The following is a 72,089-nucleotide window of genomic DNA, read 5'->3' on the forward strand; positions in this document are numbered from 1 at the left end:
AGCTGGTGCCATATAATGTAGTGCCATTGAGATCGGTGATGTACCTGGTTATAGTTCGATGGTAAAGTCTACTTCTCACTTTGGGGGGAATTCTGGTAATTCTTCTAGGAATACATCAGCATACTCACACACCACACGAGGTTGCCCTAGTTCCATACGATCTTTCTCTTACCCTAGTTCCATACGATCTTTGTCTTCCAAAACTAAGCTGGCTAGCCACCGCCAGGTGATCATACAACTTTGACTTTCGAAGTGTCGGTGATAAAGAATCTTGTCTATCCCCCTTAAATTGGAATCTTGTTTCGTTATGAGAGTAGGCAGTTACTATCTTTCGATAACAATTAATGGTGGCTTTATGGGCTGATAACCAATCCATTCCTAGGATAACGTCGAAGTCTGACATTTCCATGACTCGTACGTCGCAAGTTAAACGCAAACTGGAGACTCCGAGTTCACATGATTTGCATATGAGATCTACTCGAGTTTGACCTCCTAGTGGTGAGGCTACACTCATAGGTGTTACTAAACGTTCGAGCTCTAATCCTAAAGTTGTAGCACATGAAGCAGATATGAAAGAATATGATGCTCCAAAATCAAACAAGACTTGTACACAAGAGTTCATAAGGATGAGTATATCTTGAATCACTGAAGGATTTCTAATGTTTTCTCATTCTTGGAGTGCGAAGACCTTCCCGGTGGCACCTTGATTTGGCTCCCAAGGCCTCCATGCATTGCCATTTCCTGGTTGTTGAGTACTCGATTGTTCCACATTCCGATTAGCTAGCGGATGACCTCTGCTGGATTGGGGATTTTGTGCAGCTCATGTTCCCTAAGCTTGCATGCATTTGTTTCATTGAGTGGCTCCCCCTTGATTGATGTAGTAGCTTGACCTTTGAGGACAGTTGTTCCTAAAGTGGCATTCTTGGCTACATTTGTAGCACCTTCTAGCCTTTTCCCTATCATGTTGTTCAGGATTGTACCCTTGCTGTTGTTGTGGCCCCCTAACATAAGGTACCAAAGCAGCATGAGTCCTATTGTTCCTTGACGGTCCTCCACTTCTTTGCTGGTTGGCTCTAGATTGCTGACCTTGAGTCCTTGCAGTGTCCATCTTCTCTCTTTTTAAAGTAAGAGCCTTATTTACTACTTGTGCATAAGTAGGTAGCTACATTCCAACTAGCTTGTCTCGGATTCCCAAGTCGAGTCCCCACTCAAAGTGCCTTTCTTTGTTTGTTTCATTTGCCACTATAACGGTGGCATGGCGAGAAAGGGCCTTAAATCAATTGGCATACTGTGTCACAGTCATGCCCCTTTGTTTCAATTGTAGAAGTTCTTGGATTATCTCCTGCCTTACCGAGTTTGGGAAGTACTTTTCCATAAACAATTCCTCGAACTATCTCCAAGATTGTTCTTTCACTTAACGACTTTTTTTTTATCATTGTCCGTCAAAAATCGGCCTCCTCGTTGAAGAGAAATGAGGCGAGGGACACTTAGTCTTGCTCGTTCTGAATTTCTAGTGTCTCCAATATTTTCTTCACTTGTCTTATCTATGCCTCAACCATGTAAGGATTGGCTTTTCTGAAAAATTTTTAGGGCCTGAGTTTTTGAAATTTCGCTATTAATTTTGCCTTATTGTTTTCACGCCTGGGTTGGTTTCTTAATTCATTAGTAATTGCCTGACCGGAATTCATGATGTCATTGTTTTTGTTGTTGTCGTTGGATCCATTTCCCCTAGTTCTTCCTGCCATTTTCTCTACGAAGGATACTGTTGTTACACTTTTTTTTTTTATAGGATAAAATGCATGTAAAACAGTCCAAGTTGAACACAAAAAATTCTAAATACTAGGACTTCATTAATAATAATAAAAGATCAGTACATTCATAAAAGAAAGAAAAGAGAAAAAAATATATTCATTTTACCCCTTCCCATCTCATTGCAGTATTTTTGCCAAAAACCCTAAGTTAGAAACTAGGACTATTACCATTAAGTACTACAAAATTTGTTATTGTCCAAACTTCTACACTTGCCATCTCCTAACCAAGCAATTGGGCACAACGTTGACGCACTGTCTCCTCTAACTCCTGCGCCTCATCGAGTAACCCATAACACTCCCAGAGGACAAAGACCATCCGCACCCCATTCTGACACATCATTCGCCTAATCATGCAGGTGGGATCTCATAATATGTGGCAGCTCTATAAAAATTCACCAATGGGTCTAGGGTTCGGACAACATGACTGAAAAAGGTTGGGTAGTCCAGATATCTTGGAGTAGAAACGCATCACCCTTGTTTGCGACGTACTGCGGTGGTAGGTTCCATACTCGATAGAAATTATTGTCCAAATATTCTCTTATCTGGACTGGCCCGATAAACATGTCCATTCTAGGCGAGCTCCTCTAATAACACATCCTAGTAGGGATAATCCTTACAAACACTGCCTTTCCATACGACAAGACGAGTGACACCTTCATGTGTCTCAAAATCGCCTCAAGGCCGTCCTCTATCATGGATTCAGGATCAGACTCCTCTACTTCCTCATCAGAGTCAGACTTAGAATCGGAATCATCCTCAGCTCATACTTTGAATTCTTCTTCCAAGTTCTCTTCTGGCTTTTCTTCTGGATCCTTTTCCCAATCAATAGGTTCTTCTAAAAACATCTCCGGTTCCTTCTTCAACCATCCATTCTGATTTTGGTTTGCCATCTACAAAAATCAAAATTTCACTTAGTAACTTACAAAAGTGCTCACTATGACCACTAATAAGTTGTTTAACAAACAGGTTTACGGTTCCTCAAGGCCTCAAGGGTTTCCTAACCTGTGCTCTGATATTAAGTTGTGACACCCCAAATTTGAGGACATCGTAATTGTAGACGTCCCCGAACGCCCCGGGAGGGTTAGCTCCCGTTCTGTTCATTTGGGGTCACTATAGCTCGGACTTTTAAAATGTCACGGTTCCTAATCTGAACCAAAGAGTCCAAATCCGGCAAATCGTTTTGAAAAACTGATTTTTTTGAAAAAGTAGTGCCAAATATGGACTGCTTTGCCAGATACAGAGTCGCCACCTAAATATTTTTATTTTGGGAAATTTAGGAAACCCTGACTCGGTGCCAAAAGGCCACGTGTCCGTCATCACCAAAGTTGCCTCGGCTTGGGAACTTGGGTATGATTAGGGAAGGTCACTTCGTGAGCACCCCCGCTCGCCCGGTCATAGACCGGCCTCTACTAACCATGATATCAATTTTTGAAAACATTGCGAGTTCTTATTCCGGTTTATTAGCCTAGGTTACTATGTGATGCGCGCAGCATACAAATATAGACCGGGTCGCCTGAATTGGAACGAAACATTTCATGTTTGTTTTTGAAAATGGTTTGCTACCCGCAGGTAGGCTTGAAACATTTGATGATTTATTCCAATTTAGATAACCCAACCTTCACCCACAGGCATTCAGGCAGATATATCAGATAAGCACATAGCCTCATGGTAAGCATGCTATCATGGCATTCACTCACACGCATGCAAGAATGCTAAAGTATAAAGCTTACCGAGTACTCCAAGCCAAAATAGAAACTTCATTAGAAATCATGCATGATCCTAACTATACAGAAATGCCTAATGCAACACATGCAAAATGCGATTATAGCAGGCTCGGCTATTCTAAGATGGTATATGAAATGCTACAACTATCATGTATTCAACTTCGAAATTGAAAGTACGATGTAGTTAGTGTGATGCGCCGAGCCCGGTGCATGCAATACAGATGAATGAATGCAAACATGCTGTCATACTGTATGCTAATTGAAACATGCCCTAATCTAACCATCATAAGCGGATAAATAAAAGGGAGAAAGACGTGGGGTTGGAAGACATACAACACACTCACGCACACTTATTACAGTCGTGCCCTCTCGCAGAGGGTCTGAATAAATATACAGTCCAAATATTACAGTCCCGAATAAAAGAATATTACAGTCCAAAATATTACAAAATCCTAATTAATTAATGAATTAACTAAGAAAGCAAATAAAACTGGCATGCAAGCCAGGGACTGTCTTGCTTCTGATGGATGATGCATGTCCGGATTGTCTTGCGCGGAAATCCACTGGAATGCCCCAATTAGCCTCTGTTTACACCTGTTCTTGAAATGCGTGCCAAGCCCCAAAAGGTTGCTGATTCTTCGTTTTTGCTGCAACAGAGAGCAGGAAAGGGGCATAGCAATGTATTTGCACAGATATATGCATGTCTCGATCCTCGTGCCACCAATCACGCATACCGAGGCATGATGGCCGAGGAGTCGAAATGCATAACTCAATATAGGATGAATGCACATGAAACTACAGCTAAAACCTAACTCCATCATGGATAATCCGGAGTGTCGGTGACTAGGGAATTGAGACACATTCCGTCACCCGGAGTACGAAATGTACCTCGTTTCCCGTGCCCGGACTAACTCCTATTCCGGACACGATGCAATATGCATGATATGCATGAAATGCGACTAAGATACAATCCTAACATACACAATGCTATGGAATGACATGCCTCGAAATACGTGCACATGGGCGCGCAGACCGAGAAAATGACAGAATGTAATCTAAGATGCAACCTAGTATGCACTATGCTATGAAAATGAGAGGCCTCGAAATGCGTGCACACGGCCACGCAAACCGAGGCAAAGCAGAATATGATGAAAATGAGGTGTCTCGAAATGCGTTCACATGGGCACGCAAACCGAGGCAATGACGGAATGCGATGAAGTGAGGTGCCTCAAAATGCGCGCACACGGGCACGCAAACCAAGGCAATGGCAGAATACGATGAAATGAGGTGCCTCGAAATGCGTGCACACGGGCACGCAAACCGAGGCAATGGCGAAATGCGATGAAGTGAGGTGCCTCGAAATGAGTGCACACGGGCACGCAAACCGAGGCAATGACAGAATGCGATGAAATGAGGTGCCTCAAAATACGTACACACGGGCACGCAAACCGAGGCAATAGCAGAATGCGATGAAATGAGGTGCCTCGAAATGCGTGCACACGGCACGCAAACCGAGGAAATGGTAGAATGCGATGAAATGAGGTGCCTCGAAATGCGTGCACACGGGCACGCAAACCGAGGCAATGGCAGAATGCGATGAAATGAGGTGCCTCGAAATGTGTGCACACGGGCACGCAAACCGAGGCAATGGCAGAATGCGATGAAATGAGGTGCCTCGAAATGCGTGCACACGGGCACACAAACCGAGGCAATGGCAGAACGCGATGAAATGAGGTGCCTCGAAATGCGTACACACGGGCACGCAAACCGAGGCAATGGCAGAACGTGATGAAATGAGGTGCCTCGAAATGCGTGCACACGGGCACGCAAACTGAGGCAATGGTAAAATGCTATGCAAATGACATGGAAATGACAAATGGACTTGTACCAGCATGAGTGAGCCTCAGCCACACTCACATAGGATGCCGGCGGATAAAAAAGGGGTGCCTCGAAATGCGTGCACACGGGTACGCAAACCGAGGCGGTGACAGAATGCAATGTAATGACATGGAAACATGATATGGGCTTATACCAACATGAGTGAGCCTCAGCCACACTCACATAGGATGCCGGTGAATGAAAAAAAAAGGGTGCCTCGAAATGCGTGCACACGGGCACGCAAATCGAGGCAGTGACAGAATGCAATGTAATGACATGGAAACATGATATGGGCTTATACCAACATGAGTGAGCCTCAGCCACACTCACATAGGATGCCGGTGAATGAAAAAAAAGAGGTGCCTCGAAATGCGTGCACACGTGCACGCAAACCGAGGCGGTGACAGAATGCAATGTAATGACATGAAAATGGAATGCAATCATGGTAATGGAATTTCAGCACTAAAATACGGGGGAAAACAGTCCCGAAATGAGGCGAAATGACATGAAATGCATGGAATTGTCCCGAAATGCGAATTTAGGCACCCGAAATGACCTATAGCTATGCCAAACATGCACAATATGGACATGCAATGCAACGACAGAAGCTAGACAGTCCCAAAAAAGGCACTTTCACAGTTATAGACATGGCCAAACAGCAAGCATAGGTATGGTAAAAATGGCATGCAAGAATAGGGGCCAAAAGAGGGGTAATGAAGCAAGTGATATAAGCAAAACCCAAACTAAAAAATTTCCTTCTACAACATTGAATAGGGACCAAAAATATGAGTATTTACAGTATATGGAAGCCTCAAAATCAGTATACAAATATGATAGAAATGTGATGCAAAATAAGGCTCAAAAATGGCTATAACATGAGGTATGCAAAATAATCACCAAAAATCCAAAGACCCTTAACAAAACATGTAGAATGGACCAAAATAAGCACTTTTCTAGAACTGTAAAATGGCCAAAAACAAAAGCATGGTAGGCTAACTAAACATGCAAGAATGGGGAATAAAAGAGGGATATAACATGAAGTGACCTATGGAAGCCCCAAACCATGAAAGGACCTAAATGAAACATGAATTATGGACCAAAATAAGAACTTTTTCAGAACTGTAAAATGGCCAAAAACAAAAGCATGGTAGGCTGCCATTGCATGCAAGAATGGGGAAGAAAAGAGGAGTATAAAGGTAGGTACAACATGGAAACCCCAAATGGTGTTGAGCCCTTCTTCAATGTTGAAGAGGGGCTCAAAATAAGCCTAATATCAGTTTACAACATGCCCGAAAATAAATTTCTCATGGGTCAAAAATAGCATGCAAAATTATGACATACAAGAGGATCAATGAAGCAAGTGTGTCATGGAGGGCTCAAACAGGGTTGAGCCCTTAATGAAAAGTGAAGATGAACTCAAAAGAAGGCCCTCCTCAGTTAGGGCCGGAGCTTGAAACAAAAAACATGTGGGGCTTACAAATAGATCAAGAAAAAGGGTCAAAATGAAGAAAATGTTACTCACCCTTGAAGACTCAAACTTTTGTTGCTTCTTGGATGAATTTGCAGCTTCTTTGGCCTTTGAGAAACCTTCCTTGTTGCCTGGAAATGAGGTGGTGGTGGTAGAGCTTGGTGGTGTAGAAGGAATGATGCTTAAGGACTTAAGGTTTTTCAAAGAATTGAGAAGGATGAAGATGGAGTTGTGTATGGAGACTTGAAGGAGAATTTTTCTAACCCCAAAATACTACAAGGCTTGTTTGCTATATAGGCCAACAAGGGGGTGTAAAGGTGGGGGAAAAGGAGAGTAATATTCCCCCACGAAATATCCCCCAGATAAAGATCTTGTCTGGGGGAAACAGCTCCACAGCTGTAAAGTGTACAGTGCAAGGAAGCAGGCCGGCCTGGTACTTTTGTTGCAGGTGGCCGGCCGGCCACACCCCCTAGCCGGCCAGCTAGGGGTCAAAAGGTTCAATGAGATTTTCTGGCCGGCCACCAACTGATGGTGTTCTCCTATGTGTGTACAACACAACCATGTGGTTAAAATTCCAAGAAAGTGGGTCCAAGGGGTTCAACATTAGCCCGGAAGGAGGGGGTCAAAAGGGTCAAGTTGAATTACTGGCCGGCCATGAACTTTTAGGGTCCTCTCATATGTGTACATCACAAATATGTGGTTCAAAGTTCGAGAAAATGGGTCCAAGGGGTTCAACATTAGCCCGGAAGGAGGGGGTCAAAAGGGTCAAGTTGAATTACTGGCCGGCCATGAACTTTTAGGGTCCTCTCATGTGTGTACATCACAAATATGTGGTTCAAAGTTCGAGAAAATGGGTCCAAGGGGTTCAACATTAGCCCGGAAGTGCGAAAAACGGGCGCCGGAGGGCGTCGGAGGATGTATAACTGGTTGCTGCAACAATTGCTGGCCTCCCACTCTTCAGTGACCTCCCCGGTGATAAAACAGAGGTACGTGCCAAAAATAAACGAAAACCGTTGCAAAATGAATGTTCGGGGGCCAAAACACGCAGTTCGGGGTCCCGAAAATGGGCTGCTAAGCACCGAAAGTGGCGTTCGGCCACGAAGTGGGTTTCTCAGCCCCCAGTGTCCCTCAAAAGGGAGAAAATAAGAAGTATGCCAAAAATTAGAGCAATAGGAGATGGTTAAGCGGTCCCGAACCGAGGCACACGGCCTGACGGTCCCGAAAACCGGGAACCGGACTCCGAAATGGGAAAAATGGCCTACGGCCACCAAATGTAGCCTACGGACATTGAGAGATGGTCTACTGGACCTCTCCCTCCCCTTAGGAAAAGAAACAGAGAAAACCGAGCCTGGTTCGCAAACCGAGACAAGGTATAGAAGAGGGTTCGGAAGTCCGGAGGCAGGGCTCACGGCCGCAACTTTGAAACTTCTGAACGAGCACATCATGCAACATCACCAAGCGCTCAATCGGTGACGTCTGAGTCTTAAGGTCGGTCAAAAATGGGGTGTCTACAGTAATGAGGTTTAAATTTTAAAATCACTTTTCTTAATTAAGAACTTCTAATCATTATTGCCACCAAGTTTGCCATCATCCATTAATTAACAAGACAGAAATTAAAAGTTCGTAAATTACAACTCCAAATCAAACTTAAAACTTGGTCTTAGTACATTCATGATAGAAAAACACCAGTATTAAAAAAAAAAAAAAAAAAAAACTAGAGAAAACTAAATAACTCAAGAAAGGGGTTCGCGGGACTTAGGCACACTTCAAGCTAACCAAGGCTGAATGTCACCTTCCAAGACCTCATTGTTTCCTTCGGTTTCTTCAGAACCTGGCATAAAATGCCAGAGCAATGGGAATGCCAATGAGCGACGAGCTTAATAAGATACTACAACCCAAAAATACCCACCTCGAAAATAATACTCACAAATAATGAATACTGTGTTGTAACAGAGTAATAAGCATAACAGGAATGCTCATAGTTGAAATAATAACAATTGATAATAAGAACAATGGCAAGCAGAAGCAGTGATTTATCATAAGGAAAATGCCAAACTTTTCTTTTGAATTCTCATAGGTTTAGTTTATTAGATACATCAAAGTAACTTCTCGCGGAGCACCATTTCTACTCAACCGCTAAGCAATGGCCACGAGCAATTTTGACTCCCCCTTGGTCAAATATTTACATGTTGCTTACTGTAACTACCAATGATGTCCATGCACCAGGGTTACGTACCCGAGACGTAACATCACGGTTTACCGAAAGGGAACGGTCTATCCCAAGGGAACGGTCTATGTTGTAATGCCCGCACTACCAATCTTATATCTTCTATACCGATAAGAGCCAAAATACTTTCCTGTGCTATGTTAGGGTTCGCAACTCATTCGCGCAAGATTCTAAACCGGGCTCACCCTATCACTTTTAACTTTTAATGCATCGGTTCAGGTTCGTGTTTCTTTACTTCGTCAAATTCACATTTTGATACATGCGCAAATTTTAGTGTGAAAACCACAGTGACATAAGGTTTATATAGCACGACACAAATGTCTTAGGAGTCATCACAAAATTTCTTAGAATTTTCCACACTTCTTATTTTTAGCACTGAATTATTAGACTAAAAATAATGAAACCCATACCAAACGAAGATCAATTATTACAATATTCTAAATGGTACTAGTTCATTGAGTTAGGAAAATATTTCAAGAGAATGCCAGGGCTAAAAACAATTTCAAGACGGAGAAATAAAATTTGGAAGAAAACAGGTTTCTAGGACAGTGAATTACAACAACTTCTAGCACAGGTAATCTGTGTTTGAAAAACAAAAATCGGCCCCAAACAATGTCAAAAAGAGGTAAGGTCAGAATGTTTTGCTAGATATTTGAGTTGAGAACACATTTACAGAAGAGCTTGAAGACTGAAAACCAATGGAAGATGGTTAATTAATTTTGCTAAGAAAATTGGACAGATTCTGTCGCATTTTAGTAAAACTGCAATTTCTCCTCTTAGACTTATCCATTTTCTATAAAATCAGCGGAAAATTAAAGATAACTCATATATCTAACTATCCCAAGTGGTCATGCAGAACAAAACCATTTTCAGAGAAAATGGGACTTGTTTGAATTCACTGTATCTACAGTGTTGTAAGCAACACTTAGGACAAATATTTATTTCGGTAAGAAAATGGTGTCCAATGATCTTATAAAAATTTTACACATCTATAGAACACCTATATCTTCTCCCAGTACAAACATATTTGAAAGAAATTGAAAATAATTTATTAGAGCATTTTTCAACCGATAAAATCTGAAATAGTGAAGAAAATATAAGTTTCAAGTAAAAGCGAACTAACCTTATCTCATTTCACCTCATGCAGTATTATTTCAAAAAAATGGAGAATGTTTGGACACATAAGAAGATAAAATCAGTAGCTAAATCATCTAATCTATGCATGTAAAGAAGGAATAGAAATCTTATAGTCATGAAATTCTCATTCTATCAAAATGTGAACATGCATTGAGCTATTCTAATCACACTTGCTATGTGTGTATTAATAATGCATGTTCTTGAATATATATAATATAAATTCAATTAAGAATATCTAAGGGAGGATAGAGGTAAAGTATTTCTACCTCAAGAGCTTTTACAAACTATGCTCAAGATTAGCTTAAAAATAGTGACCACCAAGCAAGCACCCTCTCATTTCTCCCTCTTTTTTCTTTTCTTTTCTCCTCTTTCTTTTTCCCTTACTCAGCCGTGTGTGTAGGAATAGAGGGGTTGAAATAGTGCTCTATTTGTAAGAGTTTGGAGGCAACATATTTTTATTTATTTATTTATTTGTGGTAATTTTTTTTTTTTTTTTGACTTGGGAAGCATTATCTATAAGACATAGGCCTTAAGTGTGTAAGTGGGTTTGGATGTGTGCCTTAACATGCCTCTCTGCAGCCTCCTTGGGAAGGAAGGTGGCCAAAATCCTTTGCCAAAATCTGATTTCAGTTTTTTTATTTTTTTATGTCTGTACAAAATAAATTCAATGTATATATAACCTATTTACTAGATGTTTTGTTCCCTACTATCCTCTGACTTGCTTACCTCTGACTAGCTTAGTTATTATTTATTTAACTCATTTAATTTCCACAACTGTATTTAGATACAGAAATTAATCACAGAAAGATAATTAAATTTATTTAAAGGAGTTTAATATTGGTATTAATCATGATGCTATGAACATTATAATTTAATAATTTAATAATCGCTATTAATTAACTTAATTTTATTATTAACAAATTAATTAGTTGTCTAAAAATTCAAGTTCTAACAACATTGATGGTGATAGTGGTGGTAATAGTTGTGGTGGTGGCGATAGCGGTAGTAGTATCAATAGCGATGACAGTGGTATTAAATGATGGTGGTACTTATGGTAACAATGGCAATGGTGATGAAAGTGGTACTAGTAATAGTAGTGGCGATGATGGTGGTGGTCGTTGTAGCGATGGTAGTGGTAGTGGTAGTGGTAGTAATGAGTTTATAATAGTATATATCAATATTTATATGTAGTATTTATAAATTCAGTCAAAATTAAGTAAAAATTTCATATGACTTCAATTTTTTTTTAGTTTTAGCATACATTTTAAGAAGCACTTAAATTTTTGAGTTATATCAATTTTGGTTATCAAACGGATTTAATTGATTTTCACTTAATGGATTCAGTTTTAAGTGTTAAATTAGGTTATCAAACACCCCTTAAGTGTAGTGCTGAAATTTAAAGATAAAGAAATGATAAAGACATAGAGTCTGAATTTGTTCAGGAATCCTCCTTATCTTTGCTTTCATCTATTTATAGCTTTCTCTTGGCCTTCGAAGTAGTTAAGCTACTTTTCCTCACCATGATCTCCTTTGTTGTAGTTATTTCTTAGTACCATTTTTTCTCTTCATACGTGCATAACTGCTAATAGCTCCCGCGTTGATAACTTTTCTCTTTTGTGCTTCTCGCGTATTGAATAACTAACTGCTAGAACTTACGTCCGCTGCTTACGTGAGTTACTTCAAAGTTGAGGTTCTTTAATGACTTGTGTATCTTTATAATTTCCTTTGCTTGTCACATGTCACCTTCTAACTGGATGGTTTAATTATGTCACCAACATTACCTCCCGCACTAGTGTAAGCATTATGGGTTACACTAGTGGCTCTAACTTGTACCGCTTCATTTTCTTCAAGACCTCCATTACCATGAATGTAGCCACTACCATAATTGCTAACCTTCACCACGATCTTTTATCTTGCAAACTCTTGGTTTTAGTATTTAAAGATGACTAATTCGAAGAAATGGAATCATTATTACTTCATTAATCAACTCTTACTTGCATTAATTGTTCCTTAGAAGCCTTGAATCATGGTTGGCATTGACTAAATGTATGATGATGCTGCTGAGGATTTTATCCAACCTCCAAAAGCAAATGCAACCATCCCTTTTACATTTCTTGTATCTAGGGACTCAGTTTGAGTCTATTCATATTAGTGAGTCATTTTCTTCTGTTCCTCTCCCAAAAGATTTTCAAGCCATAGCACAGTGTGCTTTTGATCCTTTTCCAAGGTTTGGTCAGTTACCAGCCTTAGGTTGGGAAATTCTTGCTCCTCCTTCCCCACCCAGAACTGTTACTGGCTGGTCACATTGAAATCTCGCGCACCACCCGCTACTCCCCATAAAATACACCATTACTTTTTTGTCACGACCCCATTCCGCCCTTAGTAGAATGGTGCCGTGATGGCCAGTAATCCAAGATTACCAAAGGCCAACTTACAAAGATTCACACACAATCAGAGTATACATATGGGGCTTACATGTGCAGAAGTAATAAATTCAAATCTAAGTAGTCCATAAGAGCTGTGCATAGATCAAATGAAATGACATACATCTTAATGAAGTTTACAACTTGGATACAATAACCAGGTCTAGGCTGAGGTCCCACACCTCTTGGCCGAGGTGTGTCCCCGACGACCACATTCAAGGAAATGAAGTCTAGGAAAAATCTGGGTTTCCCTCTTGAAGAACATAAGGAGTATGAATGCTAAATTCATAACTTCTATTCCAAAATCTGAGATTTCATGAGATGAGTTCGAGAACATGGAGCTGGGTACCCATACTTGAAGATTTTATGGAAACAAACACAAAAACATGGAACTTGATACAAACTTTCGAATCAAAACATGGTTTTTCTTCAAGAACACATGAACATCACTTTCTCTTTCTAAAACAAACTTTAAATCAATGCATGGCTCATGAATCATGTTGGATCATGCAATGCAGTCAGATCAACATAAAGAATAACAAGAGTAAATCAAGATTTTAACCTCAAAACACGGATTAAACGGCTCAAACTCTAAAGATCAAGCTTGGGATCTAGCTCTCTCACTCCAACTTCCTCTCTTCTTCCTAGAGCCTCTCTCTCTACCATGCAAAGGATATGACACAAAATGATATGTTTCTAACTTTGCTGGCTGACTTAACCCTTTGCTGGGACACGTGGCAATGGCTGATTGGATCTCTTCAAAAAGGTGATAGATTGATAAGACAAGAGCATGACAAAGTGTAAGTAACAAGTAAGGTGACATGGGCACTTCGGCGGGTAGTGATCTCGGCTAGGACAAAGCTTCGGTAAGTAAGGTCTCAATGATCTCGGCTAGGAAGGACAACACTTGGCCTAGATGTGCCACACCTCAGTCTAGGTCGTACCAGTGCAGGGACAAGATCACCTGGTATAACATCTCGGCCTAGATAATACACATCTCGGCCTTGGTGATGAACACCTTGGCCTAGATAATGACATCTCGGCCAACATGTCAGGGTGTGGGTGGAGGTCAACCAAGGTGGTTCCAAGATGGTCCTAGGTGTAAGAAGTTCAAAGGTGTAACCTAGGCTTAAGATGACCTCGGCTAAACTCACACCAAGCAAGGAACAAAACATGCAAGCAACACTTATGCGAAACAAATCAAGGTTTGCAAATGTAACTAAACAAGACAAGATCATGTAAATATATGCAAGCATAACTAGAGTAAGGTGAGGGTTGCTACATCTTTCCCCCCTTAAAGAAGTTTGGTCCCTAAACTTGAGTTACCTTGCCCCACAAACAACTCCGGATGTCGGATTTTCATTTCTTCTTCCATTTCCCATGTAGCATCCTTGCCATAATGCTCTTTCCATTCAACCTTCACTATCGGTACCGACTTGTTCCTCAACTGTTTCATTTGTCTATCGATAATTCTCATCGGCTTCTCCTCGTAGCCTAAATTTTCATTAACCACGATCCCAAAATGATCAATCACATGAAATGGATCTCAAATATACTTCCTTAACATGGAAACATGAAACACATTGTGGACTTGGCTTAGTTCTGGTGGCAAAGTAAGTCTGTAGGTAACTGGGTTGACTCTTTCAAGAATTTCAAACGGCCCAATGTAACGAGGTGCCAACTTACCTTTCTTCCCAAATCTTGAAACTTCTTTCATCGGCGAAATCTTCAAGAATACATGATCCTCAACTTCAAATTCTAACTCTCTTATTCTCTGGTCGACGTAACTCTTCTGTTGACTCTGAGCATTCCTAATTCTTTGTCGGATAAATTTAATCTTCTCGGTTGTCACTTGGATTAGCTCGGGGCCAATCAAAGCTTTATCTCCTACTTCAGTCCAACATATCAGCGATCTGCACTTTCTTCCATATAGAGCTTCATACGGCGCCATGCCAATGCTAGCTTGATAACTGTTGTTGTAGGAGAATTCCACCAACGGCAAATGCACTTCCCAACTTCCCTTGAAGTCCAATACACATAGTCTGAGCATATCTTCAAGCGTCTGAATTGTTCTCTCTGTTTGTCCATCGGTTTGGGAATGAAAAGCTGTGCTAAATCTTAACTCGGTTCCCAAAGCTACTTGTAGACTCTACCAAAATCTAGAAACAAACTTCGAATCTCGGTCTGACACAATGGACATCGGCACTCCATGAAGTCTAACGATCTCATTTATATACAACAAAGCGAGTTGATCGGCATTAAAGGTAGTCTTAACAGGCAAGAAGTGTGCTGACTTAGTTAATCTATCGACTACAACCCAAATTGGATCCATACCCTTCTGTGTCCTCAGCAAACCAACCACAAAATCCATGGAGATGTGCTCCCATTTCCACTCAGGAATCGACAAAGGTTGAAGAAGTCCTGCTGGTCTCTGGTGCTCTGCTTTCACTTGTTGACAATATAGGCACTGAGATACAAACTCGGCTGTTTCTCTTTTCATATTTGGCCACCAAAAAGTCTGCTTCACATCTTGATACATCTTGGTGTTCCCTGGATGTACTGCAAATCTGGAACCATGAGCTTCCTGTAAAATTCTTCTTTTTAACTCGGGGACATCGGCCACGCACAAACTTCCTTCAAACTTAAGTACCTGATCCTCAATGGCGTACCCTGACCTCGGCTTGGTGACAAATTCATCAATCACCCTTTTTAAGAATTCATCCTCTATCTGTCTGGTCTTCACTTCCTCAATAATAGTCGGCTCCACTGAGATCATTGCCAAACAAGCTGAATTCCCAACTAACTTCCTGCTTAATGCATCGGTTACTGAGTTTGCCTTACCTGGATGATACTGAATCTGCATGTCGTAATCCTTCAATAACTCAAGCCATCTTCTCTGCCTCATATTTCTGAGTGAACAAATACTTCAAACTCTTGTGATCTGTGAAAACTTGGCAAGAAGCTCCATACAAGTAATGACGTCAAATCTTCAAAGCAAATACTACAGCTGCTAATTCTAGATCATGGGTGGGATAGTTTTTCTCACGGGGTTTCAATTGACGAGATGCATATGCTATGACTTTACCCCCTTGCAATAATACACAACCCAAACCCTTATGTGATACATCATTATAAATCTGAAACTCCTCATTACCTGTCGGAAGTACAAGAACTGATGCTGTGACTAACCTCGTCTTTAGCTCTTGGAAGGCCGATTCCCTATCCTCGGTCCCTTCATACACCACTCCTTTCTGAGTTAGTTGTGTCAAAGGTATTGCAATCTTTGAAAAGTCCTTCAAAAACTTTCTGTAATAACCGGTCAAACCCAGAAAACTACGAATCTCGGGCACATTGGTCGGTGCCGGCCAATTCACAACGGCTTCAATCTTACTTGGATCAACGGAGATACCCTCTTCATTAATCACATGCCCCAAAAATGAAATGCTGTAAAGCCAAAACTCACACTTGCTAAGCTTGGCATATAATCTTCTATCTCTCAGAATCTGTAGAGCGAGTCTCAGATGCTTCTTATGCTCAGCTTCACTCTTGGAATAGATCAATATATCGTCGATGAAAACAACCACGAACTCATCTAGGTACGGCTTGATGACCCTATTCATCAGATCCATAAATGCTGCAGGAGCATTAGTTACTCCGAAAAGCATAACCAAAAATTCGTAATGGCCATATCTTGTTCGAAAAGTAGTCTTCTCAACATCCTCGGCTTTAACCTTCAACTGATGGTAGCTCGACCTGAGATCGATCTTAGAAAAGACTCGTGTCCCTTGTAGTTGATCAAGCAAATCATCGATCCTCGACAATGGATACTTATTCTTAATGGTTACCTTGTTCAGTTCTCGGTAATCGATACAAAAATGAAGTGTACCATCCTTTTTCTTCACAAATAGAACTGGTGCTCCCCAAGGTGAAGTACTCGGCCTAATAAAGCCCTTATCTAACAACTCTTGTAATTGCACTTTTAACTCCTTAAGCTCGGCTGGGGCCATTCTATAGGGTATTTTAGAGATAGGTTGGGTTCCCGACATAACGTCAACAGTAAATTCTATTTCCCTATCGACTAAGCAGCCAGGCAAGTCATTTGGAAAGACGTCAGGGAACTCTCTAATAATCGGGATGTCGGCTAACTCAACGCTTCCATTCGAATTACTTAGTATACTACACAGATAATCTTGACACCCCTTTTTGATCAACTTATGGGCCTTCATGGATGAGATCACGTAAGGTGGGGATACCACTTCTTTACCCCGAAACGTAACCTCGGCTTTGTTTGGGGGTCTCAATATGACACTTTTGGAAACACAGTTAATGGATGCATTATTTTCTACTAACCAATCCATTCCCAATATGACATCAAAGTGAGTTATGTCCAACGGCATCAAATCAACTAATAATTCAACATTCTCAATCATGACAACACATGCTCTATAAATGGATGCAACAGTCATAGTTCTTCTAGACGGAGTAGACACAGATAACATGTAATTAAGGGGTTCTAATTCCTTATTCAACTTTTAGGCAAACTTAGTAGATACAAATGAATGCGTAGAACCCGAATCAATCAATGTATATGCATCTTGAGAGCAAATGGGAAGTATACCTGACACTACTGTCTCGGCGTTCTGGGTGTCTCCTGGCACTAGAGCAAAAACTCTGCCCTGCCTCATCTGTCCTTTCCCGACGTTGCCTTTCTGCGCCAGACCCGAGGTGTTTCCATTCTTTTTACTATCATCAGCCTTTGCCTTCAGACAGTCTTTCACTCGGTGACCCATTTCGCCACATTCAAAGCAAGCTCCTGACGCCCAACGACAGACCTTGAAATGTGGCTTCCTGCAACTCGCACACATCGGCTTAGCATCATCTTCCTGATTTGAGTTGCTGGAACCGCCCGTGTTCGCCTTCCTCTTGGCATTAAATGGAACTCGGCGATTATCATAATTCTGCCTCTTCCTCTGGCTTTCTCCGGAACTCTGATATCGGTTCAAGTTAGCTTCTGCCAGACTGGCCTTGTCTAACACTCCGGCGTAAGTCGGCATGTTGAACATATTCATTCGGTCCTGTATCGGTCCACGCAACCCACTTTCGAACTTCCTAGCCTTCCTATATTCGCCATCGACCATATGAGGCGCATATCTCACCAACTCGGTAAAAGCACGGTCGTATTCTGCCACTGTCCTGTTGCCTTGTGTCAGAGTCTGAAACTCAGTGGTTTTACGATCTCGGACACTAAGGGGAAAATGCTTGTTGTAAAACAACTCCAAAAATCTGGCCCAAGTCAAACCTGGGTTACCTTCTCGGACCATCATCTACCATCTTCGTGCGTTGTTATCTAACGTGAATGCTGCCAATGACACCTTCTGAGCATCGGTACTGGGAAAAATCTCAAACAACTTCTTCATTTCCAAGATCCACGCTTCGGCTTTCATCGGCTCTATACCCCCTTGGAACCTCGGCGGTTTCATCTTTTTGAACTCTCCGATCAAGGCTATGGTGCCGTCCCCATATAAGGCTTGCTGTGGAGGCACTTGCGGCACTGGAGGAGGTGGAGGCGGAGCTGCATGTCGGCCGTTTGTCTGCTCGGCCTGAGTAGAAATAGTACCAGTGTCCTGTGGCCTAGGTTGTCTCAACTCACAGACCAAACCTTTGACCAACCTTTCCAATCTGTCCAATCTGTCCTTAGAATGATCTCGGCCAACCAAAGGTCTACCCCTTCTCATGATGCTAGGAGTATGCAAAATATGACTTTAAAACAAAATGAACGAATAACATGTATGCAAGTAACAAATAGTTATGCCGAGATGATGCACACCTTGTCAAGTAGCAAGCAATATGATACAAATCCTAATATCATTCTAAGGGAAATCCTAAGCTCTTTAGGACTCAAAGTGTGTGAATAACGTACTATAAGGAACTCGTGCTCTGATACCAATCTGTCACGACCCCATTCCGCCCCTAGTAGAATGGTGTCGTGATGGCCAGTAATCCGAGATTACCAAAGGCTAACTTACAAAGATTCACACACAATCAGAGTATATATATATGGGGCTTACATGTGCAGAAGCCATAAATTTAAATCTAAGTAGTCCATAAGAGCGGTGCATAGATCAAACGAAATGACATACATCTTAATGAAGTTTACAACTTGGATACAATAAAATAAAGTACAAAAATACATCTTGATCAAAAGGCTTCTCAAGCCGACATATACAAAGAGATAACTACAAGCTAATAAGCATAATCTTCAAGATGCTACAAAACATGAAATCCCAAAAACATCTTGCAAATAATCATCTAGGTGTCGCCGCCTTCTGGCTCATCACCTACATATATATAAGGAGAGGGTGAGTTTGGTTACTCAGTGAATGATACCAGTAATAAATGTTTTGCATGAATGATAATCAAGATCTCTTTTTTAAACAATACATAGCATACTATACAAAATCAAGAGAGGAACCAAGTCCATCTATCAAGTCTTTCAAATCTTCAAGGTATGCTTACTAGCATCAATATAATACAAGGGATGACATTAAACAAAAGGTGCTACAAAAGCTTAGAGTCCTCTAGCACGTAAGGACTTGTGCTACAAAGGTTTAAAGTCCCCTAGCACGTACGGACTTGTCAAGAATGTCATCCAAAACAAGGCTAATACTTGATACGCAAAATAGGGTATTCATTCATGCTTAACAAATACTTTTTCCAAAACAAAGCAAAGCAAAGCTTTATGAAAACTTTATAACATAACTTTATTAAAAATACCACTCACACAGTTCTTCGGGTGTAGGAATTACAAGCAAGGATCCAAGGCCTACAAGCACATAATAAATCCCATTGGATGCGTTTCAAGAAGACAAGAAGAGATGCTCAAAGATGGATATGAAATGCATCCTTAAAACAAGCATTACATGACAGGAAAGGATCTCGACATTTCTTTTAAAATCAAGTCAAAACAAAGTAAAACATGCTGGGAGTTACAACACTGCCTTTTCATCTCGGGAAAACATGCTGGGTACTAACCAGGTCTAGGCTGAGGTCCCACACCTCTTGGCCGAGGTGTGTCCCCGACGACCATATTCAAGGAAATGAAGTCTAGGAAAAATCTGGGTTTCCCTCTTGAAGAACATAAGGAGTATGAATGCTAAATTCATAACTTCTATTCCAAAATCTGAGATTTCATGAGATGAGTTCGAGAACATGGACCTGGGTACCCATACTTGAAGATTTTATGGAAACAAACACAAAAGCATGGAACTTGATACAAACTTTCGGATCAAAACATGGTTTTTCTTCAAGAACACATGAACATCACTTTCTTTTTCTAAAACAAACTTTAAATCAATGCATGACTCATGAATCATGCTGGATCATGCAATGCAGTCGGATCAACATAAAGAATAACAAGAGTAAATCAAGATTTTAACCTCAAAACACGGATTAAACGGCTCAAACTCTAAAGATTAAGCTTGGGATCTAGCTCTCTCACTCCAACTTCCTCTCTTCTTCCTAGAGCCTCTCTCTCTACCATGCAAAGGATATGACACAAAATGATATGTTTCTAACTCTGCCGGCTGACTTAACCCTTTGCTGGGACACGTGGCAACGACTGATTGGATCTCTTCAAAAAGGTGATAGATTGATAAGACAAGAGCATGACAAAGTGTAAGCAACAAGTAAAGTGACATGGGCACTTCGGCGGGTAGTGATCTCGGCTAGGACAAAGCTTCGGTAAGTAAGGTCTCAATGATCTCGGCTAGGAAGGACAACACTTGGCCTAGCTGTGCCACACCTTGGCCTAGATATGCCACACCTCGGTCTAGGTCATACCAGTCCAGGGACAAGATCACCTGGTATAACATCTCGGCCTAGATAATACGCATCCCGGCCTTGGTGATGAACACCTCGGCCTAGATAATGACATCTCGGCCAACATGTCAAGGTACGGGTGGAGGTCAACCAAAGTGGTTCCAAGATGGTCCTAGGTGTAAGAAGTTCAAAGGTGTAACCTAGGCTTAAGATGACCTCGACTAAACTCACACCAAGCAAGGATCAAAACATGCAAGTAACACTTATGCGAAACAAATCAAGGTTTGCAAATGCAACTAAACAAGACAAGATCATGTAAATACATGCAAGCATGACTAGAGTAAGGTGAGGGTTACTACATTTTTTGACCAAGTTAATCCTACATCCATTCCCAAACCCATCGAAGTTGGGATTTATACCCACACCGACCTCGACTTAACGGACACAAGCTTAAGGATCACTTCCTGTACTATTGGTGTGATAACCACACCATGCGCATCATTTGCATTCATTGAATTATGAGATTTTGGATGTTAATTTGTGTGTGTGTGTGTGATCTGTGTCTGATTTGTATATGATTTCGTTAAGGATTTTATTCTGAATCAGAAATTGAAAGCCCAATAAGAAAATATAATTGATGTGTTGAATTAGTTTAATTTCATGAATAAAACCTTATGGGAAATTTATTAAATATTCGATTCAATTTAGTAAAATTACATATGATTAAATTACGCCCCAATTGGATTTAATTAGATGAATTAAGTTATGAGGGGATTTTAATTTTGATTTAATTAAGCTATTGTGTAATTAGTGTTTAAGTTTATCCTACTCATGTGATTAATTGTGAAGTGGTGTGTAGATGATTCTAGCCCTTATGTGTGTGTTTATGTTGGCTGATAAGTGAAGAGGTGTGTTTATTTCTCATTTTTGCTGAGAGTGAAATCAACTTAGAGAGAGAGAGAGAGAGAGAGAGAGCTCAACTTACGCTATGTTTGGTTGGGGATTTGGAAAGGGAAAGGGAAAAGGAAAAGGTAGGTGAAATGTGAATAAAATATACTTACATTTCACTTAGTTTCACACACTTATTCCCTTCTCTTTCCAAATCCCTTTCCAAATCCCCCAACCAAACACATTAAAGAGAGAAACAAAAAGAAGCTCAAGAATTGAAGAAAAAGAAGTGAAACCAAGAGGGAAACTCAAGAATTTCTACAAATTAACAATGCTAGATAAGAAATTGAAGCTCAATTTATGTAAAGATTTCATAGTACACATGAAATCAAGAAAAATTTGGAATCAACTTCATGAAATTTGTAAGAAATTGGGTTTTGAGTAAGAAATTGATCTATAAATATAAGTCATGGAAGATTATGTTATGTTTATCATTTCGGTTTCAGTTTTCAAGTTCTTGCATGTATAAGAGTTTATATCTTGCATGATTTTCAAAAATTTTATGGATTTTATACTTTAAATTTCATGTTTAGTCTTCAAAGAAAAAGAAGTTTGAAAATCTTTGCATGCATGGAGGTTTTGGGGTTCAATCTTGTTAAATTGATGAGGTTTTAAGCAAATGGTTTATAAATAAACATGTATTTATGTTTTCTAAAGTGTCTTCATGGTTTTGATTAAGACATGCATGAATTCAAGTTTTGAAAAAGTGTTTGGAAACTATTTTTAAGAAATTCGAAATTTTGAAAAATTGCAGACCGCTTGAGCGCACAATGAAGGCATCTAATAAATATTTTTTTGCAGGCCTGAAATGCTGTGAACCTCTATGTTCACTACTCGAGCGGTGAAGTGACGCTCGAGCAGTCATCCTAGTTCTAAGTTTTGAAAGATTGCTTTTTGTTTGCATTTTCATTCTCATCTTTATCTGAGCATTCCTAGGCAAAATTTAAGCCTCATGAAAGATTAATAAGTAAGAATTCAGTTTATTTGATAAGAGAAGATAAGAGAAGTAAGATTCGATCAAGTGAATAATGTTATGTTTCTATGTGTATGGTTGTGTGCAATGTGTAGGTTGAACCGCTAAGGATAGCATCCGACCAAGTCACTGTGAGTAATATTTTTGTAACGATATTTTTCATATAAATGATTATGAAACGATTATGCTATATGATGTTTTATGAAATCTATGTTTCGTTTACAAAATGTTCGATATGATAAATATTTTCTAAAATGTCAAGTTATGCTATTGAATTCTCAAATGATTATGATATGATTAGTTTTCTGAAATTATGTTTTAATAAGAATGAATGAGATTCATTTTTGATCTCCTGAAACTTCTGTTCTATCTTAAACTCGTCACAGACGTTTTGCATATGATATTGATTCGTTATAAACGTTTTGTATGATACCGATATTTGACGATCGTTCTACATGGCTCCGATCATGTATGATCGTTCTGTATGGCTTTGTACCTTTATAGACATTCTGTATGTTATCGATCCATTATAGATGTTTTATATGATTTTGTTCCAATGTGGACGTTCTGTATTAGCTTGGTCAATATAGTCATTCTATATGCATTCGTTCTATCGTGGATGTTTTGTATGGTTTCAATTAGTTGAGATTATCCTATCAAGTTTTAATAATACTATTGGAATGTACCACGAAATGTATTTAACTTGGAAAAAAGGTTTGATGAACTTTATTATGAAAATGCTTTGATCAAGTTAAGAATATGTTTTTATTAAGTTTTGGAACTCATTCATTTAATCTCCTTATTTTGATATTACTCATTGGACTTCTAGCTCACCCAATTTCTCTTATATATATGTAGGTGAGCATCAGGAGGACTCGCATTAGAGATTGCTTTGGAGTCAACCTTTTCGTGAAGCCCATTCGAGATGTGCCTTCACGTTGAGGCTTTAGCTTTTGTTTTGATCAAGTTCTATAAAGTTTTGGGGTATCAAGTTTTGTAAAGTCATATGTATGATCTTGCGTTATGTATGGGATGAATGTTGGTAAATATTATATATATGTTATGAAATGTGTTGTATATTTCTATTCATGTCATATATGCATAGCTCAATGGACAACATTAATTCTGTTTTGTTCCCGCTTCAGGTCCTGTTATTTATTAAATATTTGTGATTTGATTAAGAGGCCGTATGTAATCTATGATTATTGGCCGGTCATGTCCTTAACCTTTAGGAGCAGGTTGGGATCGTGACAATTGGCACATGGCTTCAAAGCCATTTCAAGTTACTAAGCAATGGGCCCCTTGTAAGGAAGCTTCTCAAGGTTTAAGTCCTAGTCTTTTAGCAAAAGAGGTTGAACTCCACCATTTAGACTAGTTCCAATGTGTCATGCAACTCCTGTTTTACCTCCCCTTGCTTACCATCCTCAGTGGCTCTCTAAGCTTTGAATGGCTATTAAGGATTGTGTGATAGGAAGTTATAATTCACCTTCCAGTTGCCACATTTTCATAGCCAAGATTCTTTTGGCTGCTTTTAGCCATCTTCCCTTCGAAACTCTTTGTGATGAAGTTCCTCACAAGAAGAAAATACATAAATTAATTATATAAAGTATTGATTTTTTCTTTAATATTCATTTTGAATTATTTATACATATTGTATATAGATATATAAAATTTAATTTAAATATAAATATTTTGTAATAAATAATTTCGTGTTAAATAAAAAATTAAATATTAATTAATATTAAGACATCAATAAGATAGACAAAAAAATATAAAATATAAAAAAAATTAATTTCATCCGTGCAATGCACATAATTAAACACATTCTATCTTATTTATTTATGTTTATTTGCATATCGAGATAAATTGTTTTTTCAAATGTCATAATAATTAAATTATAATTATATATATGAAATCAAATAGTGTCCATATAAAATTAGTTATTATAATTGAAATTGAGTTTATATAGAACTTTATATGTAAATGAAAAAGACATGCTCATGTGGATTTTTTTTTATTTATTTAAAAAGTACCCTTTTAGAATGTGTCACGTAAAAAGGAAAAAACACTACTTATATTAAATATGATATGATATCATGATTTGCTATTACAATGTTACAATGAAGGGTTTGAATTATTTCATATTGAAATTTGAATTTGAGAGAATTTGAATAGCTAGTATGCGTCAAGTTTCGATGATTCGAATAATTTACTTTGAAGGGCACCTCAATTTATATCATTTATAAAAAAAAAAAAAAAAAAATTAGATCAATCTGATAATTGTAATTTTTTTTAATTTATTGAATTTGTCTTTAAAACAATTGATGACAAATATATTTTGAAAATAAACTATTTATTTTTTTGAGACAAATATAATAAAAACGAAAAAGTTATGACTACTAGATTATCTTAATTTTTTTTCCATGAATGATATACATAAAAAAATCTTACAAAATGAATTATTTAAATTATCAAAACGAGACCAGTGATAAACTCCGTTAATCTTATCAAATTTTCTTCAAATTTAAATTTGAACAAAAAGAAATGCTAAGGTCCCAGTACACTGAGCTCTCATACCACTCATTTTATATTTGCACTGTATTACGCCTTCCGCTTCAAAATATTTAGTTTTTTTTAGGCAATTTAATTTTTTTGACAGTACAATTATTACATTTAAAAAATATTAAAATTTTAAAACTACCCTTTGATTTAAAATTAAAATAGTTCTATTTTTTTTAAAACATCAATTATCATAATTATATTTTTTGTGTATGTTAATGTTAGTGAATTTAAAAGAAATGCAAAATAGAAAATTCATGTTGTTTTAATACTTGATTTTTGAAAATGGACTAATGTTTTGAAACTAATATTTTGAGACAATAAAAAATAAAATAATAGACCAATATTTTGGAATGAATGGGAGTATATAGTCCACTTTTAAACAAAACTAATAGAAAATGCCTACTCATTCAATTATATCTTCAAGTGAAAAAAACACTGCATCCGTCACAAAATATTAATCTCTTATTTCTTTTTTTGTTATCCAAAAATATTAGTTTTTTTTCAAAAATTAAGGAGTAAAATACCATGAATTTCCTATTTTGCCCTTCTTTTAAATTCATTAGACAAATGTAACTAGGGCTGCAAACGAGCCGAGCCGAGATTAGTATATTTGAACTTGTTTATTAAGATTTTAGATCCTTATTAATATATTCTATATCTGAGCTTTGTATTCCTGTCGTATTGTATACTTCTCGAGTTAATTTATTTTTCAAGTATGAAACAATTTAGTGGAAGTCGAAGTTGATGCATTTAAAGAATTTATTGAGTTAGACATTTGAGACCCACCATTATATACAATTTTTGGAGACAATTGTATTTTATTTTGGAGACATTTGTCTAAATATTTTTGGAGATGATTTATGTATTCGAGATTATTAGTTCATCTAAAATTGTAAGTTTGATGTTGATTTGATTTATTAACGACCTGAAAGTTGGTGCGTTACATTTCTAATTTTATTTATCAATCTAATTTAATCTTTATTTCCACTATCACATTGAGTATTTATTTTACTATGTTATATTTTAATATTGTTTAAAATTATTATATATATATATATATATATATTTAAGTTATAATTTTATAACACGATATAGTTAAAATTATTTTCACGCATTGCATACTTCGCAACATATGTTTGAAATTAATTTTATATGCGCATATACATAAACGTACACATAAATAATTCAACTAAAATTATAACATACATTTATTTAATTAACAAATAGTGTTAAAATTATCAAATTAAATAATTATTAAATCATTCTTGATTTTCAAATTACTATTTTGTCTTCAAATTTAATCATTATTCTTATTATTAGATTGAGGGTTTACTTTACCATGTTATAATTTAACATTATATAAATTATTATCTATGTAATTTGTTTAAGTTATACTTTTAGGAAAATACTATGGTACACACCTCATCTTTTTTTTTTTTTTTTTTTGATAAGTAAACGAGAAGAAATTTATTAATGAATTGCAAGCATAAAAGGAAAAATGGCGAGAAACCATCAGAGAGGAGAGAAGTCTTGTGGAGCAGCAAGTAGGGATGAATGAGGGTGGATACCAGTCTTTCATTAGAAGCATAGAAGGTGTAAGGGCAACCTGAGCTTACAAACAATTTTTGTGGATAATATTCCTGAGTCTATGGATCCAAAAGGGCTCTATACTTTATTCACAAAGTTTGGTGTAGTCAAAGATGTGTTCATTCCTTTCAAAAGAAGAAAAGCAACAAGATCAAAGTTTGGTTTCGTCCACTACGACTGTCCAGTTGCAGCAAAGGTGGCTATCCAGAAGGCAAATGGAGTATGGTGCAGAAACAGATCCCTAGTAGTGAATAATGCTGAGTTTGGAAGAGAGCAGAATGCAGGACTTCAAACCACAGATAAGCAGAAGATGCACGCAAAAGGAAATGCTGGGATTGGGTGCATGGAAAACCACCCTTTGCAGAAGTGGTAAGAGGTGGGCAGCAACAAAAAGACCTTGTAAAGGTAGTTATAGCTGAGGAATATGGAAATGGTTGGCTACACCAAAGTGTTATAGTTACACTTAAGAAACACTATAACTTTACAGCCTTTAGAAAATAGTGTGTAAGAAGAGATATGCAGAATGTTCGAGTTCAAGAAGGTAGAGGCAGAGTAGTAGTTTTGTCTTTCGAATCAATTGAGGCATTAAGGAATATGAGGGAGGTACTTGGGGATTAGACTGATGAATGGTGTGAATCCATAGTCAAATGGAGTAATAGATTTATTCTAGATCAAGAGAATGAGGTATGGCTACGATGTTATGGCATACCTTTTAATCTTTGGAATAACACAAACTTCAGAAGAATTGGGGAATTATGGAGAGAGGTGTTAGAGGTTGATGTGAACACCATGTCTATGACAACCTTGGCTTGTGGTAAACTGAGAATCTTGACGAAGAACATGGAGTTAATCAATACGAGTATCAAGGTAATTAATAAAGGGATTGTAAGTACAGTAGGGTGATTGAAGAGCTAGGTTCATGCCATTATCTGCAAAAGGAAGATAACTCATCAAACTACCAGTACAGTGTAACAGAGAAGGAAGTTGGGAAGAGTGAGGAGGATGATGACGTGGATGAATCAGAGGATGAAGTGACAGGCAATGGTGAGGAGGAATTTGAAGTGGGTGGCAACAACAGGGCATGAGAGGCAGCAAAAGTAGTGTTGCTACTGTATCTGTAGTTAATGACACATGCAATGATGTGGAAGAACCAAGAACAGCTGGTACAGGTCTGGGAAATGAAGAAGGCATGCCTGGGGTCATAATACAGAGCACTAACATGGGAAGTCGAAGGGATACAAAGTGAGGGCCTTCAGTGGGCTTTATGAAAAGTATAAGCAATCATGATTTACAAAGGCCAAGCATTAATCTTAAAGTGGTATTGGATTAGGCCCAGTCCAAAGGGCTATTTGTGGGCTTGAATCAAGGTAGGATTGAATGGCATAAAGAGGTAGCCCAAAACAAAAACTCCTCATCAGTAGATCAGTTGCCTGTAGAGGTAGTATCAGGCCTAGTGGAAACATATGGGCAAACTAATCAAAAAGTAAAAGACTTATAGCAAAAGAATGTGATTTCTAAAAGTCAAGTTGAGTAGAGTAGAAACAAGGGTGAAGCTAATCTGAGTCATATGGCGCAAAGGAGGAGAAGATTGGGGAAAAACAAGGTATGGTCAAAGCATAGACTGTATAGAGGAGCTATTTTTAAGGCTGCAGTCGAGGCAATGTCATCTTTTTTATCACAAAGTAGGAAGGATCAAAGAGTAGTTATCTAAGAAATAAAGCTATAGCTACAATACAAGTTGGGAAAAATCTGGGGGTAGATTTCGAAGGTAAGGAAAGGGAGGTGATTGAAAAAATTATCATAATGGAACAAAATGATTTGGCCCAGGTATTGAAGAGGAATGAAGGAGTGGATGTTTGAAGAAGCATCTTAGGAGTACAAGGGGTTATTGTAATTTTTAATGAAGATAGTATTTTGGAATATAAGAGGGTTGGGAAGGATGGAGAAGAGAAGGAGAGTAAACGAGTTCTTAAGGCAGAAAATGGTAGATATGGTTCTTTTTCAAGAAACAAAAAGAACAAAGATATCAGAGTAGTTTGTCAAAACTCTTTGGCCTGAAGATCTGGTTGATTTCATGGCAGTGGATGTTGAAGGCAATGCTGGAGGATTGCTTTGTGTCTGGAAACCTGAGGTATTTGAGCTAATTGACTGCTGGAGTAACAGGAATTGCATCATCCTCTCAGGTAAAATTCATCTTGTAATTGAATGTGTGGTTGTTAATGTTTATGCCCCAAATGACAGAATTATGAGAATGAAACTTTGGGAAACTTTGGGCAATCTACAACCTAAGTTTCCTAAACCTTGGTGCATCGGGGTAGATTTTAATGAAGCTAGAATAGTGGCTGAAAGGAAAGGTTGTATAAGAAGAGATAGGGGGATGATTAAGTTTGATGAATTTATTAATAATTTGGGGTTAATAGATGTTCCCATGATTGAGAGAAAGTATACATGGTGGAACTTATAGGAAGAAGAGAGGTGGAGTAGATTGGATAGATTTCTTGTTAGTCCAGAATGGCTAGAATGGTTTTCATTTAAATTATGGGGTCTGTCACGGTTGTTATCAGATCATTGCCCTCTAATCTTTATGGAAGATGGTAGGGATTGGGGACCTAAGCCATTTAGGTTCCTAAATGCTTGGATTCTTTATCCCATTTTCATGAACAAGGTAAAATCTGTAAGGGCGAGCACTCAGGTGGAGGGTTGGGTTGGATATAGGCTCAAGATCAAATTGAAGTCCTTGAAAGAAACATTGAAAGTATGGAACAATGAAGTGTTTGGAAATGTTGAGTTTAAGCTCAAAGAAGTAGAGGATGCATTGCATGCACTGGATTTGGCTGCTGTAGATAGGCCCTTGCAAGATCATGAAGTATTAAGTAGAAGAGAGATCGAATGAGAGATATGGAAGCTGAGAAAAATGAAGGATTAGGTATGGATGCAGAAATCAAGGGTAAATTGGGCTCTAAAAGGTGACAGGAATACTAGGTATTTCCACATCATGGCTACACAGAGACAGAATAGAAATCTGATGGACTCTATCACAATCAAGGGTAATACTTTCAACACACCTGAAGTTATGAAACAAGAAGTTGCAAGGTATTTTGGTGAAGCATTTGCTGAGAATTGGTTGAGTAGACCTAAGATTGGAGGTGTATTTAAAACCATTGAACCCTCTCAAACTGAGTTGCTATTGAAGGATTTTTCTGAATCAAAAGTTAGGGCTACAATCAAAGAGTGTGATGGGAATAAAGCACCTGGGCCAGATGGTTTTAATTGGATTTGCATCCAAAAGGGTTGAAAGCTAATGAAAAGTGATATAATACAGTTTATGACTGAGTTCCATGAGAATGATCGGTTGGTGAAGGGATTGAATTGTTTCTTTGTAACATTAATCCCCAAGAAGGAAAATCCAACTAATATCCTAGACTTTAGACTAATCAGTCTCATAAACTCCATTTACAAGATTCTTTCGAAAGTCCTAGCCTGCAGATTAAAAATGGTGATTCCAAGTATTATTAGTCCAACCCAATCAGCATTTCTAAGTTGAAGAAATATAGTAGATGGGATATTAGTGGCAAATGAGGTGGTATAATGGTGGAAAAGATCCAAGAGAAGTGGGTTAATACTAAAATTGGACTTTGAGAAGGCCTATGACACAGTAAATTGGGAATATTTGTTTGATATGTTGAGGAAGTTTAGGTTTGAGACAAAATGGGTGGATTGGATGAGGACATGTTTAATGTTTGCTAGAATTTCATTTCTTATTAATGGATCCCCATCTGAGGAAGTGTTTCCCCAAAAAGGCTTGAGGCAAAGGGATCCAATCTCACCATTTTTGTTGAACATCGCAGCTGAAGGTCTTAACATGTTGTTATCAAGAGCCAAACAACTTGGATTGATAAGAAAGGTTAAGGTTGGGGCTGAAGGCCTGAATTTATCTCATTTACAGTTTGCGGATGGCACAATCTTATTTTGTGAAGCTGACTAGATGGAGGTTACAAATGTGAAGAGGATTCTAAGACGCTTTGAAGTAGTGTCTAGTCTTAAGATTAACTATCATAAAAATGTTGTCAATGGGGTGGGAATTGAAGAGGATATAGTGGATGAATTTGCTTCAAGATTAAATTGCACAAGCCAAAAGCTCCCTTTCAAGTACTTAGGTTTTCCCTTAAGGGCTAATCCTAGAAAAAAGCAAACTTGGAAACCTGCGGTGGACAAGTTCAAAAGTAAATTAGCTGGATGGAAAAGAAGAATGCTCTCTTTTGCTGGTAAGGTGGTAATAATTAAATCAGTGTTATCCAACCGTCCAGTCTACTGCATGTCTTTGTTTAGGATGCCTCAAGGTATTATAAAGGAGCTAAATAAGATGCAATCAACTTTTCTTTGAGATGGCACTAATCTGAAGAGAAGGATACATCTAGTGAAATGGAAGGATGCTTCTGTGAACAAGAAACTTGGACGTTTGGGAGTAAGGAACATTAAATCAGTTAATGAAAGTTTATTAGCCAAATGGTGGTGGAGGTTTGGGGCTGAAGATAATGCTTTATGGAAGATATTGATTTGTTCTCGGTATGGAGCTGAGGGTGGTAAATGGTCTCCTTTCTTTATGGCTGATTATACTTGCACAAGGATTTGAAGCGATATCTTATCAGTGGCACAATCTAATCCCAAGCTTTTTGATTTTTTTAAGGAGAATGTTGAAATCAAAGCTGGGAATGGTAGAAGGATTATGTTTTGGGAGGATGCATGGAAGGGTAGTTATTGTCTTACAGACAAATATCCGAGACTATTTAGTATTTCTATCGATAAAAGGGTAACATTGAAAGAGATAGTGGACAGAAAAGCAAGCTATGTTGATTGGATTTTCAGGTTTCGAAGGAATTTAAGGGTATAGGGAGAGGAGGAACTGAGAATTTTGAAGGATGGTTTAGGATCTGGTCCAGCTCTTTGTTTGAACACTTTGGACAGCATCATATGGAAGAAGGGAAGTTCAGGGTGTTTCAATGTAAAAGCAGCCTATAATTGGTGTGAGCTGAGTTATGGTCCTATAAAAAGCTTATCTAGATTAATCTGGAACAATGATGCTTCTTCAAAATCCCAATTTTTTGCTTGGTTGGTCTGGAAAGGGAGAATAAAGTCATTTGATTTTTTGAAAAAGATTGGGGTCGTTGATTCTAATATAGGTCCAAGCTGTGTTCTATGTAGAACAGGGGAGGAATCTTTAAATCATATAATGCCACACTGTCCCTTTGTTTGGAAAGTCTGGTCTAGTATCATCAAATAGTAGGGAGTACAGTGAGCTATTCCTGGCACTGTGGAATGCCTATTTCAGTGGTGGAATGGATGGAAGTTTAAAAAATGGGGAAATACAGATTTGAAAAACACTACCATTAGTAGTGTTTTGGTTAGTATGAAAGCACAAAAATGATGTTATCTTCAATAAGGTACAACCCAATATAGAAGAGCTCTGTGATCTCATTAAGGTTAGAGTAGTCATGTGGATGAAGTCAACTTTGGTGAGAAGAGATTACTCAATTAATCAGTTCTTTTCAAACGTGCAACAGATCAGGTTGTGTATCAAGTGATTGGGCAATCGTGGTTTTGGTTCTGTTACTTACCTTGATGCTGCCGTAGGTTGATTGTTATTCTGGATTGTGTGGTTGAGGTTCTGATATCATTAGTATCAGTGGCTTCAGCTGTCTTGTGAGAGGTTGTCTGGGTTAGGAGGCATGTCTGCTGCTGTATGCTGTTGAATGCTGTTGTGTGGTGCATGTTTTGGTGCTGCTGTAGAGAGACTAGGAGGGGAACTGAAATGCGGATATTGCTCATCTGTTACTCGGTTGCTGCTGCAAGAATTATGCAAACACTTTGCAAAGACTTAAAGTGAAAGTTGAATCAGTTTTATATGAAGGACGGACTCACACAGATTTATTCCTCCAAGTTCAGGTCTAGGCTCTGTTCTGTTGGAATGTGATGCTCAGTAGTGCTTTTGGTGTGTTCTTTTGGTGTAGGGGTGTTTTTGGTGTGTTCTTTTGTTATGCTCACTAGTGCTTTTGCTGTTGGACTGTCTTGTTGGGCTTTTGGTGTAGAGGTGTGTTCTCTGTGGCTTCATTTTGGAAAGGTTGTAGTCACTTATGGGGCTCATGCTCAGTATTTCACTTAATGTGTTCTCTGCTATATGTTGTTGTTCTGAGGTGTTTGGTGCAGGGGAAGAGGGTGTATTGTAGGCATTTGAGTTTTGTTAGTGTGTGCAGATACTCTGAGGTTGCCCTTGCTCAATGTTTTGGAATGAGTGTATGTTAAATGGGCTGCATCTTATCTGTGAAGATCTCTATAAGCTCATTATAGTTAGAGTGGCCCCTTGGAAGAAAACTCACTTATTTGGGCAAGGTTCACAGTGAATGAGTCTGTGTTTAATATACATTAAGTTAGAAGCTGTATTTAGTGTGTCTGGTAGGCTTTTGTTCATTAGGTTTGCACTGCTGTCAGTTTTGCTCTGTTGCTAACCCTGTTTGTGTGGAATTGCTGCTGCTTTGCCTCAGTTTCTGTTTATCTTGCTCTGCTGTCAAGTTTGCTCTACTGCTAGCCTTGTTTTTGTGGGGTTACTGGTTCAGGTTCTATTTTGTTGGACTGTTTGCTTAGCTGTGGATTGCTATGTTGATGCTTGGGCTGCCATACTGATATGCTTGGATTGCTTAGTAGTGGACTGACATGCTATTATGCTTTGGTTGGTTGCTCACCAACTTGGAGTGCTAGCAAATGATAGGATGAGCTTTTTGGTGCCAACATAGTTGGGATGATTTAGCTCGTTTTCATGGTTTTGCACTTCCCTCTCTGTATTTATGTAAATTTTCTTGTACTTTGTATTTTGCTATTTCATCAATATAGTTGCTTTTTTGCCGATCAAAAAATAAAATAAAATAAAATGAATTGCAAGCATATAATTACATATGACAGAAACATCAACTAAGTTGACACCAATATACATGTCCAATCATATGCTAGCATCACGCCACGTTTGCCATTTGTGAGTTTGATAATCACAAATGGTGTAACTAAATACTATGGAAGTCATAAAAAAAGATTAAATTATAACCAAATATCACATGATGTATAACCAAACAACTTTTAAGTCGTAACCAAAATTTTGTTATAAGTAATATCAGAGTATGTCATAACTAATAACACAATAAGTCATAACTATTGACTCAAAGATCGTAACTGAAGATACATATGATACACACCCTAATGGTTTGTGTACCATAGAATTTCACATTCTTTTATAGCATGATAAAGCTAAATTACATTGCATACTTTGCATATTTTTAAAAAATATACATACATACATTTGTACACATCAACATATATATGAACAATTAACTAAAATAATCACATATATATATTTAAAATATGTTTTTATAACACGGTAGAACAAAATTATTATTTATTATTGCATATGTCGCAATATACTTTTTAAAATAATTTTCTAAAAATTAAGAAATACAACTTTTCTTAAAAAACGTTATTCCATGAATTGCAAGGGCCAACATGTAAGGCAAGTTTGGATACCTTTCAAAATAAATTATAAATCAATGGTAAAATTTATTAATTTGACTAATTAAAGGAATAATTTTTTCATAATTTTGTAATTTCTTTTTCGTCTTATCACTGATATGCAATTTTTCTTTTAGATAATAGTAAAAAAAATACTAAAAAATAAAAAATAAAAAAGTCAAAGATTATACACACCAAAAAAAAAAATCAAAATTTTATTTTTCTCTGTACTATTTGTAAAATTTTTCATAAAAAATTAAAAATATTATAAATATATTAATTTTCAATTTTTTTCGACTCATATTTTAATTTAAAAACTAAAAAAATAGTTAAATAATTTATTCCTAAACCAATAAAAATTTTGGATGTCAAAAGTTTTTTAATTGAAAATAATATACTATAATTATTTATAATTTGCTGTCAAAAGTCAACAAAGGGGGAGTCAGTGGTCCAAAACTATCATCCATAACCGCCATTCCTGGAAGCACGCAATCACCCCAGGATCAACGAGACCCAACGTATCGACAATTGAAAACGTCTGCTGCATATTTTAGGTGGTATATTTTTATAATTTGATGGGAAATATGGGATTATGAAAATTTTTTTATGAAAATAATTATAAAAGGTTTGTGATTTTTAGATTACTTTGATTAGTGTATAGTGTTTTATTTTATGTGTAATTCAAATGTCACAAATTTTTCATGATTATTTTTATGAAAGACTTTTCATGATACCTAATATTTCTGTAATTTTATTGATTATATATTTATTATTTTTTATGTTTTCGGTTATATATTATATAAAATAATTTTAAAAAAAAATTAAAACAACACACAGTCTAATTAAAATTATTAAAAAACAGAATAATTTCTCATAATTGTAATTTCTCATATTAATTTTCTTACCACCTTAGGTCTCTCTATCATTTATCTTTTTCAAGTCATTCATTCTCCTGATTAATCGGCCGCTATGGGAACCAAGACCCCTTCCTCCACCACCACCACCGCCGCCAACTCCTCCACCAACTTCACCTCCACCACCAATTCCACCATCACCACCACCACGACCACCTCCACCTCCACCTCAATTCCCCAGCAAGCGGCAATCCAAGTCTTGGAAATCACTATCATATCCGCCCAAGACCTTGCACCCGTCTCCAAATCAATGCGAACCTACGCGGTGGTATGGGTTCACCAGGACCGCAAGTTAACCACGCGCGTTGACAACCACGGCCATGCCAACCCTACCTGGAACGACAAGTTTGTGTTCTGTGTGGACGACGAGTTCCTGAGCTCCGACGCCTCATCAGTCATGGTCGAGATTTACACTGCCTCCTGGTTCCGTCACAACCTCGTTGGAACCGTACGAGTTCTCATAAACAATCTCATCCCTCCATCTTCAAGAAAAAAAAACAATTTCATTAGCACCCGATTTGTGGCGCTTCAGGTTCGTCGTGCTTCAGGTAATCCACAAGGGATTCTTAACATGGGTGTTTCGCTTGTTGATAACACCATGCGATGCATTCCTATGTATTCAGATCCTAGTCCCTCAGCCGCTGCCAATGGAGAAGCAGAAGGAGCAACACAAGAAGAGAAAGAACGATTAAATGCAAAGATACAACTTTGGCGCTCGCGGAGTGACAAATCTGAAGACAATATCAACTCTGACGATTTCCCTCCTTCTTCTAAAGGTGGTTCTCTATGCATTGGTTCGATGATAAATGGGTCTGTATACAATGGGTCAGCGGTGAACGGGAACGGATCAGAGCTTTGCTCGGACGTGGGACCATCAGCGTCAGTTGTAGCTGCAGCAATCGCAAAGGGGTTGTATCCATCGCCAACAACAACAACAACAACAACAGAGGAAAAAAGGATGGTTTCAAGAGGAGGAGGCGAAGTAGAGGATGGAGAAAGCTCCTCCATATTAGAGGATTTGACAATTGAAGAGGCTAAGGCCAAAGGGTACAAATCAAAGGTGGCAAGATGGCGGACAGAGTTTCCAGGGACGGTGGACCATTATTCCAACAGGGACGACAGCAACCATTCACGGCGGCACTCTGATGGAGGCCTGTTTTCATGCTTTGTGTACGGGATTGAATTCAGCATCAAATGTGGTGCTAATAATAAGAATAATAATAACAACAATAATAATACAAACAAGAAGCCTAGTAGAGGTACTGGTGGTGGTAAGTCCATGAAGCGAAGCCCTTCCCATCAAAATGTAAGCATTTGCTGTAAAAACTCTTAAGCGATTTCCGAATTTATTTAGAGATCGAAAAAGGACTCTTTATCTTCTCTCCTTCTTGTTGACGCAGTGAAGAAAAGTTTTGGATTGGTTATGCTTATGCAAATGTGTGTATCAACATGATCCTGCAGTGCATGGATTTTACATTTCCTAATTTGCGCATGAAATGCAGGAATTTTTGTATGATAATTTTTATTTTTTACACAATTTATCTTTGAAATCGGTTCCAATACATAATTGTAATGTAAGATTTTCATTACATTATTCAATAGTTCTAAAATAGTAACGTAAATTTATTTTTATTTAAAATTTAAAAAAAAAAATCATTTTAACAATTAAGGTGATTCTTTCCGGATCATTAAATGATGTAAGGGGTTATCTATAATTAAACATTATTTTCACTTACTCATTATTTTAAAATGACAGATTTACATTAAGACTAATTATTCTTCACTCATTTTTTGTTTATATAAAATTACTCTTTAACTTGATAGAAAGAAAGTTGTAGGAAAATACTAAACATACAAAAATGCCAAATTCAACTTAGACTCGAGTGTAAATTAAATTCCCAAGACTTAGACTTGATTCTGCCTGTAGGGGCTGATAGATTTTGTGTGTTTTGTGGGTTCGAAAATGAATCTGGGGACCGCATTCTTTTGCATTGCGGCGATCATGGCTGATTTGGTATGCAATTCTCAAGTGGTAGGGTATTTCTTGGGTTTGTCCTGTGTCATTATCCTCTCTAGTGTGTTGGTGGTTACACTCAAAGCTTAGAGGTTTTAAAAGAATTATTTGGGAACCCATATTTGCAGGGGTATGTTGGAAGATTTGGCTATCTAGGAATGATGCAGTGAATTTAACCATAATCAACAATGTTGGGCTCCTTTGGTTGATGAAATTAAAGTGCTCTTGGCTCATTGGTGTTCGGTTAACTCAAGTTTTACTGGCTTTTCTATCATTGATTTTGTGCAGCATATCGAGGTGGTAAGGATTTTGAAGACCAAAAAGATTGCTGGGTGTTGATGACGTTTCGGTGTGTGGATCTGTTTTGGGTTCTTTTTGTTTGATCCACTACAGTTAGGTGTTTTGGCCTTAGTTTGGCAACATGTATAAAAAGCTAAAAGTTAGAGTTTAACTAATTTTGAGTCACATTACATTTTACATAAAATAGTGAATTTTTTTTTAAAAAAATCAAAAAGTCAATTTTTAACTATCTTTCCAAAACAATCCGCTGTGTAGCTTATTTCATGAAGGTGCATATGATTGTGTTGTCTTCAAGGTGTCAACTTCGTTCGGATATTATTGTTCAACCATAATACAATTTTTTTTTCCATGCTTTTATTGATGTGTAATCCTTTATTTTGATTATTATCAATAAAATTCTCTTTGCCGGTAAAAAAAAAAAAAAAAAAATTTAAAATTAAATTCCTAAATGCAAAAAATATATATGTATAAAAAATAAAACGACTAATTATAAACCCGCCATGTAGTCCATTAACTAATAAAAATATATAATAATATGTATATCATAACTTAAATATAAAATGATGTTGCTAGTTTAATAATTATGATATTTTGTCATAAGATAGAAGTATACAAAGGTTACGCCACTACAAGGATTTACACATTTGGCGACCACTTTTGCAGACCAAAAAAATTTTGGTCGCAAAAAAATGACATTTGGCGACCACTTTTGCAGACCAAAAAAATTTTGGTCGCAAAAAAATGACATTTGGCGACCAAATATTAATTAGTCGTGAATGATCATTATTTTTGGCGACCAAATATTATTGGTCGCAGAAGAATATATTTTGGCGACCAAAAAATAAGTTGGTCGCAGAAAGTGGTATGCTTTTGCCGACCAACTATAAATTTGGTCGCGAAAGGTCACATTTTTTTTGGCGACCAAAAATTTGGTCACTAAAAACTTATTTTCAGTAACCAAAAAAAATTAGTCGCCAAATTAGTACTTTTAGCGACTAATATTTTAGTCGCCGTTGATTGAGATTTGGCAACTAAAAAAATTTGTCGGCAAAGGGTACATTTTCTGCGACTAATCTGATATTTTGGTCGCCAAAAATTTGGGAGGGAATTTTGAAACGTGGGGTGGGAATTGAAATTTTTTATCTTTAGAATCTGTTAGCTCACACTTTTTCATTTTCTCCTCTCTCATCTCTCTTTGAAATAGGTGCGAGACAAGCGAACAAACAACACCGAACCACTCTCTCTCTCTCGTCTTTGCGTTCGATTCGAACCCTAGGCACATTGAATCAATCATTCGGAGTCTCTCTTGGATCTTCAATCAACTTATACATACACAGAAGAACAGAGAGATAGATAATAGAGAGGCAGAGAGAGAGAGAGATTGTAAGCTAATGGCGGAACACTCTGTTTTAGACCAGCTCCTCGATAGTAAGAAATTCAATCTCTCTCTCTCTCTCTCTCTCTCTCTCTCTATGTATATGTATATACATGTATATGTATGTATTTACATGAGTTCTAATCACCATTGAATCATTTCAGGCGCTTTGGATGATTTCCAAAATCTCCAATCTTACTTCTTCTGTTCACACTCAAAGGTATTATTCTCTTTCTCTCTCTCCTCATATACATATACATATACATATATGTATACGTATATATAAATATGTTGATAGCTTTGCCCTTTGATTTCAGGAGTGGAGATGGCGAAATGAAGAAACATGAGAGTTGTATTATGCCTAGTAGTGAGGTTCAAGGCTTGGGTATGGGTTTGCCTGACTTGAGAAGTAAGAAAAAGGGCAAGCAAAAGGTTTCCAAAGAATCTCATGTTTCGGAAGCTCTTGATAAGCTTAGAGAGCAGACTAGGGAGGCTGTCAGGGGACTCGAGTCTGTCACGGGCTCGAAACCCCTTGCAGACGATTTCGGAAAGGATCCAATGATGGAGGATTAGGTTAAGCAGTTTGAGGAGCTTGCTGGGTCTCAAGTATTTGCTTTAATTTCATGAAATTAGGGTTTACGGTTTCGTTTATTTCTTTGGTTTTTTGCAGTTATTTGTTTGATTAGTATTTATTTATATGTTGTGGTAACAGTAAAATTGTGAATTCACTATGTGCTTTTGGGATTTGATTGAGTTGATAATTAAGCTTTTGCTCAACAATCATTTTCCAATTGGATTAGCACAGTGTTACCAGAAAACACTAACCCTGGCGATTCATATTTTGGAATGGGTGCATTGAAGTATTTTAAATTCTAGTAGTGTAATCTAAATAAGTGTAATGAAGTTTGACTAGCTACTAGATTAGCTGATGTGAAATAGAGTTGTCAGGTCATCCATAACATTGTAGTCAAAACAAACAAGAATTCATTTTGATTGAATCAGTTAGTTTTGTGTAATGAAGTTTGATAATAGAAGGGAACGTTGACCTTACTATGACTTTCCCCCTTGAAAATATTTTTTGGTAATCTGATAACTGCAAGGTCTGAGGTTCTACTTTTGGCAACAAGATGGTAAAATTGTTCATGCTTTTATTTTTTATCCATTTGCCTATTCATGTTTTTATCTGAAGGCAGATTTGTTTTTGTATTTTCTAACACTTGGTGAACTGTTAATTAAACGTTATGTCATGCACATCAGAATCAATAATTGTCAAGAGTTACTACCTTTCTCTAAATCTTAATAATGCCAGGTAGAGGTAATATTAGTGTCATCTTCAAAGTAATTATTTGTGCAAGTGTTTTTTTACTACCTATACATTGACCAGAGTGCTTTTGTCTTTTTGTCTCTAATTTTCTCATTGGGTATCATTGGCAACCAATTTTTTTCTGCAGATATTCTCATTATGGGCTAAGAGCCCTAGAAAGAATGGGGGCTTGAGCTATACAAGTGACAATGTTGGGGTTGTTCTTGCTGTAACAGGTAGAGTGGTAGATATTACTCAACGATTTAGATTTGACCATGTCCAGATTAATTTCCTGTACGATAAAAATCTCATAAGCTTAAAGGCACATTCTTCAATTAAATCTATTTTTTTTTCATGTTTTCCATGTTCATTAGTATTTAAAGGAATAAATGACACTTCATTGTGTTTAGAAAGTTATATAACAAAATTTAGCGCCACTTATTTGCTGCTTTTAGATTGATGTCCTTCCTTGGTCAGCTCTCCTAGTAGTCTGCTTCTACAGAAAGTAAAGGTTGCCCCTCTCATTAGGTCTGTTAATCGTCCACCTTCCATTTTTATCCAGAAAGACAAAATGAGAGGGAAAAAATCCTAACCCTAAACAACCCACTTCTCCCATCACCATCTGCCACTTCCCTCCCTCCTCACCTCCCCTGCCACCCACTCCCAATGTATTTTTGTTACTGATAAACACTAAGTTCAATCTTGCCTCTATACTTTTTCTTTTTAACAATAAAAAAATAGAGTATCAAACAATGGAAGACTTAGAATACAAAGTATTAAAATAGTCCCCACGTGTTAAGTGCTAATGAAGTGTTTTTGTTGATCATTCAAATATCTTGATAATGGAAATAAAATTAAAATTGTTGTTCTTGATGTGTTTATAGACTCGTAGTAAATATTTTTTGAATTTGAAATATTTTAATGTTAACTATAAGAATAAAAGTCTTTCTATATTATTTTGTTTTAATTTTCTGCCCTTTTTCCATTATCCCTGGCCGTGGTTCTCTCTGGTTCAATTGCAAAGATGAAATGAAACAAAAACCATAAGAAAAATAAATTTGGTGTGCAAGAGTTGTTTTTAAAAATGATTGAGACCCAGGGAATTAGACTAAGTTGTTTTTCTTTTTGGTTTTGCAAACAATTTAGGCAACCAATTTTAGTGGTTCAGACGCCCCTTTCCCATGTATTCAGCTTGGGCTCAAGTCTCGTTGATGTTTCTAGTCTGAGCCACCCATTTCTTTTGTTATGTCTGGATCTTGAATTTATAAAACAAATGTAAGGAAATTAATTTTACTCATATGTCTATTAGGAAAATACTAGTGTGCTTCCCCTCCATCCCCATCTGCAGATGGTTCTCTGCCTAACATGTCTATCCATGTATTACTGAACTTGTATTGAAGGTTGGATTGCTGAATTCTTATTCATTTTTCAGGTTTTGGCCTGTTGGTATTTCAACTTTCTCTATTGACATGTTACCCCTATTTGACCATGCTAACTGGATTCAGCCTCTTACTGTTGTTAAATTGCGCTTCCATAGCAAAGAATATATTATCTGTAAGTCCATTCAAACCTTGCAAATTCTGTCTTAACCTTTCTAAGTATTATAGCAATTTTGATTTGTTGTTAGTATTTATACGAAGCTGAGAAGCATGGACAATTATAAGAAGGTGGTGCGTCCGTGTCGGACAACAATACTCGAAGAACACTTCCCGACATGTGTCCGACACATGCCCAAATGCGTCCTATTATTTTTAAAGTTTTCGTAGACGCAGACATGTTTGGGACATTTAGGGCACACACGTGCCTATCTCTTAGATACACACAAGTTTGAACAAAAAAACTTCGAATTCTATGATAAGAAAGAAAAACAATATGGTTTTATATCTATTAATCCCTCAAAAAACTATAAAAATTAGTGTTATGCTGTAAATTTTTGTTATCTTTGAATGAAATATATATCATAAATATATTAATTATATATTTTGCATGTGTCCCTCACATGTTGTGCCCTGTGTTTTTTGAAAATTGTCATGTTGGCGTGTCTATGTCATGTCATTTGTCCGTGTTTGTGCTTCTTATGTTGGATGGGAAGGTTGTGAAATGGGTTTTGGGGGGAATTGCTATTGCTCATCAATCATCCATGTTTTGAAAATATGGGATTGGAAAGGGAAAAATTGTGATAGATGTATTTGTAGATGTAAATGATTTAATGCTAATAATTCAAGGTAATGTTCTTAACTTCCATGAATCTGAAAAGATCATTATAAGTTGACACATAAGTTATCAAAATGTTGCACACCATGCTCATCATGTTAGCACATGATCTTGTCGTCAACCTGTGAGGAGCATATTTCTTTCAGTGAGCTTTATAGTCTTAGTTTCAGAAATACTATCCCATCTTCTCTTTTCAATAATTAAATATTTATCTCACAACTTTTCACTTTCACCAGATAACTATTATTACTAGCACGTTCATACTGCAAAACAATGCCGTGGTAATTTTTCTTCTCCTCTGAGTTTTACTTATTGTCTTTTGATTATTTTTCCCTCTACCCATCTAATGTCTTTTATTTGGTTTCTTGAATACCTGATACTATAACAATAGGACCAAGACCAAAGAGGAGCAGCAAATGGCATAGCTATGACTGCAATGTCACTTTTTAAAGCTGTTGGTCCAGCTGCTGGAGGAGCAGTGTGAGTGCTCACTTAATTATGTTAGCCATCTTTTATGTTTTTTTATACCTTGGACACATGTTTACTAGTTGAACACGTGTAAGCCACTTCTAGGGTCTTGGCATAATTTTAAATAAAATAAAAAAAGAAAGCAAAAAGAAGTATGAATTTGTACATTTTAATCCTACCATTGGGATTTTAATATTTTAAAGCCTAAACCTGTGGAACTTTTGGCTCCCACCTTATCTATGAATACTTGGAACTTCTAAACCTAATGAACTTTGTATCTCCATTTCTTTTCCAATTTATAAAAGCATATAAGGAATTATTTGATATAAATTTATTTGTTATGGAAAAGTGAAATTTGTGTAATACCTGTCCTGATTCTTTTGGAAACTATTTCATTAGCATGTCCGTATGGTGTCATATCAATGATTCTTAGTTGATTATAAAGTACTTGTGTGATATGAATTGATATATATATTGGATTTGTTAATTAGTCTCAATGATCTATGCAGCTTTTCTTGGGCACAACGGCGTCAGGTTGCTGCCTTCCTTCCAGGCAACAACTCTCCACTAAGTCCATTTATTGAATTTCGGTTGGCTACACTGCGTCGGACATTCTTTATCTGAGATCACACACATTCCTATAGTTGCCTATTTTGACTTTATTGGTTTAAGAAACATAATGAATATATTAAGTTGTTTCTTAACATTCATTCCCATATGAGGTTGCTTTTGATCATCATGGCCAATTGTTCTTTCGATTTCTGTGTCTTTTGTCCAAAGAATCATGTTTTGATGGTTGGTTCCTTTAGAGTGATTCCATCATAGTTGGAATTGTGATTCTATCTTGACAAGAAATGTGATAATGATTCGGTTTTTTCTCTTGACCACGAAATCACGGTTTTGGAACAGGAAAGTCACCCCCAGTAGGTGATTCCACAAACTGGGTTGACTCATTGAATTGTGGCTTAATTTTGAGAATACTTTCGTTTTGAACCCATCAACAACAATTGGTAGTCTGGTGTCCTGGCAGGTGACAGCACAAGAAGCAATAAAATGATGATGATGACATAATGAATGAACTATGTGGCAGTATTGTAGTGTTATGGTGGAAAAAGCAGCATGATCTGTGGTCTGGGCAAACTAGGTGTTACAATGGCTTCTATCATAGCTTGTATTAATTACCATCATCACCATTGCATTTCATGTTGGTTTTATGATGAGGGAAGCATCCGGTAGTACTGTAGGTATCACTGATTGGGAAAGTCGACTTCATTAATGGCAAGGCTAGGGTTAGGCCGTGTTGTTGGCAATCATGTTAGTGCCCTTTGTGCTTTTATACATGATGAACAAAACATATGTCTAGTGTTCAAACCATATGTCTAGTGTTCAATTCAAAGAGAGGCTTGCCCCCATGATAAGAATTGCTGTTAGCGTCCCCAGTGGGGGTAAGGCTGCTTATATCTTATGCTTCCCAGACCCTGCTTTAGTGGAAACTTCGTGCATTGGGTCGTCCTCCTTTAAGATTAGTTGAATTGAGTTACAGATCATGACATGGGTATGATTTCGGATGCACAAAATGGTGTCAGGCTCTCAAGTCTCTACAAACACTGGTTTCTAATTTCACAAGTACTGCCATATCAATGTGGTTTTGGTTATCTACTTCCTGAAGATATTGTTTTGAAGTGTTCCCTCATAATTTGGAAAATTTTCTTTTGATTCTTTTATTGGTTTGAAGTAATTCTTTTATTCTTTAGTTTCAATAAATCTATCCTACTTCATTTGATCACTCAACCATGCCATGTCTCTTTTTATCCTTATTTTGCAAAACAAAGTGTGGAGTTAGCTATTGATTTTGCCAAAATTGTTAATAATGCAATTTGAAAGCAGCCCGATTCATAAACACAACACAGTAACTCCGTAACCAGCGTTTACATCTGCCAAAAATTTGTTTTTCAATGATTATTGTGTTTTTCATTTTATTGCTTCTGAAATCTATATTTAGTTGTATTTGTTCATCTGAATGCAGGTGACCAGATGGTTTTCTTCCTCCTGAATGTAATCGAAATAATCGGGGTGTTGATGACATTCAAACCATTTCTTGCTCAATGATGAAGCTTTACTGCAAAACCAGGTTGGGTAAATGTCCTCAAAATGATTGTTTCAAGATGCAATACATTGTTGCATTCAATGCAAGGGTAGTAACCAACCAAATACTTCGATTATTTGATTAAAATCCTATTAATGTACCTGCAAATATACTCATTTGTTGTTGTTGATGAAAAACTGTTAGCATACTATAGCATACAGATGAGATCTTTGTTATATATGAAAAACTGTTGTTGTTGATGAAAAACTCTTTGTTATATACGGATGAAAAACTGTTAGCATACTACAGCATACCATTCCTTGTAAGTTTATTTTTGATTTTTCTGTCCACTCTACAAATGTGATCCAGTTATGTATGAGAAGTTCTATTTTTGCAATGTATCTAGAGGAATTTCCTCTTTCTAAGAGCAATACACATAATTTGGCAGTTCGGATTTTAAGTCTAGACTTTTTTAGCTACACTTTCTGGGCATACTATTCATTGGATCACAATTTGGCTGATGTGATTGTATGGTTTGAAATAGTCACATATCATGTCTTCATGACAAGAAGGACAAGAAAAATCTATATAATAAAACACATCAGTTTTTGAAAAATGTTGTGTGCTATAGTTTGGGGTTAAGATTGAATAAATCTAACGGTTGGTGTTATTTCCCTACTGATGAAGTACCTTTAGGCACGGGCAATTTTGCTAGTGGTCAATATTACAATTGCATATTGAAAAGTTATTTGGATTTGCAGGACAAGTTTGTTAGTGGAACCAAGGTTGAGTTAGGATTCCTAGTTAATCGATACACTTTGTTTCGTTCCTTGACATCTGTGACCCAATCTTGAATATTGAGAAGATTTCCTCATCCCTTTATGGCTTTGATTCATGGCTTTTAACTGTTGTTTTTATCACAATTAATGCCTTTTTTTTCCCTTCTTTAATTTGCTTTTCCCCTTTTTTTGCATCTTTGTGCTTTTGTGTATCTGGGACAGCATCTTTTTTTTGGGTAGGCATGGGACAGCATCTTAAGCTTGCTTTCATTGCAGGTACCTAGATCATAATCAATTTACTAGGAGAATCCCGGATGCATTCTATAAGCACACTTTCTTGAAAGAAATGTGAGTTTCTGTCTTCAATCAGTACAAGCAAATTGCAATTACCCAACACTAGGTGAAATGCTAATTGATTAAATGTTGTCACAGGTATATTGAAGGAAATGCTTTCCGGCCAGGTGTGAACCCTATTGGCGTCCACAATGTCCTCGAAGTTTCTGACACAGAGTTCTTGTTTTAGTCAAAGCTTCCACATATTATTTACTCGTAGAATTGTTTCTTTTTGTTCTTGCTAAAACTAGGGTGTTTCAGTTTGAATTGGAATGTAGTTTTATAAATAGGATGTATATAATGTACACTAGTGTTTTTGGAAATTTAAGAAATTTTGGAAGTAGGTTGTTTGACAGTTTAGAAAGGTGTTGTTGGATTCTTTGGTTGTCATTCTTTTGTGTGAACAATGTCTGGTGGAACACCATGGTGGGGATGTCTGGTTGTTTCAGTTTGAATTGGAACAATGTCTGGTTGTTTGACAGAAATTTAATAAATCGAATGTTAATGAATTATGTATTGTGTCGAATGTTAATGATTCAGTTAATTTGAGTGATGCTTTAAAATTATAGGTTTATTATGGATTGAATAAATTATTAGGAATTACAAGTGTATTGTTTTCCTGCTTTGGCGACCAATTTATTAGTCGCGACAAATAAATAATTTTTTTTCGCAAAAAATGACAATTGCCGACCAAGAGTTTTGGTCGCAAAAAATACATCTATTGCCGCCCAAAATAGCTCTTGGTCGTGGAAACTCACTTTTGCCGACCAAAAGTTTTGGTCGCGAAAAGTAACAAATGGCGACCAAAACCTTTTTTGGTCGTGGAATGTCACAATTGGCGACCAAACTTTTTGGTCGCGGAATGTCACGATTGGCGACCAAAATTTTTGGTCGCGGAATGTCACAATTGGCGACCAAACGTTTTGGTCGTTGAATGTGATAATTGGCGACCAAACTTTTTGGTCGGGAAAATATCACTTTTCGTTACCAAAGTGTTTTAGCGACTAAATGAATTAGTCGCAGTAATGATATATTTCGCGACCAAAAATTTAGTCGGCAAATCCGACTTTTGCCGACCAACCAAAATTTTGGTCGCGAATTACTTTTGCCGACCCTCAATTGGCGACCAAAGTAGCGACCAAAAAATTTGATCGCGGATAACTTTTGCCGACCAAAAATAGACTTTTAGCGACCAATTTTTTTGTTGCCAAAAGTGTTAATTCTTGTAGTGCGAATTCAAATGTTTTATCTAATCCATTTATAAAGTATTTTTCATCTCTAAGAACAAAGTTAAATAAGATAAAAGATGATATATATGTAATAAGTACATGTATATAGATATTATATACATAATATATAGGTTGAGTCAAACTTTCATTCTTTCTAAGATTGTACATAATTATAAGGAAAAATTGTGAATACATCTCTTTACATTTTGAGAGGGAGATTTATGACTTGATAATGGGCCGAGCCAGTTTGGGCCGGAGTCTGGGTCTTTACTCGGTCAAATATCGGGAGCATGCAGGACCGAAGACGTAGTCTGGTCGAGTCCATGCTCGGAAGAAACAACCCACACGTTCGAGCGAGTTTTGAGCAAGGTCAGGCACGTGGCACGTATTGGGACGGGATATCAGCCCAGTCCTGTGAAGTGAGTTTGAGGTACTAGTGCGGCTCGAAAATGTGCGCCATGCGAGTCGGATAGAGTTTGTCCTTGGAAGACCAGATGCGATTGAACAGGAGCTCGGTTGTGACTGTGGAGCTTGGTTGAGTCCACGATCAAGAATTATCGATGAGACCAGACAAGTAGCACGGTCATAAGGTGATGGCGTGGCGCCGCACTAAGCATATCTTGGTGGGAAGTATTACACGACGTGACGAGACTGCAGGAAGAAGATTCCGCTGTCTGTACGCGTCAATACCATTTGGCGATTTCGTCATTTGGTGTTTAGCTTTATTAGCGCTGACACAGGAGAGAACGCAAGAGGAGTAGTTCCACGCGTCCAGAGGGGAATGAAAGTAGAAGCGCGCGCAGAAACTATATAAACGATGCTACGCCACCATACACAGGTCTGGAACATCTTCTGATCAGAGCTTACCTACCACTTTGTCCCCTCTTTCTCTTTTCTCCCCCCCTCTCTCTCTGTGCGCTAACTTCATCGTCGGAGGGATTTTCTGACAACCACTCACCAGGTAGCTCACCATCGTTGTGTTCTCAGGTTAAACGACGTCATTCGAAGTAAGGAAGAGCTTGGACAGCGAGGAGTACGGAAGCAAGAGAATATTTGCTCCCCGCACAATTGGCGTCGTCTGTGGGAATATTTTAATAGACAAAACCTTGTCCTCCAAGCTTGTACGATCATCTTTCATGGCAAACAACGATGACATTCACTGTCCGCTATCGACGACATCACTCCAGAGTCTGTTCGGAGGAGAGACGGCCCACCAACCATTCCGACCATGGTTGGCATAGAGACCTCTTCCAAGGGGCTCCCTAGAGATGTTCGAGACAAGCGCACAAGGAGCACTAACCATTCACGGAGTCCAGACGGGCACCGGCGGAGAAAAAATTCTCACGCTCAGCGCTTGGAGCATAAGTTGAGAGAGCAAGACACCATCATTCGGAGGATGGCAGCAAAGATTGAGGCACTGAACCGACAAGTCAAAGGAAAAGGTATTGCTGGAGTGGGTAACCACAGTGAGCGCACCCAACCCCACCGTTCAGGCAGCCAGAACCAACGACGGATACCTTCCCTTTCCATCACCAAAAGCTATAAGGTTAGTGACTCTGACCGGCCGGAAGAGAAGTCATGCGCACGGGTAGCAGCTATCGTCCCTTGTGTCCATCAAGGACGTCGTGGTACTCTTACTCCACCCGTCTGGAGGACTTGTGAGACATCTTGAAAGAATGAGCGCACCGGCGGAAGGCACAAAAGGTGCCAATGTTGCAGAGGTTATCCCACGGAGGTCGTGCCAGTGAAGAGGTCATAATGCCGTTACCACACCCAGTTGTACATGTGCCTGTGGATAGGGACTTGGCGAGGCTAAGTGCCACTCCTTTCTCTCTCGAGATAGAAACCACACCGCTCCCTGCAGGCTTCCACCAGCCCAAGTTTACGTTTTACGATGGAAAAACAGATCCATACATGCACGTGAGCCACTTCTAGCAGGTCATGGCTGGCTACAGGGGAAATGACGCCCTTATATGCCTTATTTTCCCATCAAGTTTGGGTGAGTTGGGCTTGAAGTGGTTCGAGAGCTGCTGAAGGAAAGTATCGATAGGTGGCAACAGATGGCAGAGGTGTTCGTGACCCAATTCAAAACCAACACTAAAACACCCAAAGAAGTCGACCACCTTCTGAGCGTCAAAATGGAGCCGGATGACTTGCTCAAGGCGTACAACGCCAAGTACTGGGAAGCCCTCTTAGCCGAGGTGGTTTTACTTGGCTAAAAGAGTTGATGACTTGTTCAACTCCAGTGTCAAGCCGATATGTCTTGTCTGGCCAAAAGAGTTGATGACTTGTTCAACTTCAAATCTCTTAGTCGAGGTGTTTTACCCGACTAAAAGGATTGATGATTTGTTCATTTCTAGCGTTAAGCGGAGATGTCTTGTCCGACCAAAAGATTTGATGACTTGTTCAACTCCAAATCTTTAGCCGAGGTGTTTTGCCCGGCTAAAGAGGTTGATCACTTGTTCAACTCCAGTGTTAAGTCGAGATGTCTTGTCCAGCCAAAAGAGTTGATGACTTGTTCAACTCCAAATCTTTAGCCGAGGTGTTTTGCCCGGCTAAAGGGGTTGATGCCTTGATCAATTCCAAGTCTTAGCTGAGATGTTTTGCTTGGCTGAAGGAGTTGATGACCAACTTCAAGTGTATAGCCGAGATGTTTTATCCGGCTGAAAAAGTTGATGACTTGTTCAACTTCAAATTCTTAGCCGAAGTGTTTTGCCCAGCTAAAGGAGTTGATGACCAGTTCGACTCCAAGTTTAAGTCGAGGTGTTTTGCCCAGCAAAAAAGGAGATTTCTTGTTCCACTTATGATTTATGGCCGAGATCTCTGTCCGGTAAAATGAATAGATGCATTGTTCAAGAATATTGCACGGTCATAAAGAAGGAATACAATGTAATTGCAAGAGACTAAAGTTGTAAAAAAATTTCATTGATTAAGGTTGCAAAGTACAAAAGTTGGGGCTAATAGCCCGGTTACAAAAGTTCAACCCAGAAAGACAGAAAATAAAAAGACTAGACTAGAGGAGAAAGGTCGGCAAATTCGTCCCTGCCTCCGGCGGTGGTCTCCAAGTCAACTACAGCGGTTGCATCGCCGCGCTCCCTATGGCCAGTTTTGTCTTAACCACCCTCTTCCTCGACCTCGGCCTCAGCCTCGGCCTCCTCTTGCAAAGAATTGAAAACGTTGTTGGCATTAGGCATAATGTAACCTAGTAGGATGGCGGGGGGGGGAGAGGTGAACTTCTCAGTCTCGGGTCCTTGACCGAGCTTCTTGTAAGCTGCCTTTTAACCGGACTTGAAGAAGATGTCCTTAGTGGCTTCGACTTGCTTTGTGTAGCTCTCATCGGCCTCTTTGAAATCGAGGTTGTTGGCCTCATCCACCGCCTTGTCCTTTGCCATTTTCACCTCATCGAGCTCGATTTTCAGGGCATCTCTCTCTTGCTTGGCTCTTCTGAGCTGACCAAGTGGCCTCACATTATCAGTATTTATGATTTCAATCGAAGCCTTAGCTCGGCCCAACTCAGCTGAGACATTCTTCCCAGCAGCGTTCAGCTCGGTTACTTTTTGCCGCAAGCTGACAATGCGGTCCATGACAAGGTGGGTTTTCTGAATAGACTGTAAGAAACCAGAAGAAGGTTAGACCGAGTAAGCAACAAACCAAGCAGACAGTTGGAAAGATTTTAAAATTCGAAGCTTTTACCCTCGTCATTGATTTCACCGCGGACTTGACAAGCCAGGTGTCTGGAACGTGCTCAGTGCCTATCATGTCTTCCAGCAGAAGCAGAGATTTGAAAAGATCAAAGGCAAGGAGATGTTCCTTGTCCTCCTTCACAGAAGGATTGGTCGGGATAGGGCCTCTCTGGGATTTCAACCTCTGCTGCCAAGCAGGAACCGATTCGACTTCGGTCGCTACGTGCTCAGTATTGAGCTCAGTTGCTAGCTCAACGGATTACCAACCTGGCGTTGCTCAACATGTTGTGTAGCCGTAGAAGCAAGGTGATCACAGTCCCCGAGCTCTGGCCAACGGTTGGTGCAGGAGGTGGGTCACTTGACAGCTCGGTAGAAATGTCGGTGATTAGGTTCTTAACACAGCTCCTTTTTGCAATCTCTTCCTCCTCGGTCAATCACATTAGGGGCACATCTAGCAGAGTTGGGTCAGGCGGAGGAAAGGGAGCCCGGAGAAAATCGGTAACCTTGTTCTTGCGGGGAGCTGAGTAACGGTAGCTCGGTACGTACCCGAGGAGCTCGTAGTAATCTCAGTGTCGATACCTTAGCACGTCCCTGATCGCCTCGTCGTTCGGATAGAGGTAATTGGCTTGTAACTCTTTGATAGCTGCAAAAGGAAGACAATTAGCTCGACACAATTAATAATAACAAAAATAAGTTATTAGAAAGCTTAGCGTACAAGAAGAACTGAAGTCCTTGCTAATGTACCAACCGGACACATCGGCCATTTCGTAATTGCCGGTCACCCAGAAAAAATCATCGTCATGCATGTCTTTGTTCGGCGTCCCAGTCACTAATCGTTCCCTACTCGGTCTTATTTTTAAGTAATAACTGTAGTCGTCCTTCGTCCGGCCCAGCATGTATTGACGAAGGATGTCAACTAATCCTAACTGCAACCCTAGCCGATTATTTAGCTTGGCCACTCCGTTTATGATCCTATAAGTGTTGGTAGATACTTGTGTAGGAGCCAGTCCGATACGTCTTAAGAATTCACACATTAAGGGCTACACCGGGAAGTGCAACCCTCCCTCGACTATGCTTAACACGATAAAGGAGCAGGACTCTAACCTGCCTCATGGATTTATGCCCTCTTTACCGAGCTCCAAGTGTACGTCAGTAGGGACGCCATACTCCTTGCGGAACACCTCCAGGGTGCCCGGCGTGTTTACAAGGAAGCAGTTAAGAACCAGCTTATTCAGCTCGACAAAATTTAGGTTGACTAAGCTGTGCATGGTGGCTGCTCGGTCTTTGAGAGCCCTGGTGTTGGTATGCCTGGCCCTCTAGGAGTCTGCAGTTAAAAATCAAGTATAAGTGGCAGCACGGTCGAAAATTGCTTTGGCGGAATCTAACTCGGTCGAAAAGCAGGCCAGATATTAGCCCGGTCACATGACCTTGTGCGTCTTGGATCTCGGTTTTCTACTCTAGTTTCACAAACAATGAATTTGCCTGATTTACTTACATTTTCATATCAACATAGTACTATTAGCCCAGTCTGTACCAGATTTGCCCCTATTCATCTTAGAAGGCGATGAACAGTGGCTGAAAATGAGGAGTGCGAGGGTTTCCCAGCGCAGATGGTTAGACAAAGCCCTAATTCGTCTAAACTTACCCTAGTTTCTTTATGTTTCGTGATATTATCATGCCATTTTGAAGGAAAGTAACACAACAAGCTCAAGAACATGAAGAACAATTAAGAAAAATAGAGGTAATACGAAGAACTAACGGGTTGGGGCGTGAATCGAAGTTCCAGGTAGAGGGATGCTTCCCCACGGCAACGACAGAGCCAAATCCACCAAAGAAATGCTTCGATATAGACAAGAGATGCAGAGAACTAGGGAAAGAAGACAAACTGTAGCTCTGGATCGTCTATAAGGAAGAAGATGAATAGTAAGAGTTGGGATGTAAAGAGGCCTACAATGTATGAGTGAGAATGGATATAGGTGCCAAAGTTTGAATTCAGAGGGACGGCGTGGGGCAGTTGGATAGGCGTAACGGAGCCAATCAGTGAGTGAAAAGCATCTATGATGAGACCGATGTCAGTCTTGAAAAGACAAGTCGAAAAGCCAAACTGCCATCCGATCAAGCAGTAAGACTGAGCATAAAGAATAGCATGGTTGGAGCTTGCGCACTGGTTTTGTAACAACCCTCATTTCAACTTAGTCATACTTGCATACATTTATGAATGATCTTGTTTTGGTATGTGCAATTGAAAATCTTGTCTTGTTTTGCTCGAATGTTGCTAGCATGCTTTGTTCTTGCCTGGTGGGTTACCGAGGTCATCTTAAGCCAAGGCACCTTCGAAACCTTTTCCACTTAGAACTGTCGTGGAATCCCTTCAGTTGACCTCCATCTCCACCCTGGCATATTGGCCGAGATGTCACCATCTAGGTCGAGGTACGCGTCGCCTAGGCCGAGATGTGCATCATCTAGGCCGAGATGTAATTATCTAGGCGTTCTAAATCCTTGACCCTTGCACTAGCAATTTTGTTCCTGGAATGGTATGACCTAGACTGAGGTGTGGCACATCTAGGCCAAGGTGTGGCACAGCTTAGTCAAGTGTTGTCCTTCCAAGCCGTTGTCCTTGCCACTTGCTGCCGGAGTCTTGTTGTTAGCCGACGTCGTTACTTGCCGAAGTGCTCTTGCTGTTTAGCTTGTTGAATACACTTTGTCATGGTCTTGTCTAATCAGTCAGTCACCTTTTCGGGTAGAGTCAACCAGCCGGTGCCACGTGTCCCAGCAGAGGGAGTAAGTCAGTGACTGTCGGCAGAAACATATCATTTTGTATCAAATCTTGACTTTTGAGAGAGAAACTCTAGGAAGAAGAAGAAGAAGTTTGAGCAAGAGAGAGTGAACTCCCAAGCTTGATCGTTGGAGCTTGGACCGTTAGATTCGAGTTTTGAGGTTAGAAACTTAACTTACTCTTGTTGTTCTTATTGATCATCTAGCTACATTGCACGATCAAACCTGTTCGGCACGTCATGCATTGATTTAAAGTTGGTTTTAGAAAGAGAAAATGGTTTTCATGTGTCCTTGAAGAAAAGCCTCGTTTGATCCGAAAGTTTGCATTAAGGCTCATGTTTTTGTGTTTATTTTGATAAGATCCTTGAGTATGGGGTACCCAGGTCCATATTTTCGAATTCATAGCATGAAATCTCAGCTTTCGTAATAGCAAGTTTTGATCTTTGCGTTCATCTTTCTCATGTTCATGCTCTTCATGTTCCTCATGCTCATGTTCTTCATGTTTATCAAGAGGGAAACCCAGATTTTTCCGACTTCGCTTTTGAATGTGGCCGTCGGGGCCACACCTCGGCAAGGAGGTGTGGGACCTCGGCCTAGACCTGGTAGTTGCCCAGCCTGTTTTTTGGAAATAAGAAACGGTGTTTTGATTTGATTTGACTTAGTTTCTGAGGAATGCCGAGGTCATTTGCATGCATGCTAGACTTGTTTGAGTAGTGCATTCAATAGACTTTGCCATGTGTTTGTAGGACTGGGACTTGCCTTGACCTCGACGTTTGACGAACTAATGTGAGTGGTATTTTTAATAAAGCTATGTTATATGTTTTGATAAAGACTTTGCTTTGCTTTGTTTTGAAAGTATTTGTTAAGCATGAATAATTGTCCCTATTTTGTATATCAAGCATTATCTTGTTTTGATGATCTTCTCGGAACGTCCTTAGTGCCAGGGGACTATAATGCAACTGCACATCTCGTTTTGAAAGTCCCTTGTGCTGGAGGACTCTAAACTTTCGCAGCACATCTTGTCTTGAAAGTCCCTTGTGCTGGAGGACTCAAAACTTTCGCAGCATATCTCATTTTGAAAGTCCCTTGTGCTGGAGGACTCTAAACTTTCACAGCACATCTTGTCTTGAAAGTCCCTTGTGCTGGAGGACTCTAAACTTTCGCAGTACTCTCGTGTTAAAGGGCTACGGGCCTTTGTAACATAGGTCCCTTGTGCTAGAGGACTCTAAACTTTCGTAGCACCCTTGTTTGAGATATCTCCCTTGCCTTGTCTTGTTTTGCCACTGACGGTTTAGCGCGTGGATATGTTTGCCGGGATGTTATCATATGTAATATATTGGTGGTAATAAGCATCCCTTGAAGCTTTGAAGATTTGTTAGATGGACGAGGTCCATCCCTTGTTACATAAAGTTTTGACTTGTATTATTTTGAAAGGACTTCGGCTTTTATTCATGCAAATCCTTTTATTATTTATACCATTCACTGAGTATCCAAGCTCACCCTCTCTATATATATGTAGGTGATGAGCAGGAAGGAGATGACGCCTAGATGTGATTCGCAAGCTTGTTTTGGGTTTTTGTCATGCCGGCTTGACTTGTAATTATGTCGGCAGTCTTGAAAATTATGCTTCTCGACTTGTAATATTTGTATTTCGTGCACGTCGGCTTGAGAAGCCTTTTGATCAAGATGTGTGTTTTGTATGTATGTCATGTCGGCAACGAGGATGTCGGCAATCTGGCAGACTATGTTCCTTGGTCTGTAGTTCGTGCATTTTGTTTGTGTCGGCTTGTCAAACCCTTTGTTAAAATGTGAGATGTAATTTGTACTTTGCTTCATTTGTAATTAAGTTGTAACCCATATGGAGATGGTTGTTATTTCATTTGACTTATGCACAGCTCTTATGGACTAATCTGATTCGTATGTATCGCTTCCGTACTTGTGAGCCCCATATATTTATACTCTATTGTGTGTGAATTTTGAAAGTTGGCCTTCGGTAATCCCGGATTACTGGCCATCACGGCACCAAACTACTAGGGGCGGTTTGGAGTCGTGACAGAATGGTATCAGAGCACAAGTTCCTTAGTATACGTTATTCACACACTTTGAGTCCTTAAGAGCATAGAATTTCCCCTTAGAAGGATGTTATGGTTGCATCATATTGCTTGCTATGTGGACAAGGTGTGCATCATCTCGATATGCTTAATTGTTACTTGCCTGCGTGTTTATTTGTTTATTTTGTTTTAAAGTCGCACTTTGCATACTCATAGCATCATGAGGAGAGGTAGACCTCCAATTGGCCGAGATCAGTCCGAGGACAGATTAGACAGACTGGAGAGGTTAGTTGAAGGTTTGGCCCACGAGTAAGGCAGACCAAATAGCAGTACGCTAGTGCTACTTTGACTCAGGCCGAGCAGACAAACAGCCGAAATGCAGTTCCGCCTCCACCTCCACCTCCTCCAGTACCACAAGTGCCCCCACAGCCAGCTTTATATGGAGACGGCACGATAGCTTTGATCAGGGAGTTCAAGAAAATGAAGCCACCAAGATTCCAAGGGGATATAAAGCCGATGAAAGCCGAAGCATGGGTTTTGGAAATGGAGAAGCTGTTCGAGATCTTTCCCAGCACCGACACCCAGAAGGTGACATTAGCAGCTTTTACACTAGATGACGACGCCCGCAGATGGTGGATGATGATTCGGGAAAGCAATCCAGACTTGACCTGGACCCGATTTTTGGAATTATTTTACACCAAGCATTTTCCCTTAAGTGTTCGAAATCGCAAGGCTACCGAGTTTCAGACGTTGACGCAAGGCAGTAGAACAGTAGCTGAATATGACCGTGCCTTTACCGAGTTGGCGAGGTATGCACCCCACATGGTCAATGATGAATACATGAAGGCTAGGAAGTTTGAAAGTGGGCTGCGTGGACTGATACAAGACCGAGTTAACATGCTTAACATGCCGACTTACGCCGGAGTATTAGACAAAGCCATTCTGGCCGAAGCTAACTTGAACAGATACCAAAGTTCGAGAGAGAGCCAGAGGAAGAGACAGAATTATGACAATCGCCGAGCACAGTTTGGTACCAAGAAGAAAGCGAATGTTAGCAGTTCGAGCAACCCAAGACAAGAAAGTGGTACTAAGCCGACGTGTTCCAGTTGTGGGAAGCCACATTTCGGAGTCTGTCATCGGGCGTCTGGAGCTTGTTACGAATGTGGTGAAATAGGTCATTTTGTGAGGGACTGTCCAAAGACAAGGGATGATGAAGGTAAGAAGGATGAGAATACCTCGGGTTCCGTACAGAAGGGTAACGCTGGGAAAGGACCAATGAGGCAAGGCAGAGTTTTTGCACTGGTGCCAGGAGACACTCAGAATGCTGAGACAGTGGTGTCAAGTATACTTCCAATTTGCTCTCAAAATGCATATGTATTGATTGATTCGGGTTCTACACATTCATTCATTTCTGCTAAGTTTGCCGAGAAGATTAATAGGAAACTAGAACCCCTTGATTATGTATTATCTGTATCTACTCCATCTGGGAGATCTATGAATGTTGCATCCGTCTATCGAGCATGTGTTATTATGATTGGGAATGTTGAATTGTTAGCTGATTTAATGCCATTGGACATAACTCATTTTGATGTCATATTGGGAATGGATTGGTTAGTAGCAAATCACGCATCCATAAATTGTGTTTCTAAGAGTGTCACGTTGAAACCCCCAAACCTAGCCGAGGTCACATTTCAGGATAAAGAGGTAGTATCCCCACCTTACTTAATTTCATCCATGAAAGCCTATAGGTTGATCCAAAAAGGGTGTCAAGGTTACCTGTGTAGCATAATAAGTAATTTGAATGGAAGTGTTGAATTAGACGACGTCCCAGTTGTTAATGAATTCCCCGACGTTTTTCCAAATGATTTGTCTGGACACTTAGTTGATAGAGAGGTAGAGTTTACTGTTGACATCATATCGGGAACCCAGCCCATCTCTAAAGCACCCTATAGGATGGCCCCCGCTGAGCTTAAGGAATTGAAACTTCAATTACAAGAGTTGCTAGATAAGAGTTTTATTAGGCCGAGCACTTCACCCTGGGGAGTACCCGTCTTGTTTGTTAAGAAGAAGGATGGAACACTTCGTCTTTGTATTGATTACCGAGAACTGAATAAGGTAACCATCAAGAATAAGTACCCGACGACGAGGATAGACGATTTGTTTGATCAGTTGCAAAGAGCACGAGTCTTTTCCAAAATTGACCTTAGGTCAGGCTACCATCAGCTTAAAGTCAAAGCCGAGGATGTTGAGAAGACCGCTTTTCGGACGAGGTATGGCCACTACGAGTTTTTAGTAATGCCTTTTGGAGTGACCAATGCCCCTGCAGCATTTATGGATTTGATGAATAGAGTCTTTAAGCCATATCTAGATGAGTTTGTGGTTGTCTTCATCGATGATATATTGATCTACTCTAAGAGTAAAGCCGAAAACGAGGAGCATTTGAGACTTACTTTACAGACCTTGAAGGATCGAAAATTGTATGCTAAATTTAACAAGTGTGAGTTTTGGCTTTCCACTATTTCATTTTTGGGTCATGTAATTGATGAAGAGGGTATTTCGGTCGATCCTAGTAAAATTGAAGCCGTTTTGAATTGGCCGAGGCCAGTTAATGTGTCCGAGGTTCGTAGCTTTCTGGGATTGGCTGGTTATTACAGAAAGTTCGTAAAGGATTTCTCAAGGATTGCAATTCCATTGACACAACTGACTAAGAAGGGAGTGGCTTACAAATGGACTAAGGATAGAGAAGCAGCCTTCCAGGAATTGAAGACGAGGTTAGTCGCAGCACCAATTCTCGTACTACCATCAGGAAATGAAGGGTTTCATGTTTACAGTGATGCTTCGCATAAGGGTCTGGGTTGTGTATTAATGCAAAAAGGTAGGGTTATAGCATATACATCTCGTCAGTTGAAGCCACATGAAAAGAACTACCCCACCCATGATTTAGAATTAGCAGCCATGGTATTTGCTTTGAAGATTTGGCACCACTACTTGCATGGAGCTTCTTGTCAGGTTTTTACGGATCATAAGAGCTTAAAGTACTTGTTCACTCAAAAGGAATTAAATATGAGGCAGAGAAGATGGCTTGAGTTGTTGAAAGACTACGATATACAGATTCAATATCATCCAGGTAAAGCTAACACCGTAGCCGACGCTTTGAGCAGAAAGGTGGTTGGAAATTTGGCATGTCTAACCACGATCTCAGTGGAGCCGACTATTGTTGAGGAAGTAAAGACAAGACAAATGGAGGATGAATTCTTCAAGAAGGTAGCCAATGGGATTGTCACAAAGCCGAGATCAGGGTATACCATAGAAAATCAAGTGCTCAACTTTGAAGGAAGATTGTGTGTGGCCGACATCCCAGAGTTGAAAAGAAAAATTTTGTGGGAAGCTCATGGTTCCAAGTTTGCTGTTCACCCAGGGAACACCAAGATTTATCAGGATGTGAAACAGACGTTTTGGTGGCCGAATATGAAATGAGAAATAGCCAAATTCGTGTCGCAGTGTTTGTATTGTCAACAAGTGAAGGCAGAACATCAAAGGCCAGCAGGACTTCTTCAACCTTTACCGATTCCTGAGTGGAAATGGGAGCACATCTCCATGGACTTTGTGGTTGGTTTGCCGAAGACACAAAGGGGTATGGATTCGATTTGGGTTATTGTGGATAGACTAACTAAGTCAGCACACTTCTTGCCTGTCAAGACCACCTTCAACGCCGATAAACTTGCTTTGTTATATGTGAATGAGATTGTTAGACTTCATGGAGTGCCGATGTCAATTGTGTCAGACCGAGATCCGAAGTTGGTTTCCAGATTTTGGCAGAGCCTACAAAGAGCATTTGGAGCCGAGTTAAGGTTTAGCACAACTTTTCATCCCCAGACTGATGGGAAGACAGAGAGGACGATTCAGACACTTGAAGATATGCTTAGACTATGTGTATTGGACCTCCAAGGAAGTTGGGGAGTACATTTGCCTTTGGTGGAATTTACCTACAACAACAGTTATCAAGCTAGCATTGGCATGGCGCTGTATGAAGCATTGTATGGAAGAAAGTGCAGGTCGCCGGTATGTCGGACCGAGGTAGGAGACAAAGCTCTGCTTGGTCCCGAGTTAATTCAAGTAACAACCGAGAAGATTAAGCTCATTCAGCAAAGAATCAAAACCGCACAGAGTCGACAGAAGAGTTATGCCGACCAGAGAAGAAGAGAGTTGGAATTTGAAGTCGGGGACCACGTGTTCCTAAAGATTTCGCCGATGAAAGGAGTTACAAGATTTGGGAAGAAGGGTAAGTTAACACCCCGTTACATCGGGCCTTTTAAAATTCTTGAGAAGGTTAACCTCGCTTCCTACAGACTTGCTTTGCCGCCAGGATTGAGCCAAGTCCATAATGTATTTCATGTTTCGATGTTGAGGAAGTATATTCAAGATCCCCTACATGTGATCGACTATTTCGGAATTGTAATCAATGAAGATTTAGGCTACGAAAAGAAACCGATACGGATTGTCGATAGGCAGCTGAAACAGTTGAGAAGTAAGTCGATACCGATGGTGAAAGTTGAATGGAAGGAGCATTACGGTGAGGATGCTACATGGGAAATGGAAGAGGAAATGAAAGTCCGACATCCATAATTGTTTTTGGAACAAGACAACTCAAGTTTGGGGACCAAACTTCTTTAAGGGGGGTAGGATGTAACAACCCTCATTTCAACTTAGTCATACTTGCATACATTTATGAATGATCTTGTTTTGGTATGTGCAATTGCAAATCTTGTCTTGTTTTGCTCGAATGTTGCTAGCATGCTTTGTTCTTGCCTGGTGGGTTGCCGAGGTCATCTTAAGCCTAGGCACCTTCGAAACCTTTTCCACTTAGAACTGTCGTGGAATTCCTTCGGTTGACCTCCATCTCCACCCTGGCATATTGGCCGAGATGTCACCATCTAGGCTGAGGTGCGCGTCGCCTAGGCCGAGATGTGCATCATCTAGGCTGAGATGTTATTATCTAGGCGTTCTAAATCCTTGACCCTTGCACTAGCGATTTTGTTCCTGGAATGGTATGACCTAGACTAAGGTATGGCACATCTAGGCCAAGGTGTGGCAAAGCTTAGTCAAGTGTTGTCCTTCCAAGCCGTTGTCCCTGCCACTTGCTGCCGGAGTCTTGTTGTTAGCCGACGTCGTTACTTGCTAGAGTGCTCTTGCTGTTTAGCTTGTTGAATACACTTTGTCATGGTCTTGTCTAATCAGTCAGTCACTTTTTCGAGTAAAGCCAACCAGCCGGTGCCACGTGTCCCAGCAGAGGGAGTAAGTCAGTGACTGTCGGGAGAAACATATCATTTTGTATCAAATCTTGCCTTTTGAGAGAGAAACTCTAGGAAGAAGAAGAAGCAGTTTGAGCAAGAGAGAGTGAACTCCCAAGCTTGATCGTTGGAGCTTGGACCGTTAGATTCGAGTTTTGAGGTTAGAAACTTAACCTACTCTTGTTGTTCTTATTGATCATCTAGCTGCATTTCACGATCAAACCTGTTCGGCACGTCATGCATTGATTTAAAGTTGGTTTTAGAAAGAGAAAATGGTTTTCATGTGTCCTTGAAGAAAAGCCTCGTTTGATCCGAAAGTTTGCATTAAGGCTCATGTTTTTGTGTTTGTTTTGATAAGATCCTTGAGTATGGGGTACCCAGGTCCATGTTTTCGAATTCATAGCATGAAATCTCAGCTTTCGTAATAGCAAGTTTTGATCTTTGCATTCATCTTCCTCATGTTCATGTTCTTCATGTTCCTCATGCTCATGTTCTTCATGTTTATCAAGAGGGAAACCCAGATTTTCCCGACTTCGCTTTTGAATGTGGCCGTCGAGGCCACACCTCGGCAAGGAGGTGTGGGACCTCGGCCTAGACCTGGTAGTTGCCCAGCCTATTTTTCAGAAATAAGAAATGGTGTTTTGATTTGATTTGACTTAGTTTCTGAGGAATGCCGAGATCATTTGCATACATGCTAGACTTGTTTGAGTAATGCATTCAATAGACTTTGCCATGTGTTTGTAGGACTGGGACTTGCCTTGACCCCGACATTTGACGAACTAATGTGAGTGGTATTTTTAATAAAGCTATGTTATATGTTTTGATAAAGACTTTGCTTTGCTTTGTTTTGAAAGTATTTGTTAAGCATGAATAATTGTCCCTATTTTGTATATCAAGCATTATCTTGTTTTGATGATCTTCTCGGAACGTCCTTAGTGCCAGGGGACTATAATGCAACTGCACATCTCGTTTTGAAAGTCCCTTGTGCTGGAGGACTCTAAACTTTCGCAGCACATCTTGTCTTGAAAGTCCCTTGTGCTGGAGGACTCAAAACTTTCGCAGCATATCTCATTTTGAAAGTCCCTTGTGCTGGAGGACTCTAAACTTTCACAGCACATCTTGTCTTGAAAGTCCCTTGTGCTGGAGGACTCTAAACTTTCGCAGTACTCTCGTGTTAAAGGGCTACGGGCCTTTGTAACATAGGTCCCTTGTGCTAGAGGACTCTAAACTTTCGTAGCACCCTTGTTTGAGATATCTCCCTTGCCTTGTCTTGTTTTGCCACTGACGGTTTAGCGCGTGGATATGTTTGCCGGGATGTTATCATATGTAATATATTGGTGGTAATAAGCATCCCTTGAAGCTTTGAAGATTTGTTAGATGGACGAGGTCCATCCCTTGTTACATAAAGTTTTGACTTGTATTATTTTGAAAGGACTTCGGCTTTTATTCATGCAAATCCTTTTATTATTTATACCATTCACTGAGTATCCAAGCTCACCCTCTCTATATATATGTAGGTGATGAGCAGGAAGGAGATGACGCCTAGATGTGATTCGCAAGCTTGTTTTGGGTTTTTGTCATGCCGGCTTGACTTGTAATTATGTCGGCAGTCTTGAAAATTATGCTTCTCGACTTGTAATATTTGTATTTCGTGCACGTCGGCTTGAGAAGCCTTTTGATCAAGATGTGTGTTTTGTATGTATGTCATGTCGGCAACGAGGATGTCGGCAATCTGGCAGACTATGTTCCTTGGTCTGTAGTTCGTGCATTTTGTTTGTGTCGGCTTGTCAAACCCTTTGTTAAAATGTGAGATGTAATTTGTACTTTGCTTCATTTGTAATTAAGTTGTAACCCATATGGAGATGGTTGTTATTTCATTTGACTTATGCACAGCTCTTATGGACTAATCTGATTCGTATGTATCGCTTCCGTACTTGTGAGCCCCATATATTTATACTCTATTGTGTGTGAATTTTGAAAGTTGGCCTTCGGTAATCCCGGATTACTGGCCATCACGGCACCAAACTACTAGGGGCGGTTTGGGGTCGTGATAGGTTTGGAAGCGCGGCTATTGAGGTGATTGACCGAGCACATGACAGCTGGACGAAAAAAGGAGTTATGCTGGAGAATGTAATCTCGGTCGCACTAGCGCAACCAGAATTAAAGGGCAATTGAGAGGGAAATTTATGACTTGATAATGGACCGAGCCAATTTGGGCTGGAGTTTGGGTCTTTACTCGGTCAAATATCGGGAGCATGCAGGACTGGAGACGTAATCCAGTCGAGTTCGTGCTCAAAAGAAACAACCCACACGATCGAGTGAGTTTTAAGCCAGGTCAGGCGCGTGGCACGTGTTGGGACGGGATATCAGTCTGGTCCTGTGAAGTGAGTTTGAGGTACTAATGCGACTTGAAAATATGCATCGTGTGAGTCGGATGGAGTTTGTTCTCAGAAGACCAGATACGATCGAACAGGAGCTCGGTTGTGACTGTGGAGCTTGGTTGAGTCCACGATCAAGAATTACTGATGAGACCGGACAAGTAGCACGGTCATAAGGTGATGGCGTGGCACCGCACTAAACATAGCTTAGTGAGAAGTACTACGCAGCGTGATGGGATTGCAAAAAGAAGATTCCGCTGTCTGTATGCATCAATACCGTTTAGCGATTTCGTCATTTGGTGTTTAGTTGTATTAGCGTTGACACGTGGGAGAACGTAAGAGGAGAGTAGGTTCACACGTCCAGAGGGGAATGGATGTAGAAGTGTGCGCAGAAACTATATAAACAATGTTGTGCCACCATACACAGGTCTGGAATATCTTCTTATCAGAGCTCACCTACTACTTTGTCCCCTCTCCCTCTTTTCTCCCTCTCTCTCTTTCTCTCTGTGGCTAACTTGACCGTCGGAGGGGTTTTCCGGCAACCACCCGTCGGGTAGCTCATCGTTGTTGTGTTCTCAGGTTGAACGACGTCATTCAGAGTAACAAAGAGCTTGGACAACGAGGAGCAAGGAAGCAAGAGAATATTTGCTTCACGTACACATGTTATGGCTATAGTTTTAGGACATTGAATAATTATTTGCTAGTAAGGTTCTCTAGGGTTTGACACTTTAGAAGGATAAAGACAAATTTTAACATCTATGGTAAAAAATGTCCTTATAACCCTAAAAATTTTAAACTTTCTCCAGGACACTCTTGATATCTCTATCTCTCTCTAACCACTTTCTCTCTCTAAAATCGCCAAATACTCACTCAATATAGTTTCACTACTTCATTTGCACATTCATCACCAATTTGTGTTTCACCGGTTTAGATCTAAATCGTGATTCATCGCTCACAACCATCATCATTCATCATTGATATACATATATGTTTAGAATATATATATAATATTTATGTATTTTTTTATAAGGTATATATGTTGTTGACTAATAGTGAAATTTGTTGCACAATTTGATTTATATTCTCTCTCTCTCTCTCTCTCTCTCTCTCTCATCATATTCTTTTTCTATATCATTTTTTGTTCAAAACAGTTCTATTTTACTATTGCACAATGAAATTTCATTGTGACAGTGAAAATTCATTTAGAGAAATTTAACTATAAGAAATTTCTCTGAGTGAAATTTCACTGTCACAGTGAAATTGACATGTTTAAAAAATACTAAAAAAATATTTTTTTTGTTAGTGAAAATTTTAAGGGATATATATATTTGTCAACTAAATGCAAAATTTTTCTTAGCAACAAATAGCCAAAATCTAGCAAGGTACTCATGGATATAGATATATATATATATATATATATACATATGATAACTATCTATCATCAACAATTATAAATTAGACCTAAAAGTCATGGATCAATTGTTCAATTCCACATGAAGTAGAAGAGAACAATACCTAATTCCTAATATAGTAAAACTTACAAATGTTTGAATCTTGAGAAAATGTAGAAGTATAGCACTTCATGCAAAATTTGGCAATTATCTGTGTTGCCAAATGTGTTTTAGGCCTATGATTTTTGAATTCAGATCCTTTGTAATGTATTGTCTATAATTGTAATGCCTCAAAATGACGTCGTTTGTTGTTTTGGAGAAGCGTAGGGGGAGTGAAAAGAGAGGAAAAAGTTTTTTTTATTTTTATTTTTTATTAAGTCATTTTGAGGTGGTGTATTACAAACAATACACTACAAATGATCCAGATTGGAAATTTCCTATGAATGATGGATTGTTCCATTCCATTTTTAAACAAATACCATATTAAAAATAAAAGTTTAAGTAACTTGAAGCACCAGAAGAAGTCCTCCCATTCTTTCCATTTTTTAAAATAATAACAATCTTTGGTACAAAACTAAAACATTGAACTATTTCAAGAAAAAAAAATACTATCAAAGTTACGCGTTTCTGTTTTCATCATTGGGTGACTAGGAGGAGGTTCTCAAGTCTTAGGACCAGTCAAAATGGGGTTCCTACAAGGGGGCAGGGGTCGTTTGGAGGTGACGGGGAAGAAAGCCTTGCCAGTAATAATGATCGAAAAAAGTGGATATGTTGAAATTAATTAAAGTGTTTGGGGCGTTTAACCAAAAAATGCCAAAATTCAAAACTATGGTCAGGGTGTTCAAAAAAAATGGGGTGCCCAACCAAAATTTTGGGGTGCATTTAAAGCTACCCTAGAGACAGGTAAGTTTACATAGCTAAATTGTACCACAATATTATAATGAATATCCAAAGGTGAAATTACATTTAAGGATGGGAAGCTTTTGACTTACCCAGCATTTGTGGTATTGTGTAAGCACACACACCGTAACGACCCTCACTCTACTCTAGTCATGCTTGCATATATTACATGATCTTGTCTTGATATGTTGTATTTTGCAAACCTTGATTTGATTTGCTTAAGAGTTTCTTGCATGTTTTGTACCCTGCTTGGTGTGAGTTTAGCCGAGGTCATCTTTAGTCTAGAACTTCCTTGGAACCACTTTGTTTGACCTCCAACTTCGCCCTGACATATTGGCCGAGATGTCATTATCTAGGCTGAGGTGTTCATCACCAAGGCCGAGATGTGTATTATCTGGGCCGAGATGTCACCTTTGCACCTAAGTGATCTTGTCCTGGAGTGGTGTGACCTAGACCAAGGTGTGGCACATCTAGGCCAAGATGTGGCACGGTTTAGTCAAGTGTTTTCCTTCCTAGCCGAGATCATTGTTTCCCTACTTGCCGATGTCTTGTTCTTAGTCGAGATCATTACCCGCCAGAATGTCCATGCCATCTTGCTTGTTGAACACACTTTGTCATAGTCTTGTCTTTTCACTCAGCCACCTTTTTGAGGAGAACCAACCCAGTAGTGCCATGTGTCCCAGCTGAGTGTTAAGTCAGCCGACAGACCCAAAAAATATACATTTTTGTATTACATCTTTGCCTTGTAGAGAGAGAGGCTCTAGGAAGAAGAAGAAGTCTTAGAGTGAGAGAGTAGACTTTTGAGCTTGATTTCTGGAGATCAAACCGTTAGACTCGTGTATTGAGGTTAGATTCTTGATTCACTCTTGTCACTCTTATTGATCATCCAACTGCATTGCACGATCGAACCTGTTCTGCATGTTAATGCATTGGTTTAAAGTTTGGTTTTAGAAAGAGAAGATAGTGTTCTTGTGTTTTGAAGAAAAAGTCTTGTTTGATCCGAAAGTTTGCCTTAAGATTCATGTTTTTGTGTTTGTTCTCGCAAGATCCTTGAATATGGGTACCCAGGTCCATGTATTTGAATTCATAGCATGAAATCTCAGATTTTGTAATAGCGAATTTTGATCTTGCATTCATCTTCCTCATGTTCATGTTCTTCATGTTCATGTTCTTCAAGAGAGGGAAACCCAGATTTTCCCGACCTCATTTCCTTGAATGTGGCCATCGAGGCAACACCTCAGCAAGGAGGTGTGGGACCTCGGTCTAGACCTGGTAGTCGCCCAGCATGTTTTCCCGAGATGAGAAACAGTGTCTTGTTTTGACTTAGCTTGGTTTTGAAAGATGCCGAGATCATCTGTATGCATGTGAATTTGTTTGAAAGTGCATTCAACAGACTTTGCCATATGTTTGTAGGACTTGGACTTGCCTTGACCCCGACGTCTGAAAAGCTATGTGAGTAGTATTTTTAATAAAGTTATGTTATTAATTTTTGATAAGGTTTTGCCTTGCTTGTTTTGGAAAAGTATTTTGTGAAGCATGAATGATGATCCCTATTTTGTATACCAAGTATTAGCCTTGTTTTGAATGACAATCTTGAAAAGTCCGTACATGCTAGGGGACTATAAGCATTTGTAGCACAACCTTGAAAAGTCCGTACGTGCTAGGGGACTATAAGCATTTGTAGCACAACCTTGAAAAGTCCGTACGTGCTAGGGGACTATAAGCATTTGTAGCACAATCTTGAAAGTCCGTACATGCTAAGGGACTATAAGCATTTGTAGCACAACTTTTGTTAATGTCATCCCTTGGAACTCGAAAGACTTTAATTGTTGAGACTTGAAAGATTTGTTAGACCAACTTGATTCGCTCTTGGATTTTGTACTAGATGTGTTATGCTTTGATTTGATAAAGATTTCGGATATCATTAATGTAAACCCCTTTATTATTTGTACCATTCATTGAGTATCCAAGCTCACCCCTCTCTATATATATGTAGGTGATGAGCAGGACGGCGGTGACGCCTAGATGTACTTGCTACTTGTTTTGGATTATGCACTTTTGCCACATCTTGAAGATTATACTTCTTAGTTGTATTTCATTGTATTTTGTATTTGATGGCTGAGAAGCCTTTTGATCAAGATGTATTTTTGTACTTCAATTGTTGTATTAAAGCTACGTAAAAATGTATGCCATTCCATTTAAACTTACGCACTGCTCTTATGAACTACTTAGCTTGAAATTTATTGCTTCTGCATTTGTAAGCCCCATATGTATACTCTGATTGTGTGTGAATTCAGAAAGTTAGCCTTCGGTAATTCTCGAATTACTGGCCATCATGGCACCATTCTACTAGGAGCGGAATGGGGTCGTGACAGATTGGTATCAGAGCACAAGTTCCTCATAGTACGTTATTCACACACCTTGAGTCCTAAAGAGCATAAGATTTTCCTTAGAAAGATGTTAGGATTGCATCATGTTGCTTGCTATTTGACGAAGTGTGCATCATCTCGGCTTGACTGTTTGTTACTTGCATACATGTCTATTTGATTATTTTGTTTTAAAGTCACGTTTTGCATACTCTTAGCATCATGAGAAGGGGTAGACCACCGGTTGGCCGAGATCATCCTGAAGACAAATTGGACAGATTAGAGAGATTGGTCGAAGGTTTGGTCCGTGAGTTAAGACAACCTAGGCCACAAGACACTAGTACCACTTCTACCCAGGCCCAGCAGACAAACGGCCGACATGCAGTTCCACCTCCGCCTCCTCCAGTGCCGCAAGTGCCTCCACAGCAAGCTTTATATGGAGATGGCACCATAGCCTTGATCAGAGAGTTCAAAAAGATGAAACCACCGAGGTTCTCTGGGGGTATTGAACCGATGAAGGCCGAAGCGTGGGTCTTGGAAATGGAGAAGCTGTTTGAGATCTTTCCCAGTACCGACGCCCAGAAGGTGTCGTTGGCAACATTCACACTAGACGACGATGCACGAAGATGGTGGATGATGACCCGAGAAAGCAACCCAGGTCTGACTTGGGCCAGATTTTTGGAATTGTTTTACAACAAGCATTTCCCCCTTAGTGTCCGAGATCGCAAGACCATAAAGTTCCAGACCCTGACACAAGGCAACAAGACAGTGGCAGAATATGACCGTGCTTTTACCAAGTTGGCGAGATATGCGCCACACATGGTCGATGATGAATACAGAAAGGCCAGGAAGTTCGAAAGTGGGCTGCGTGGACCAATTCAGGATCGAGTTAATATGCTCAATATGCTGACCTACGCCGGAGTGTTGGACAAGGCCATCCTGGCAGAGGCTAACTTGAACCGATATCAGAACTCAGGAGAAAATCAGAAGAAGAGGCAGAGCTATGATAATCATCGAGTTCCGTTTAACGCCAAGAAGAAGACGAATGTGGGCAGCTCCAGCAACTCGAACCAAGAAGGTAATACTAGGCCGACGTGTGCAAGCTGTGGGAAGCAGCATTCTGGAGTTTGCCGTTGGGCATCAGGAGCCTGTTTTGAGTGTGGTGAAATGGGTCATCGTGTGAAGGACTGTCCGAAGGCAAAGACTGATGATGGTAAGAAGAATGGAAGTACCTCAGGCTATGCACAGAGGAATAACATCGGGAGGGCACAAACAAGACAGGGCAGAGTTTTTGCATTGGTGCCAGGAGACACTCAGAATGCTGAAACAGTAATGTCAGGTATACTCCCAATTTGCTCTCAAGATGCATACATATTAATTGATTCGAGTTCTACGCATTCATTTGTATCTGCTAAGTTTGCCGAGAAGTTAAATAGGGAACAAGAACCCCTTGACTATGCGTTATATATGTCTACTCCATCTGGGAGAACTATGATTGTTGCATCCATTTATAGGGCGTGTGTGGTCGTGATTGGGGGTGTAGAATTGTTAGTCGATTTAATGCCATTAACCATGGCTCACTTCGATGTCATATTGGGAATGGATTGGTTAGTAGCGAATCATGCATCCATTAATTGTGTCTCGAAGAATGTCACATTGAAACCCCCAAACCAAGCCGAGGTCGTTTTCCAGGGTAAGGGAGTAGTGCCCCCACCTTACTTAATCTCATCCATGAAAGCCTATGAGTTGATCCAAAAAGGGTGTCAGGGTTATTTGTGCAGTATACTAAGTGATTCGAATAGAAGTGTTGAGTTAGCTGGCATACCAATTGTTAAGGAATTCCCCGAAGTCTTTCCAAATGAGTTGTCTGGCCACTTGATCGATAGAGAAGTAGAATTTACTGTGGACATCATGTCGGGAACGCAACCTATCTCCAAAACACCCTATAGAATGGCCCCAGCTAAACTTAGAGAACTGAAACTGCAACTACAAGAATTGTTGGATAAGGGATTCGTTAGGCCGAGCACTTCACCATGGGGAGCCCCGTTTCTATTTGTTAAGAAAAAGGATAGCACACTTCGCCTTTGCATTGATTACAGAGAACTGAATAAGGTAACCATCAAGAACAAGTACCCATTGCCTAGGATTGACGATCTGCTTGATCAACTACAAGGAGCACGAGTCTTTTCAAAAATTGACCTTAGGTCGGGCTACCATCAGCTGAAGGTTAAAGCCGAGGATATTGAGAACACTACTTTTCGGACAAGGTACGGCCACTACGAATTTTTGGTAATGCCTTTCAGAGTGACCAATGCTCCCGCAGCATTCATGGACTTGATGAACAGAGTCTTTAAGCCGTATCTAGATGAGTTCGCAGTTGTTTTTATTGACGACATATTGATCTATTCCAAGAGTACAATTGAACACGAGAATCATCTGAGAATTGCCCTGCAAATCTTGAGAGACAAGAAATTGTACGCCAAGCTGAGCAAGTGCGAGTTCTGGCTCTTCAGCATTTCATTTTTAGGGCATGTGATTAATGAAGAGGGTATATCAGTTGATCCCAGTAAGATTGAAGCCATTGTGAATTGGCCGACGCCGACCAACGTGACCGAGGTTCGTAGTTTTCTGGGCTTGGCAGGTTACTGCAGAAAGTTTGTGAAGGACTTCTCAAGGATTGCAGTACCATTGACACAACTAACCAAGAAGGGAATAGCATATGAATGGACTGATGATAGAGAATCAGCCTTCCAAGAGTTGAAGACGAGGTTAGTTACGGCACCAGTTCTTGTACTCTCATCAGGTAATGAGGAATTCCAGATTTACAGCGACGCTTCGCATAAGGGTTTGGGTTGTCTATTAATGCAAGAGGGTAAAGTCATAGCATATGCATCTCGTCAGTTGAAACCTCATGAAAAGAACTATCCTACCCATGACCTAGAACTTGCAGCCGTAGTGTTTGCTCTGAAGATTTGGCGCCACTACTTGTATGGAGCCTCTTGCCAAGTTTTTACAGAGCACAAGAGCTTGAAGTACTTGTTCACTCAAAAGGAATTAAATCTGAGGCAGGGGAGATGGCTCGAATTATTGAAGGATTACGACATGCAGATTCAGTATCACCCAGGGAAAGCAAACTTGATAGCCGACGCATTGAGTAGAAAGTGAGCGGGAAGTTTGGCATGCCTAGCCCTGATTTCAATGGAGCCGACTACTATTGGAGAAGTAAAGGCAAGGCAAATGGAGGATGAATTCCTGAAGAAGGTAGCCGACGAGATTATCACCAGGCCAAGATCAGGTTACACCCTTGAGAATGGAGTGCTTAAGTTTGAAGGAAAATTGTGCGTGGCCGACGTCCCAGAGTTGAAAGGAAAGATTTTGCAAGACTCTCACGGATCCAGATTTGCCGTTCACCCAGGGAACACCAAGACGTATCAGGATGTAAAACAAACTTTTTGGTGGCTGAATATGAAAAGAGAGATAGCCGAGTTCGTGTCCCAGTGTTTGTATTGTCAACAAGTGAAAGCAAAACATCAGAGGCCAGCAGGACTTCTCCACCCTTTGCCGATTCCTGAGTGGAAATGGGAACACATCTCCATAGACTTTGTGATTGGTTTGCCGAAGACACAGAAAGGAATGGATTCGATCTGGGTTATAATCGATAGATTAACTAAGTCAGCACACTTCTTGCCTGTTAAAACTTCATTTAATGCTGATCGACTTGCTGTGTTGTATATGAATGAGATTGTTAGACTTCATGGTGTGCCGATGTCCATTGTGTCAGACTGAGATTCAAAGTTTGTTTCTAGATTTTGGCAGAGTTTACAAAGGGCTTTGGGGACCGAATTGAGGTTTAGTACGGCTTACCATCCCCAGACCGATGGCCAAACAGAGAGAACGATTCAAACACTTGAAGATATGCTTAGACTATGTGTATTGGACTTCCAAGGAAGCTGGGAAGAGCATTTGCCATTAGTAGAATTCGCTTACAACAACAGCTATCGAGCTAGCATTGGCATGGCGCCGTATGAAGCCTTGTATGGAAGAAAGTGCAGATCGCCGATATGTTGGACCGAAGTAGGAGATAAAGCTTTGATTGGCCCCGATCTAGTTCAAAGGACAACCGAAAAGATCA

General features: G+C 39.3%; 3 protein-coding genes and 1 long non-coding RNA gene across 4 annotated transcripts; all 4 read left to right on the top strand.

The window, feature by feature from the left end:
- Positions 1-30,541: 30,541 nt before the first annotated feature.
- LOC145814133 (uncharacterized) lies at positions 30,542-32,440 on the top strand. The gene is made up of 4 exons (XM_082910660.1): positions 30,542-30,829; positions 30,959-31,146; positions 32,188-32,256; positions 32,344-32,440. The coding sequence occupies exons 1-4, from the start codon at positions 30,542-30,544 to the stop codon at positions 32,438-32,440; spliced, it is 642 nt and encodes a 213-aa protein (XP_082766786.1).
- A 2,636-nt stretch (positions 32,441-35,076) lies between these two features.
- LOC114272306 (uncharacterized) lies at positions 35,077-36,354 on the top strand. Its single transcript, XM_028213976.2, has one exon. The coding sequence runs from the start codon at positions 35,077-35,079 to the stop codon at positions 36,352-36,354; it is 1,278 nt and encodes a 425-aa protein (XP_028069777.2).
- A 2,159-nt stretch (positions 36,355-38,513) lies between these two features.
- Positions 38,514-39,361, top strand: LOC145814231 (uncharacterized). Its single transcript, XR_014357576.1, has 3 exons — positions 38,514-38,763; positions 38,875-38,930; positions 39,028-39,361. It is a non-coding gene; the product is annotated as an uncharacterized LOC145814231 (long non-coding RNA).
- A 2,140-nt stretch (positions 39,362-41,501) lies between these two features.
- Positions 41,502-44,990, top strand: LOC145814134 (protein ZINC INDUCED FACILITATOR 1-like). Its single transcript, XM_082910661.1, has 5 exons — positions 41,502-41,567; positions 42,464-42,508; positions 42,619-42,707; positions 43,205-43,248; positions 44,722-44,990. Exons 1-5 carry the CDS (start codon positions 41,502-41,504, stop codon positions 44,802-44,804), a joined length of 327 nt encoding a protein of 108 aa, XP_082766787.1. The 3' UTR covers positions 44,805-44,990.
- Positions 44,991-72,089: the final 27,099 nt, after the last annotated feature.

This window comes from Camellia sinensis, unplaced genomic scaffold (genome assembly GCF_055761805.1).
Source record: "Camellia sinensis isolate YWXY unplaced genomic scaffold, ASM5576180v1 Unanchor1, whole genome shotgun sequence".
In the NCBI taxonomy this organism is placed as follows: domain Eukaryota; kingdom Viridiplantae; phylum Streptophyta; class Magnoliopsida; order Ericales; family Theaceae; genus Camellia; species Camellia sinensis.

Excerpts from the sequence above, each read along its gene's own strand:
- LOC145814133 (XM_082910660.1), top strand. The coding sequence starts at position 30,542 with ATGGAGGTTACAAATGTGAAGAGGATTCTAAGACGCTTTGAAGTAGTG. Across the intron at positions 30,830-30,958 it reads TCTCTTTTGCTGGTAAGGTG|AGAAGGATACATCTAGTGAA; the intron begins GTAATAATTAAA and ends ACTAATCTGAAG. Across the intron at positions 31,147-32,187 it reads GGAGCTGAGGGTGGTAAATG|GTTGATTGTTATTCTGGATT; the intron begins GTCTCCTTTCTT and ends ATGCTGCCGTAG.
- LOC114272306 (XM_028213976.2), top strand. The coding sequence starts at position 35,077 with ATGGGAACCAAGACCCCTTCCTCCACCACCACCACCGCCGCCAACTCC.
- LOC145814134 (XM_082910661.1), top strand. The coding sequence starts at position 41,502 with ATGCTAACTGGATTCAGCCTCTTACTGTTGTTAAATTGCGCTTCCATA. Across the intron at positions 41,568-42,463 it reads TAGCAAAGAATATATTATCT|ATAACTATTATTACTAGCAC; the intron begins GTAAGTCCATTC and ends CACTTTCACCAG. Across the intron at positions 42,509-42,618 it reads TACTGCAAAACAATGCCGTG|GACCAAGACCAAAGAGGAGC; the intron begins GTAATTTTTCTT and ends CTATAACAATAG.